This window comes from Panicum virgatum, chromosome 1K (genome assembly GCF_016808335.1).
Source record: "Panicum virgatum strain AP13 chromosome 1K, P.virgatum_v5, whole genome shotgun sequence".
Taxonomy (NCBI): Eukaryota; Viridiplantae; Streptophyta; class Magnoliopsida; order Poales; family Poaceae; genus Panicum; species Panicum virgatum.
In genome coordinates, this window is record NC_053136.1 from 7,725,562 (window position 1) to 7,797,075 (window position 71,514).

A 71,514-nucleotide genomic window follows, 5' to 3' on the forward strand; every position below is an offset into this window, starting at 1 on the left:
GAGATTTTTTTGTGGATATTTATTTGAAGAAGTTCTCCAAAAAAAATAAAGTAGAATTTTCATTTCTAATGAAAAATCTCCCTAGAAAAGTTCCTTTGCAAAATTCTCATAAAAAGGTATAAAAAAGTTTTTTGAAAATTGTACTGACAAGTTCTTGGATTTTTTTTTGGGAAAAGATGGCAAAAGTTTTGCTGCTAGTATTATAAAAACAAAAAAACAAAAACAAGTGGCGACCCATTCTTTTAGCAAAACTAGACCCAAATACCACTGGGGGTGTACCACACTTTCCCAAACAACTTCGGTACGATGACTGAACCAACTAGCTAATCTATGAATCTGCTTGCTTGGGCAATAATAAACTTTGAGACAACTTAGTCGAAGCATTACCGAACTAACAACTCACCAATTCACTCTAAATTGCATCACATATTGCCACTAATTAACCATCTAAGAACTTGCACTTCCACTCACTCCGGAAAACACAAACACATACAAAGCACAACTAACCACTAATTAAGAAGACACCTTCAAAATTAATGAAAAAGGGGACTAAATCAGTCAGAGTTGCCGAGCTTGTTGGACAATGCACTCAAATAGCTTCAACTTCCAACAGAGGCCATCAGCTTGCTCCAGGTCGGTGCTTAGGATGCTATCGCCGGACGAAGACCTCAAGATGACACCACATGCACCACAAGGGTGCTTCTCCCAATAAGATGCCTCCAAGGAGAACATTGACATCCAATCATATCAACCTTGTGTGACCGCAGCCCTGCTGTGTTATGAAGAAATCCGCCATGGCATGAGCCATGGTGAGGTGGGGATCGGAGGATACTGTGACAATGCCTCCAGAAAGCTAGGAAGTGGTGCCCATAGGTGCCATTGTTGTCGGAAGAGCACTTTGCCTCCACTGCCCACCCCAATCAAAACTAGAAGTACGTAGTCACTACCATCTTTGTTGATTGTGCCCCATATCCGAGATATCACCAAGCGACCGAATTCCCCCTATTGAATCTATGGGAGTAGCAAGAGAGATCCATTAAAGGGAGGAGCGAGGACCATATCGGAGGCCAGAAGGTGAGTTCTTGTGATAGTGGACCAACAGCAGGTATCTGTTCCAGGACCAGTGTTGCCGCCAACCTACTACCACCACCAAAATAACAGTCGTGGGCTCCACACACACTTTGGCAGCCGGAAGGATCAAGCTTGTGCATCTTTGTCCACTGTGGGAACTAGAGATGAGGCCAACGCTGCCTGCTCCTAGCCACTTTGAGATAGCCAAGTGAGCCCAACCTGCTCGTGCATGAACCAAGATAGTGAAACTAGGGGAGGTGGTGGGCCCATGTGAATGGCGCATGCTCATCTATGCGCACAATAGTAATAGTTGATGCCTACTATTGCAATGCTGCGCCGGTAGATGATGTGTTCTCCACCGGAAGATCTGGGGGAAACCATAACCAAAAAGCAGATCCAACCATCCACAACGACGATCTATCGTCCAAGCCATTGGGAAGGAGGGAGGGGAAAGGGGGGCCATGGAGGAGAGATAGGGGAAGACAAAAGAGGAAAAAGGGGTTGGAAGATGCAACGGCCGTTGTTTGAGCATTCACTAGTGGTCGTCATTATCCATGACCTATTGGAAGTGGCGGCGGTGGCCGCATGTGTGGTCGGGTGGGGTGGCCTAGGAAATAGCGGCTGTGTCATCCTATGTTATCGCGTGGAGATGATGCACTGGAAGAGGCTAGCTCAATATGGTTGTCGGGCTTGATCGGGAAAGTTGTGCGAAAAATGATATCTAGATAACCTTCTAAAAGTAGAAAGTCACGGAAAGAAACAACAACAAAAGCAAAAAATAATGATTTGTCGTCGAAGATCGTGCTCGCCACCGTGGCATGTGTGGGGAATGCCTTGGAGAGTGTGTTCTGCAGTAGCTGGACTTTGCAATAATTTTGAACTCCCAATCATGGACTATAAGCAAGAGACATTGATTGATGCTAATAACCATGGCTGGTTAATTACCCTATAATAATGTCCCCATATAGCTATAGCTACTGTAGAACCGCCATTTCATAGTAAAATATAGCACGGTAGTTTTTCAGAAACATGTAACATGTAGATATCGCACTAGCTCACCGCGATACATGCATATTTGGCACTATTACGCGTTTACGTTCCAATCCCCAACCAGGCCCGCGTAACAATTAACAACCTGCTCATCAGCTATACATAAAATCTGATCGGACCACAGAGGAAGCGGGCGAGATTTGATCACCTTGCATCCAAGCGAACAGAAGAGGCAGTCTGCGTCGTTGAGCCCCCGATTGCATTCCATACACTTGTTTGCGGCAGGCTTCTTCGCCTTCCCTGAGAGAGCCCGCTTATCAAGGAAAACTCCCGGCTCCCCGTTTATCATGTACGTCTGCACGTAGGATACGTTGAGCAGGCGTCGCAGGTCGGCCACCTTCACAAGGCAGTGCGACGAAGACCTCCGGATCTGCAGCGCCCCGCCCACAGAGCACACGTCAGACATAGGTCACCTCGAAATGAAACTAACAAGAGCTTTGCCATGGAGACAGTACTGCGCGTACCTGGATGATTTCGTGGCCTGCGTGGTCGGCGAGGCACCCGGAGCAGAGGGCGCCGCCGTCGTCGCAGCTGGTGCAGAAGTAATTGCAGGAGCCGGCGCTCCTGGTCGAGCGGCCTAAGGCGCCCGCGTGCAGCGAGCACGGCTCGAAGAATTTTTTTGTCTCCCGAAGCCGACGCAGCCACGCCGGCGGGCGGCGCTGCGCGTCCAGAAGCGCCATCTTCTTCAGGCCGCCCATGCCCATGCCTTTCTCTGGATCGGAAACCACAGGCAGTAACCAACGGCGAACAACTGGAGAAGAAGAACAATATGCTGCTGTGGTACCGAAACAACTACAGGCTATACGTACGAATACGATCGAGAAGCTAGCAAAGAAAAACAAAGGATCGATCGAAGCTTCACAAACCTGCTCAGGAGATCTCTAGGGATTGAGGCAGATGGGGATCTCGATCCCCTTCGTTCCCCTTTCAATTCTGAGTTCAAATGAAATACCGCCGGGGCTGATTTTTGGTGAGATCTGCTTATATTTGGGATAGATACAACTAAAGTTGCCAGATAGAGATAGAGCCAGCAGACTAGTAACGTAAACCTGTGTATTTTTAAGCAACACATTATTTAGCATTTATCTTTCTGTGAAAAGGCACACGGCACCCAAATTGTGAAATAGTTGGTGGCCGGGGGGAATTTTGAATTTCGCTTCAAACTGAAGCGGGAGGAAAGGAAGGAAACAATTAAATTGGGAACAGCTGTGCAAGGCCGCCTGACGTCTGTAGCTGGCCGGGTTCACACTTCACACACTGTGGTTCCATTATTTCATCGATGTGATCACGTTTCGCATGCATGAGTCTCTAGATGGTCCAAAATACCATCTTGTTTCTTTACGAAAAGAAAACAATTTTTTTTACGAAAAGAAAACAAGGTTCTGAAACCCCATGTATATCTTCACCTGCCCAATCAAGGAGACAACAACAATAGCGGCACCATAACCCAATGAATTAATGGTGAGTCCGCAGGAGCAAAAATACGCGAACACACAGATAAAATCTCATTTTCCGCGTGCATACAAATATAAGGTTGATAGAAATAAGAAAAAAACATTTTTAAGGAATCAAGAAAGACACCCTGATTCATTTAGAATCGCTCGCAACCCTTCGCTCTAGCTAGCCCATTGTTTTTGCAACAGGAGATCGAGGTCACTCCAATATATGCTTAATGCCAAAAGACCATGTCATGTCCAACCTGTAATTTAAGTTTTGAAGTAAAACAAGGGTGAGGAAACCCACTTCAATCATCCCCACCCGGCGAGCCCAAAAATCATCAGCATAAAAAAAATTGTATCCTCACACCACATCGGAAAAGTATTGTCATTTCACAATGAATGTAAAATTAGGAAACAGCAAACATTGCCACCAATAACCTGTCATAATATATATAGAGAGAGATTAGTGATGATTAATGTCTACTAGATATATCCCAAGATGTCACACAGGTGCCTATTCTCTTAAAATGCATTTTTAGATTCATAAATTTATCCTACGGCGTCATGCAGTTCCCTAATAAATTGCTTTTTTCCAAATTTAAGTAAATGGAAAATTCTTTTGCTACCACTACTACAAAAATGATTTGTAGGAACGTCTCGATTTTTCTTCAGGAGCAGACCAAAATTTTACCCGTTGCTAGAAAAGCATTTTTAAGGGCGTGTCACCCCCTTACCCGTCCCTAAAAATGAGCCCCAATTTTAGGGACGGTTTATGGCATCATCCATTCCTACAAATGCATTTTTAGGACAACTGAAAATGTTCATACACATCTATAGAACAACTGAAGCAGGCGGTGGAGCCACGGCGGATGACCTACTAGAGGGGGTCTAAATAGTTAAAACTAATTTTTGTTGGCTCTAAGCCATTGTTGTTTTCCGTAAATAAAATCATAGCCAATATGTTGGACCTAATTAAATATATAATAATAGGCCATGTTAGATTTCCTGTCAACAACAAAATAATATAAACCGATAGTGGCTCTAAGCCTTTGTTGTTTTCTGTAACAAAAAGTAACATAAAATTAATAGATGTTCATAGGATCCACCCGTCGGTGACTCCAGTACCACGGCCACCTATCAATGGGCCCTGTGCATACTTGAGAGGACCCATGAAGAGTACCCGGGTCCTAGGATTGATCCAAATTAAACTTGGAGACAGAGTTTTGGCCTACCTTCGCCCTACTAAACAGAATTTCCTTGTTCAAATTTGGCAGACCTTGATCCGGTCGGTTGAGATGGGGGTGATCATCATCTGATATGACATAAGACTGAATCGGTGCCTCCTAATTCGCTATCGCTTTTTGCTGGAACAGCGAATGTGAAATGGTGAAATCAAAATCCTCAAGCAACGCGTCAGGCTAATACTAGCAAGGAAATGGAGACATGTGTCAAAAAGTGCACAAGGCAAAGTAGACAAGTAGCAAACACATGTAATCAGAAGTCTAACAATATTCTATATGAAAAGTTTGGCGTTGCTAATTCATCTGGTCCCAGAATAAATCATGCCGTCTATATGTGTCAACATAATCTTTGTTTTATATTTTCAAAACTTTGATTATCATCGGGGTTTTAAATTTTTATATTGATATGGAAACATGAAAAACACTTGTAAATTTATCTTAAAACTATTTTGTAATTATATACTGTAATTGAACTCTGTCTCCTTGACCATATGTGTCATTGATGCCAATATAATACCATATGTTCAATTATCATCTGCTCACTACGGGATGTAGGGTATTTGCCGAATGCTAGAGGCACTCGGCTAAGACCTTAATACACTCGGTAAAGTCTCTGCTGTGTGTAACTCTTGACAAATCTGACACTAAGGGCACGTGCCATGCTTTGCCGAGTGTTTTGTGGTTGGCACTCGGCAAATATAGGGTTTGTCAAGTGCCTATGTTCCAGAACTCGGCAAAGCGATTGTTTGCTGAGTGCCCAAGGAATTGCACTCAGCAAAACCCTAAGCACTCGGCAAACAGCCGGTTTCTGGTAGTGTCTATTCTGAGGCTAAATAGAAATTGCGGCAATGAGAGCTTTCTTTCTTTCTTCCACACTCATCTGCTACATATCCCAATACTAACAGAAGAGGCCCAATACAATGGGAAAAAGGGAGCACTTTTTAATAATTGTAGTTGTAAGCTGATTCAAATTCAAATATTCAATTACGCCCTCATCGAGAATCGATCATACATGCAAATTTCAACTGTGCGTGATCACTCTTTAATTTTGTGTGAGAAAAATTAAAGGCGATTACTATTTTTTTTACATATCCCGTGAGATTATTTCTTAACATTCAAAGACTGATCCTGAGGCAGAGGGGAGGTGGGTTCATGGCCTGACTAGCTATAGTAAGGCAGTAGCCACTCCCTAGCTCGCACGGTGACTGGCCAGACGAAGCCTTTCTCCCATCAGTTACTACACTAGCGAGTCGTCCATGGAAGTTGTTAAGTGAAAGTGATCGGGTGCTCTAGCCTAAGAGGGGGAGGGGGTGAATTAGGCACTAATAAAAACTTAGACCTATGGCTCCAACTAGTTTGCACAAAGCTTAAACTAAAACAAGTTATCTAGATGTGCAACTAGGTTGTTCTAGTGTAAAACCCCTATCCCAAAAGAGTTTAGCAACCTATAGCCTTTCCTATCAAGAAACTATTCTATGAAAGTAAAGGCATACAAATTACTAGAATGAAATGCGGAAGCTTAAAGAGCGGGATAGGAGATAGCAAACTCTTGACGCGGGTGTTTATCCCGTGGTTCGGTTAGCCACAAAGGCACACCTACATCCACGTTGTTGTAGCACTCACTAAGAGTATTGCTACTCGGCCACCAAGTCTCTTCCGTGAACACAATCACGGTCACCTTGGCCCCGGGTTCCACTAAGGAGCTTCTCCACAAAGGATGGGGGTCTCCACGTCCCCCGCACAAAGGTGTCGTCGCCGCTCCACACCAAGTCGGAGGGTCGATGACGTTGCCGGCGAGCTCCACGCTCCAAGGTGCCGGCGCACCAAGCTCTTGTTTTGGTTCACTAATGAACCACAGCACAAAGGCTCTAAGCCTTGCAAACTCACTCACTAAGAGCTAATCCTTTACACAACACTCTCAAAGTGTGCTAAGGGCTAAGGATATGATCTTGATGCTTTTGTATGGCTTGGAGATGTTCTTGGGTGTGTGTGGGATGTCCAGCAACTCCAGCAATCTTCAAATGGCCGGGGTGAGGCGTATATATAGGCCACCAAGTCTTGTAGCCGTTGCTCCAACGGTTAGCTGAAAATCTGCGTACCACCGGAAGAACCGATGCCTCTTGGCAGGGTAGCGTCGGTTCATCCGGTCACTCATAACACGAAGTAGCCGTTGGACTCCTGATGGCTGACGCAGAGACCACCGGTTGAACCGATGCAATGCACCGATGCCTCATCGGTTCAACCGGTGCTGAAAGAATCTTCTCCTGGACGCTGACGTCATTACACCGGTGGTATGCACCGATGCCCCATCGGTTGAACCGGTGCTGAAGACACTTCTACTGGGCACTTGACATCGTCTCTGGTACAAAGGACGCCCAATGCACCGATGCCCTATTTTGGACCGTCGGTTCAACCGGTGCCTATAGGCTGACTTGGCTTCGATTCCCTTCTGCACCAAGGTATTATGGCGTCGGTTCTTCCGACTACCACCGGATGCTCCGATGCCCTGGCGTCGGTTCTTCCGGTGCTCCTGAATCGAAGAGCTTTCAGGGCGCTGCCCTGAGACCCGCGAGGGGCGGCTCCCCCTCGACCCCCGTCCGATAACCGGGTAGCGGAACCCCCGTAGGGGCTGCCCTTCGGGCCTTGCTACGCCTATTTTCTCTTTCTCTTTGTCATCACTTGAACCTAAAAGTCTGAGAATGATCATCTTAACAATCATATTAGTCCAAGTGTTGTGTTGTCATTCGATCACCAAAATCACTCGAAATGGCATAAATGGTGCCATGCTTCGTTACAATCTCCCCCTTTTTGGTGATTGATGACAACACAATCAAAGCAAGCATAGATTTGCAAAAATTGACAAATTTAACCACTAGATACCAATTGAAATCAATTGAGAACCGCTTACGCTTGCTTGGATGTTTACCATCATCCAATAATGACTTGGCCTCCCCCTAAAACCATGATTCCCCCTTTGAACCTCCCCTTATGTTGATACTTCTCCCTCATGACTTGATTCACTTAGGTATTTCTCCCCCTTTGGGATATACTTCTTTTCCTTGAGAAAAATACCTTGCTTTGATCCACATTTCTCCCCCTTTGGAATCAAATCACCTAAAAGGTCTTGTTCCTAAAAACAAGGTCTTGCAAAACAATATAGCTCAAGAGAAGATTAGTAGCCTAGGGAGTTAGTTTATGATTCATGATCCAATTGTATGATATCAATGAAGATACCAATTGAAAACTATACTATGGTGGATCACAAAATCACGAAACTAGCATGACATGAGCTAAGCTTTCCATAAGTATGTGCACAAAATGATAATGTGAAAATCAAGTGCACAACTAGAAGTAATAATTAGAAAGCTTAGATCATATCATGCACGGAGGTAGCTCTAAAGTAAATAGGATATGACAAAGATACCAATTTAATTAGTTTAGAACCTTACATACCTCCGGGGGTTCCTTTGTTTACCTTGCATGTACTAAAAGAAAGTGACTTGCAATCAATTGAAAGTCTTTAAAGAAGAAGCACTTGGTACACCAAGGTTAAGCAAATGTATGAGTACATAGCCTATGAACTTAGATATGAGCATTTAAGTTCAATAGAGTATGACTCAATATGCATGAAACACAATTTATCTAATCACTCTTGTAGAGTTGTTTATTCACATTGATCGTGAGAAACATTCTCTTAGAGTGTTAACTCCACGTGAGACTACAAAAGATAAGCTAGAAAACATGTTAGTCTCAAAAATCACAACCTATAGGATGAACTCCCCCTAAAAGTGTGCATTTAGTGTTTGAATCACCAAGCAAATGTATGCACATTAAATTTGACACAATTAGGAAGTTTACCCTATAGCTTGTGTTCATGGTACACATATGAAATACATACCTTATGAGATGCATGTACCATGAAGGGTAACCTTGTGTAGCTTTCTACACACTTATCAAACCATGTAGGTTGCTCATGGGTTAGAGTCATGACACAAGCAACCCACCATATATAACACTAGGTGATGCAATGCAAACAACCTAGCAAGAGCAATGGAGCTACATGATGCTTGAATTGAAACTTTTAGCTACCATTACCTTATGGGGGACTTGGGCAATCAAATGTCCAAGTTGTGAGCTTAGCTTCTTTGGTTTGAACCTTCACTTCAACTTGTGAGCTAAGCCTCCAAATCCCCCGAAGCTATTCCATGGGCTTCAAATCTCCTTTGGAACCCACACCATTTGAGGCCCCTTCATATTGATGATGACATCCTTGGGCACCCAAATGGGGCGGTTCCAACTCCTTTCTTGCTTCCCAACCTTGTGGGCAACCACCTTGCCATTTGTTTTCTTCTTGATCACATAGGAGGTGCTATTGCTTTTGTTCCTCCGGTTGGGCTTGGTGTAGATGAGAGAACTCTTGATTGTTAGCTTCTTCTTGTTCTTCTCATCCGAAAGCTTCTTTCTTGGTTGAGGACACTTGTTGGACTTGTGGCCTTCTTTGTGGCACTTAGAGCAAGTCACGGTGGACCCCTTCTCAAGCTTCTTCACCATGTTCTCACGGTTATCTTGAGAAGGTTGGACATTGCTCTTCATGCTTTTGCCCTTCAATCTATACAAGTCCTTCATGAGCCTTTCCACTTCTTGCTTGAGCTCATCATTCTCCTTGGCAATGAGATCATCACATGATTCTACAACAACATTCTCATTGCATTTCTCATTGCAAGGGTTAGAGCAAGAATTATCAATTAAATCAATGCAAGAAGTTGAAGCATCTACCCTAGAGATAGGAATTGCACAAGGGATAGTTTGCTTCATTTCCAAAGAGTCATTAGTATCATTAATGCTCTCAAATTTTAGTTTGAGCTCTTCATGCTCCTTGCTAAGCAAATTGAATTTGCACCTCAAATTTTCAAAGTTTGTAGCAAGAGAAGCATTTAGATCTTTGAGAGCACTAAGGTTTTTAATTTCTTTTGATTGTTTCTTAATGACTTTTTGATGCTCATGAACAAGGTCAAGAAGTTCATCAATTGAAGGAGAATCGGAGTCATCATCACTTACATCGCTATCCATACCTTTGGCCATAAGGCAAGTGTTTGATGATGATCCGAAGTTGGTGCGGGTGGTGAATCTCTTGCTTGATTCATCGCTTGAGCTAGCACTTGATTCTTCACCACCACTAACCCATTCACCAAATATGGCAAATGATTCATGCTTGAGCTTCTTCTCCTTCATTTGCTTGTTCTTCTTGAACTTCTTCTCAACCTTCATAAGTTGATGGTGAGGCCCATCTTTGAGGAAGACCAAATACCCCATTGAGTTGATTTCCTTTAAGCATTTGTTCATCTTCTTTACATGCTCGTAGAGGTTGGGGTGCATTGGCTCTTGATAATCACTTGAGGAGCTTTTTGCTTCCTCTTCTTCCTCATCACTTGAGCTATCTTTGATGGCCATCTTCTTTAACTTTTGGACTTGCTTGCATGCAAGTGCACTTTGTGTTGGTGAATAAGGTGGCGCTCTTGGCTTGATATCATGACGTAGCTCATGGGCTATCACCTTGTTTAGGACTTTATTTGGTGTCATTGTGGTGAGATTTTTCTCATAAAGAATTGTTGTCACCAAATCATAGTCCGGCCTTCTAAGTGAGTGAAGGATCTTGCGAATGAGTTCCAAATCTTCAATTTTCTTCACATCTAAAGAATTAATCTCATTCACAAGAATATTCAACCGTGAGTACATAGTTTCGGCATTTTCATGATCAAGTTGCTTGAAACTATTAAGTTTATCAATGAGAACATGATATTTTTCATTTGCAACATCTTTTGTGCCTTCATGGTTCTCACTAATAGTTTTCCATAAATCATTTGCATTTTCACAAGCAAATACACGATTGAACACATTTTCACCAAGAGAGGTTAAAATAGCACACTTGGCTATAGCATCGTATTGCCTCTCTTGTTGATTAGTGCTTTTAGTTCCTTCACTCGTAACTCTCCAAACATTTAGGCCCTTTGCTTGGAGGTGTGATTGCATTAGAATCTTCCATCGTTGGAAGCCCGTGTCATCGAAACGTGGAGGAGGTCCTAGAGAATCCATCCCTTCCCTTAAAAGAGCTAACTCACTAGGCGGTGAAGCCTACCGATCTAATGAGCCGGTAAACACAAATTTGCCAATAGAATTGGCTTTGTTTGTGAGACAAGTGAGTCCCGGCTCTGATACCAATTGAAAGTGATCGGGTGCTCTAGCCTAAGAGGGGGAGGGGGTGAATTAGGCACTAATAAAAACTTAGACCTATGGCTCCAACTAGTTTGCACAAAGCTTAAACTAAAACAAGCTATCTAGATGTGCAACTAGGTTGTTCTAGTGTAAAACCCCTATCCCAAAAGAGTTTAGCAACCTATAGCCTTTCCTATCAAGAAACTATTCTATGAAAGTAAAGGCATACAAATTACTAGAATGAAATGCGGAAGCTTAAAGAGCGGGATAGGAGATAGCAAACTCTTGACGCGGGTGTTTATCCCGTGGTTCGGTTAGCCACAAAGGCACACCTACATCCACGTTGTTGTAGCACTCACTAAGAGTATTGCTACTCGGCCACCAAGTCTCTTCCGTGAACACAATCACGGTCACCTTGGCCCCGGGTTCCACTAAGGAGCTTCTCCACAAAGGATGGGGGTCTCCACGTCCCCCGCACAAAGGTGTCGTCGCCGCTCCACACCAAGTCGGAGGGTCGATGACGTTGCCGGCGAGCTCCACGCTCCAAGGTGCCGGCGCACCAAGCTCTTGTTTTGGTTCACTAATGAACCACAGCACAAAGGCTCTAAGCCTTGCAAACTCACTCACTAAGAGCTAATCCTTTACACAACACTCTCAAAGTGTGCTAAGGGCTAAGGATATGATCTTGATGCTTTTGTATGGCTTGGAGATGTTCTTGGGTGTGTGTGGGATGTCCAGCAACTCCAGCAATCTTCAAATGGCCGGGGTGAGGCGTATATATAGGCCACCAAGTCTTGTAGCCGTTGCTCCAACGGTTAGCTGAAAATCTGCGTACCACCGGAAGAACCGATGCCTCTTGGCAGGGTAGCGTCGGTTCATCCGGTCACTCATAACACGAAGTAGCCGTTGGACTCCTGATGGCTGACGCAGAGACCACCGGTTGAACCGATGCAATGCACCGATGCCTCATCGGTTCAACCGGTGCTGAAAGAATCTTCTCCTGGACGCTGACGTCATTACACCGGTGGTATGCACCGATGCCCCATCGGTTGAACCGGTGCTGAAGACACTTCTACTGGGCACTTGACATCGTCTCTGGTACAAAGGACGCCCAATGCACCGATGCCCTATTTTGGACCGTCGGTTCAACCGGTGCCTATAGGCTGACTTGGCTTCGATTCCCTTCTGCACCAAGGTATTATGGCGTCGGTTCTTCCGACTACCACCGGATGCTCCGATGCCCTGGCGTCGGTTCTTCCGGTGCTCCTGAATCGAAGAGCTTTCAGGGCGCTGCCCTGAGACCCGCGAGGGGCGGCTCCCCCTCGACCCCCGTCCGATAACCGGGTAGCGGAACCCCCGTAGGGGCTGCCCTTCGGGCCTTGCTACGCCTATTTTCTCTTTCTCTTTGTCATCACTTGAACCTAAAAGTCTGAGAATGATCATCTTAACAATCATATTAGTCCAAGTGTTGTGTTGTCATTCGATCACCAAAATCACTCGAAATGGCATAAATGGTGCCATGTTCGTTACAATCTCCCCCTTTTTGGTGATTGATGACAACACAATCAAAGCAAGCATAGATTTGCAAAAATTGACAAATTTAACCACTAGATACCAATTGAAATCAATTGAGAACCGCTTACGCTTGCTTGGATGTTTACCATCATCCAATAATGACTTGGCCTCCCCCTAAAACCATGATTCCCCCTTTGAACCTCCCCTTATGTTGATACTTCTCCCTCATGACTTGATTCACTTAGGTATTTCTCCCCCTTTGGGATATACTTCTTTTCCTTGAGAAAAATACCTTGCTTTGATCCACATTTCTCCCCCTTTGGAATCAAATCACCTAAAAGGTCTTGTTCCTAAAAACAAGGTCTTGCAAAACAATATAGCTCAAGAGAAGATTAGTAGCCTAGGGAGTTAGTTTATGATTCATGATCCAATTGTATGATATCAATGAAGATACCAATTGAAAACTATACTATGGTGGATCACAAAATCACGAAACTAGCATGACATGAGCTAAGCTTTCCATAAGTATGTGCACAAAATGATAATGTGAAAATCAAGTGCACAACTAGAAGTAATAATTAGAAAGCTTAGATCATATCATGCACGGAGGTAGCTCTAAAGTAAATAGGATATGACAAAGATACCAATTTAATTAGTTTAGAACCTTACATACCTCCGGGGGTTCCTTTGTTTACCTTGCATGTACTAAAAGAAAGTGACTTGCAATCAATTGAAAGTCTTTAAAGAAGAAGCACTTGGTACACCAAGGTTAAGCAAATGTATGAGTACATAGCCTATGAACTTAGATATGAGCATTTAAGTTCAATAGAGTATGACTCAATATGCATGAAACACAATTTATCTAATCACTCTTGTAGAGTTGTTTATTCACATTGATCGTGAGAAACATTCTCTTAGAGTGTTAACTCCACGTGAGACTACAAAAGATAAGCTAGAAAACATGTTAGTCTCAAAAATCACAACCTATAGGATGAACTCCCCCTAAAAGTGTGCATTTAGTGTTTGAATCACCAAGCAAATGTATGCACATTAAATTTGACACAATTAGGAAGTTTACCCTATAGCTTGTGTTCATGGTACACATATGAAATACATACCTTATGAGATGCATGTACCATGAAGGGTAACCTTGTGTAGCTTTCTACACACTTATCAAACCATGTAGGTTGCTCATGGGTTAGAGTCATGACACAAGCAACCCACCATATATAACACTAGGTGATGCAATGCAAACAACCTAGCAAGAGCAATGGAGCTACATGATGCTTGAATTGAAACTTTTAGCTACCATTACCTTATGGGGGACTTGGGCAATCAAATGTCCAAGTTGTGAGCTTAGCTTCTTTGGTTTGAACCTTCACTTCAACTTGTGAGCTAAGCCTCCAAATCCCCCGAAGCTATTCCATGGGCTTCAAATCTCCTTTGGAACCCACACCATTTGAGGCCCCTTCATATTGATGATGACATCCTTGGGCACCCAAATGGGGCGGTTCCAACTCCTTTCTTGCTTCCCAACCTTGTGGGCAACCACCTTGCCATTTGTTTTCTTCTTGATCACATAGGAGGTGCTATTGCTTTTGTTCCTCCGGTTGGGCTTGGTGTAGATGAGAGAACTCTTGATTGTTAGCTTCTTCTTGTTCTTCTCATCCGAAAGCTTCTTTCTTGGTTGAGGACACTTGTTGGACTTGTGGCCTTCTTTGTGGCACTTAGAGCAAGTCACGGTGGACCCCTTCTCAAGCTTCTTCACCATGTTCTCACGGTTATCTTGAGAAGGTTGGACATTGCTCTTCATGCTTTTGCCCTTCAATCTATACAAGTCCTTCATGAGCCTTTCCACTTCTTGCTTGAGCTCATCATTCTCCTTGGCAATGAGATCATCACATGATTCTACAACAACATTCTCATTGCATTTCTCATTGCAAGGGTTAGAGCAAGAATTATCAATTAAATCAATGCAAGAAGTTGAAGCATCTACCCTAGAGATAGGAATTGCACAAGGGATAGTTTGCTTCATTTCCAAAGAGTCATTAGTATCATTAATGCTCTCAAATTTTAGTTTGAGCTCTTCATGCTCCTTGCTAAGCAAATTGAATTTGCACCTCAAATTTTCAAAGTTTGTAGCAAGAGAAGCATTTAGATCTTTGAGAGCACTAAGGTTTTTAATTTCTTTTGATTGTTTCTTAATGACTTTTTGATGCTCATGAACAAGGTCAAGAAGTTCATCAATTGAAGGAGAATCGGAGTCATCATCACTTACATCGCTATCCATACCTTTGGCCATAAGGCAAGTGTTTGATGATGATCCGAAGTTGGTGCGGGTGGTGAATCTCTTGCTTGATTCATCGCTTGAGCTAGCACTTGATTCTTCACCACCACTAACCCATTCACCAAATATGGCAAATGATTCATGCTTGAGCTTCTTCTCCTTCATTTGCTTGTTCTTCTTGAACTTCTTCTCAACCTTCATAAGTTGATGGTGAGGCCCATCTTTGAGGAAGACCAAATACCCCATTGAGTTGATTTCCTTTAAGCATTTGTTCATCTTCTTTACATGCTCGTAGAGGTTGGGGTGCATTGGCTCTTGATAATCACTTGAGGAGCTTTTTGCTTCCTCTTCTTCCTCATCACTTGAGCTATCTTTGATGGCCATCTTCTTTAACTTTTGGACTTGCTTGCATGCAAGTGCACTTTGTGTTGGTGAATAAGGTGGCGCTCTTGGCTTGATATCATGACGTAGCTCATGGGCTATCACCTTGTTTAGGACTTTATTTGGTGTCATTGTGGTGAGATTTTTCTCATAAAGAATTGTTGTCACCAAATCATAGTCCGGCCTTCTAAGTGAGTGAAGGATCTTGCGAATGAGTTCCAAATCTTCAATTTTCTTCACATCTAAAGAATTAATCTCATTCACAAGAATATTCAACCGTGAGTACATAGTTTCGGCATTTTCATGATCAAGTTGCTTGAAACTATTAAGTTTATCAATGAGAACATGATATTTTTCATTTGCAACATCTTTTGTGCCTTCATGGTTCTCACTAATAGTTTTCCATAAATCATTTGCATTTTCACAAGCAAATACACGATTGAACACATTTTCACCAAGAGAGGTTAAAATAGCACACTTGGCTATAGCATCGTATTGCCTCTCTTGTTGATTAGTGCTTTTAGTTCCTTCACTCGTAACTCTCCAAACATTTAGGCCCTTTGCTTGGAGGTGTGATTGCATTAGAATCTTCCATCGTTGGAAGCCCGTGTCATCGAAACGTGGAGGAGGTCCTAGAGAATCCATCCCTTCCCTTAAAAGAGCTAACTCACTAGGCGGTGAAGCCTACCGATCTAATGAGCCGGTAAACACAAATTTGCCAATAGAATTGGCTTTGTTTGTGAGACAAGTGAGTCCCGGCTCTGATACCAATTGAAAGTGATCGGGTGCTCTAGCCTAAGAGGGGGAGGGGGTGAATTAGGCACTAATAAAAACTTAGACCTATGGCTCCAACTAGTTTGCACAAAGCTTAAACTAAAACAAGCTATCTAGATGTGCAACTAGGTTGTTCTAGTGTAAAACCCCTATCCCAAAAGAGTTTAGCAACCTATAGCCTTTCCTATCAAGAAACTATTCTATGAAAGTAAAGGCATACAAATTACTAGAATGAAATGCGGAAGCTTAAAGAGCGGGATAGGAGATAGCAAACTCTTGACGCGGGTGTTTATCCCGTGGTTCGGTTAGCCACAAAGGCACACCTACATCCACGTTGTTGTAGCACTCACTAAGAGTATTGCTACTCGGCCACCAAGTCTCTTCCGTGAACACAATCACGGTCACCTTGGCCCCGGGTTCCACTAAGGAGCTTCTCCACAAAGGATGGGGGTCTCCACGTCCCCCGCACAAAGGTGTCGTCGCCGCTCCACACCAAGTCGGAGGGTCGATGACGTTGCCGGCGAGCTCCACGCTCCAAGGTGCCGGCGCACCAAGCTCTTGTTTTGGTTCACTAATGAACCACAGCACAAAGGCTCTAAGCCTTGCAAACTCACTCACTAAGAGCTAATCCTTTACACAACACTCTCAAAGTGTGCTAAGGGCTAAGGATATGATCTTGATGCTTTTGTATGGCTTGGAGATGTTCTTGGGTGTGTGTGGGATGTCCAGCAACTCCAGCAATCTTCAAATGGCCGGGGTGAGGCGTATATATAGGCCACCAAGTCTTGTAGCCGTTGCTCCAACGGTTAGCTGAAAATCTACGTACCACCGGAAGAACCGATGCCTCTTGGCAGGGTAGCGTCGGTTCATCCGGTCACTCATAACACGAAGTAGCCGTTGGACTCCTGATGGCTGACGCAGAGACCACCGGTTGAACCGATGCAATGCACCGATGCCTCATCGGTTCAACCGGTGCTGAAAGAATCTTCTCCTGGACGCTGACGTCATTGCACCGGTGGTATGCACCGATGCCCCATCGGTTGAACCGGTGCTGAAGACACTTCTACTGGGCACTTGACATCGTCTCTGGTACAAAGGACGCCCAATGCACCGATGCCCTATTTTGGACCGTCGGTTCAACCGGTGCCTATAGGCTGACTTGGCTTCGATTCCCTTCTGCACCAAGGTATTATGGCGTCGGTTCTTCCGACTACCACCGGATGCTCCGATGCCCTGGCGTCGGTTCTTCCGGTGCTCCTGAATCGAAGAGCTTTCAGGGCGCTGCCCTGAGACCCGCGAGGGGCGGCTCCCCCTCGACCCCCGTCCGATAACCGGGTAGCGGAACCCCCGTAGGGGCTGCCCTTCGGGCCTTGCTACGCCTATTTTCTCTTTCTCTTTGTCATCACTTGAACCTAAAAGTCTGAGAATGATCATCTTAACAATCATATTAGTCCAAGTGTTGTGTTGTCATTCGATCACCAAAATCACTCGAAATGGCATAAATGGTGCCATGTTCGTTACATTAAGATACGCTCACGGCGACAGTGTTGAGCCTCTCTAGTTCAACAATCGATCCGTGCACACGCAGCGTCAAACAAAGATTCATCTGAGTGCCAGTTTGGGGACAAAGTTTACTGCCGATGAATTACTATTGAATATAAGTGGACGACTTCCATCCTTGACCGTGGCAGCTTCATCTCTGCTTCTCATGTTGACGTTTCTGCACTCATTTCTTGCAGCATGCGAGATATATACCACACGCATGACAGTGACTTTTTACTGATCGATCCATGTGTGCGTATACGTACTTGTCTTCCTTGAGATCCGGCATAGCTGATTATATTGGTGGAACTGGAACTTATGAAACTGTAATTTTTGTTGATGAGCTTGCTCGATCTGTCCATTGAATTTTCTTGCTCTGTTTCACAACTTACAAAGACGTGAGCATGATGTTTGTTGGATTGGACGAGAGTGCTTATATACCAGTGATTGGGGGAACTGTAAAAGTATCTTCCCCGATAACTCATGAAAGTGGTATTCGGATATCCCAATAATACGTTATTGGGGGATGTTTATTAGGAGACTGTTCGAGATGCTCGGCATGTGGTATTGGCTTACCTTCTTCTGTTCTCTTTATTCCGGCTCAACATCTAGTATGTACAGTGCCTCGATGCAGCCTTCTTTTCTATCTGATATATATAATCATCCAAATGGTTTTCTGACGCAAACGATACTCACGAAGAAACGAAACAGCATAATACTAGTAGAACAATAAATTAAAGATACCAAACTTAACAAAGCTAAACATATTCCAGCAAACAATTTAAACATGTCTGTATGTCCCCAATTTCATCATCATTTATTTCATGCATGTCTGGTCCACGGCTCCAGTATATGCAGAGCTACTTTCTATGCAAACCCGCCCTTGCCCGCCCTTGCTCGACGACGAGTGACTCGCTTCTTCCAAGTTCCTGGGTAGCTTGCAGCTTATTAGTGCTAGTCTTGGCCGGCCCCTTCTACCTAATAGATACCAGTGTCCTCTGGCATGCAGCAACATGCCTAGACCCTGGTAAGGTTCAAATCTTCTGAATCTTCATCGTCTGATGCTGATTCTGACTCTTCTCCAGAGCTGTCTCTTCTTGGATCGACAGCGAACGATACATTGAAATCAAGACGGTCCTCTATTCCTTTAGCCTAGCAACAAACAAAAATTTCAAATTAATCAAAGGAGTCAGCATTTCAGCAAGCACATTTATGTCATTAGTAGGAGCATAACAAACAGATATAGTACTTAGGAGTTTCAAGAAAAAATTATAGTATTATACCCAAATAATTAATTGTGCCAAAAATTAACTTATAATGTTCCACAAGCAGCAGTCAGCTATGTTTACTAGTAGAATTAATTGGGTGGTAAATTTTTCTAGAGAGAGGGTTCAAGTTGTCACCAAATGTTGCTTCTCTCTGAAATATGTTACAAATTAAGAAATGTGCTTGCTATGTGAAGGGGCTCACGGCACAGTGGTAAAGGCCACTGGTCGGAGTGCTCCCTCCCAGGGTTCAACCCTGTACCTTTATGCTTCAGGGGTTTCCCTTGGAGTTTTCCAATAAAAAAAGAAATGTGACTGCTGACTTGCGTCAGTTCTGCCCTTCCGTGTGGTGAAATGTAGGGTTAACATCTGAGACGTGAGGTCCTAGAATCCCATGCTTTGCTCATCGATCTATTTTCTTTGAGTGCCGATAAGATGAACCCATCTGTCGGTGTTCCGTATCACCGGCTAGTAAATTTATATGCACGTCACAGGATCGGATGGTAATACAAGCGAAGACACGAGTTTTTATACTGGTTCGGGCCAAATGTCCATACGTCCAGTTCGAGCTCTCGTACTCTTGTATTCAAGTTTGAAGTAGGGGTTACAAACTGGCGAGAGAGGGAGAGAGGGTCCCAAGTCTCTGGTTGAATGGATGCGTGTGTGTGTGTGTGTGTGTGTGTGTTCGAGTGCGGGTGCAAGTGAGCCTATGCGGATGCCCCTGCATGGAGCGCGCCTCCCCCTTTTATAGCCCAAGGTCGGGTTTACAGAGAGAGAGAGATGGGGTCGGGCGCCTCCCGATACCTGTTGGCTAACTGATCGGTGGGTCCCTTCGACCTATTTTGACCCATGGCATGGGGGACATCCCATCCGTATACTTCTAACACAATATTCCCCGTATCGTCGTGAAAGACGGGATATCCGCCTGCCAACTGGATTTCCGCCTGGACTCCGCATCCTCCGTATCTGGGGCATGGCGCTGTGTCCTGTTTGACGTGGCACTTATCCCTTGGCCGGCTCTGACAAGTTCTGACAGAGTATCCAGGCCATGTCTTAGCCTGAATCCGCGCGGGCCAAATCTACTTCTCACTCTGCGTCCGTACCGGAGTGGAGGGTGGTCACGTCCCTGACTTCCCGGGACCACCCTGGCAGTCAGCCTTCACCCGAGGTGCCTCCCGATTTTCGGGAGACCCATATCCACGGGTTGCGTGGGCCATCCTGCAAGGATCGGGCGAGGCGGATGTCTTTCCCTGAGGGTCGGCTGCACCAGGCCCTCCTCTTCGGGGGTCGGCGTCAAGTAAGGCTCCACCCTCTCATGGGGAGCGTGCCGTCTCCTTCTTTGCTGTCCCCCTGGGCCATCGGTTGTTTTGTTGGGCCTTAATCGCTTCGTGTCACTTATTTATTAGCCTGATTGATCTTAATGGACCATGTTGGGATATCCATAAACCTTATCCCCAACACCATCAGCGGGTGGAGATGTGGGGGCCAATGCCCCCCCCCCCACACACACAGAGAGAGAGAGAGAGTGAGAGAAGTTGAATTTCTGCTCAAAATAAATATCCAAATTAAAAATTACTGTTGGCCCTCACAACAAACAAAAATTTGAATTTTTAGCTCTCACGTAAAACCCTCATCTTGCTCACTTGTCATTGTTTGTGAATTGAACTACAGAAATATTCTAATTGAGTACAAAAAAGGTAGAGCATGATCTAGTAATTACAGTTCCGAAATGAGATTTGAAGCAAGTACAAAAAAGATACCACCTAGTGAAAAGAAGAATAACCTAAGAGCGCAATCAAATGTCTAACTAAATAGCACTTATGCCAGGAGATATAGCTTGCACGCAATAGATGGTAAAATTTGTGAATGTTCTTTTTTACTCAAGTGCTCTAACTAAAGGGAATGTTCTAGTTAAGTGTTCCACATAAGCTATGACGATGTGTGAATCTACCCAGCTGTTCGCAAAAAAATTGCTCATTGTAGTATTTGGAATGTACATAGATAAGCAAACATTTTAAAAGGAAAAGCACTCAGAGACATAAACAAAAACCTGTAAAACATGTAATAAAATTGAAGATGCAAAATTTTATATTTAAGCCCCAAATAACTATTGGAACAAGAACTATATGGCAGTAGGCTGCGCAGAAGTCCTTTTGCTCTGATCCTTTTTTGCTTACTCCCCTTTTCTTGCTACCAATTAGGTCTGCTCAAAATTAATTGGCATCCATTTTTCTTTATTTTCTGAAAATGTGTTATCTGGAGATGTTTTCTGAAACAAATTTAAAAGAAGTTTGCCAGAAACTTATCCATAGAAGTTTTTCAGAGTTTTTCCTAGAGAAGTTATATGAAGAAGTTTTCCAAAAAAAGAAGTTATTTGGAAAACATTTCAAGTGAAAAGTCACCCTAGACAAAGTTCTCACAAAAAGGTATCAAAAAAGCTTTCTGAAAATTGTGCTGATAAGTTCTGAAAAACCTAGTTGTATAATTAGCAGAATTTTCTAAAGGAACGGATGTGGTGACCCATTTTTCTAGAAAAATCGGATCCAAAAAACATACAGCTACGAGAGGGCCTCCTAAAGGAACATACAGCTTAACTCTACACAACTCCTCACTTTGGTCGAAGCATTGCCCAACTATTAGCTCACCACAATTTTAATTTGCTCTAGATTGCACCATAAAGCACCATACTAAGCCTGCATTCCCATTCACCCCGGAAGACAAACAAGGGCACAACTGACCACATAGAGAAGAGATCATGCACAACTAACTAAAAAGGGGCCTACTACTAAATTAATAATCGTTTCTGAACTTGTTGCAATGCACCTAAGCAGTCCCACCTTTACAATGCCTCTTGGAAGGGGAGGGGCGACCATATATAGGTGTCATAGTCGCTGTAAGAACACCCCTACTCCCTACCTTAACTGAAACGAGAAGTCATCGCCACTATCTCTGATGACACCACATCTGACCCACCTCAAAGTCCCCCTTGCTAAATTTACAATAATAGTAGAGAGATCCAATGAAGGGGAGGAGAGAGAGAAGGATCACCTAGGAGTCCAGGAAGTGGAGCTCCTATGGGAGAGGGCTAGCTGCAGCCACAAGGCTCATACCTAGGCATCCATGTCCATGCGGAGCACCAGATATTGGCCAAGGTGGCGCCTGCTCCATGCCGTGACAGCCAAGCGAGCCCAACCTGTGCCCCGTGTGTGAGAGCAATGCAGTGAGCCCATGGAGGAGGAGATGGGGAAGGTGAGGGAGGGGGGAGGCGGTCGCCGCTTGGGCCTTCGCCGGGAACCGTTGCCGTCATTGGTAGGAAGTGGCAGTGGTGGCCGCCCATGGGCTCAGTGTGGGGAGGTCTGAGCGGTGGATGTTGTGTCGCCTCATGGATGACGATGCACGGGGAAAGGGGCACAATGGTTGTCAAGCTTTAATTTGATCGGGAAAGTCATTGTGTGAAAAAAAGAATCTTGATGGCTTTCCAAAAAATAGAAAGTTGTGGAAAGGGGTTTGTCTAAGATCGTGATCGCCAACATGTCGTGCCCGGGAGGTGCCTAGGAGGTTGTGCTGCAGTAGCTGATAAAACTGTATGCGAAAACTTTGATTGACCTGGAATTCCCAATCAGCAACTCTGTTTACGTCTCTATCCGAGAGACGCAGATTGATGTTGCTAAGAATCAGTCATTTGCCCCACTATAATCCACCCTCCATATACAGGTACATACTACTCGACAACCATTTCATAGTTGTAATATAAGTGGAGTCTGAAAAATTGCAACATGGAGATGCATATATATCTCCACGTTTCAATTGCAGCCAGGTTTTAAATCTTCGGCTATAGCTTCCGCTATCTCCCGCTATAGCTGGTTTAGAGATATTTAGCTAAAATTTTTCATGTACAACTTAGCTCTTAGCTGCCGCTATATCCCGTTATAGCCGGCTATAGCCTGTTTTTAGACATAGATCGCTAAATGACTTAGCCGGCTATTTAAAACATTAATTGCAGGTCCTATTGCATCCAATCAGTCGACGAGTCGACGAGAAGTTAATTAATAACCTGCACGGCTACACATAAAATCGGACCACAGAGCATGGAGCCGGGCGAGATTTTATCGAGCGCACCTTGCATCCGAGCGAGCAGAAGAGAGAGCCCGCGTCCTGGAGACCCCGACCGCATTCCTCGCACTCGGTTTCTGCTCCAGGCTTCTTCCCCTTCCCCGACATGCTCCGCTCGTCGAGGAAAACAGCCGGCGCGCCGTTGATGATGTACGTCTGCACCAATGACACGTTCAGCAGGTGGTGCAGGTCTTCCACCTTCACAAGGCAGTGCGACGAAGACTTCCGGATCTGCACAGCCCCGCCCACAGGTCAGCACGCGTCAGAACGCGTAGGTCACCTCGAAATGAAACTAACCTTTGCCACCGGCCACGGCTGCTGCCTGCGCATACCTGGATAATTTCGTGGCCTGCGTGGTCGCCGAGGCATCTTGAGCAAAGGGCGCGGCCGGCGCAGGTTGTGCAGAAGAAATTGCAGCAGCCGGCGCTCCTCGTCGAGCGCCACGCCTCCGGGTGGTCCGAGCACTTCTCGAAGAAGTTCGTCTCCAGAAGCCGACGCAGCCACGCCGGCGGGGAGCGCTGCGCGTCCAGAAGTGCCATCTGCTTCAGGCCGGTCATGGTGCGATGCCGTTCTCTGGATCGAATTGAAAACAAAAGGCAGTAACCAACGCCGAACAGCTGAAGAATTATGTGTACAAACTGCAGACAACGTACGATTGAGAAGGCGAGAAGCAAAGAAGAACGAAGGATTGAAGCTTCACAAACCTGCTCAGGAGATCTCTACAGAGATGGAGGAGGCAGATCTTGGAGACGATGGGTTTGTTGCTAGATCTTGGAGATATAAAGCTAGTAGCCAACAAGTAACGTAAATTTGAATATATTTTAAAATGGCACATTGGGGTTTTGTGGGAAAAGGCACACGACATCCAGTTTTGCGGGGAATTTGAATTTCGCTTCAAATTGAAGCGGGAGGAAGGGGAAAAATTGGGAACAACTGTGCAAGCGGGTTAAGTTCACACTTCGCACACTCGGTTCCATTATTTCATCTGATCACATTTCCCATGCATGAATCTCTAGATGGTCGTCCAAATAAAATCCCTCCTTGATGATCACATTTCACATGCATGAACAATTGGGTTTTTTACAAGCCTCCCCCTAGTTGAGCTCTCCTCCTCATTCATACCCTTACTTCCTGAGACTCCTCGGTCCTGCCCTCCCACGCGTTGTGCTCATCAGTTTTGCCCTCCCGCGCTGCTTGAGCCGCTTCCGTTAGCACAGCCGTGAGCTCCGTCCTGACATGCGGGTCCCGCGCCACGCGCTGACATGTGGGGCCCACACACCCACTTTCCCCATCCATCCCATTCGAATCGGCCAGACGCCCCCGTGGGTGGCCGCCGCCAACTCGTGTGCCTACCCGCCGCCCATCACCTCCTTCCCCGCTGCGGCCGCTTGGCCCTTCCGTGCTGCACCCCCTCCGCGACGCCGTTCCCCCATCCACGTCGGAGGCTCCGGTCCGCTTGCATTCGTGGCATCCGGGACGCGGTGCTCCCCATCTGCACCGCACCCCCTCCGCGACGTTGTTCCGCCATCCGCGGCCGGAGGCTCCGGACCACATCCATTCGTGGCGGCCGCGACACATTGCTCCCCATCCGCGGCGGGCGGATCCGCTCCGCTTCCATCCGTGCCGACCCCGACGCCGTTCCTTCGCGCTCCGCGACACGCTGCTCCCCCTCCGCGGCCGTTGGACTTGGTCTGCTTCCATCCATGCCGGCCACGATGCCGTTCCACGCTGCTGTGGGACTCCTGCCAGCGCCCTGCTCTCTGCGCCCTCCGGCCAGCGAGGCCCTGCTCCCTGCTTCCTCCGGCCAGCAATGCCCTGCTCTCTGCGCCCTGCGGCCAGCGCCGGGTGGTCGCCCTGTCCTGCTCTTTGCGCCCTCCGGCCAGCACCGGGTGGTCGCCCTGTCCTGCTCTCTGCGCCCTGCTTTTGGCCAGCGCTGAGTGGTCGCCCTGCCCTGATCTCTGCGCCCTCCGACTAGTTCTGTGTGGTTGCCCTAGCCGCGACGCCCTGGCCAGCGGCATTGCGGCCAGTGCAGCAATTGTGCTAAGGTGAAGGCCTCCCTAAGGTAAATTATAACGGCATTGTTGCAACTTTTCTTTGCGGCATTCAGCGGCATTGTGCTCAGTTATATGATTGTCCTTAGTAGCATTCCAGTGGCATGTTAGTGGCATTGTTCCCAGTGGCATTCAGCGGCATGTTAGCATTTAGATTAGAATTGGGCAGCTATCTAGCATGTTAAATTAGAATTGTTATCATGGTATCCCTCTTCTTGCATCCCTATTAATCAAAACAATTTATAATATTTGCAGCTGCTATTACGAGGGATGCAAATATCCCTGATGATTTGCCAAACCTTGGTGATCAAATAGAGGTTGTTGCACCAGTTGATGAGGATGAGAGGGAGTACCCTGAATTATGGGGACATGTTGATAATGTGGAATCTGAGAGAGATGTTGTATCAGCACAATTTGAACCCATTGGTGAAGAAGAGAATCAGGAGAATAATGAGATGGGGGTGGATGAGAATGAAGAGGTTCCGGATAGATTGAGAATTGAGTATGACAGAGATAATCCTTCTCTCACAGAAGGTGTCACATTCGAATCAATGATGGATTGCAGGAATGCACTTGCCACTTATTGCATAGTAAATGAATGTGATTTTGTGATTGATAAGAGTGAGCCCACTATGACTGTTCACTGTCCAGACAGGAGGTGCCAGTGGCGGATGCATGCTTCCTGTATGCGGAATAGAACAATTGTTTAAGTCAAAGTGAACCCATTTCCTCATACGTGTGTAAGATCAGGAGATGCACAAAAGGCAGCTAAAAGTAGATGGTGTGCCGATGCAATGTTGGAATGGGTGAGACAGAACCCAAGCATTGGTCCATCTGAACTGATAAACAGGCTCCATGAGAAGTATAATGTGAGGGTGCCTTATATGAGAGTGTTTTATGGCAAGGAAATGGCCCTCGACAAGATTTATGGTCCGTGGAAGGATAGTTTCAACCTATTGTACACATACAAAGCTGAAGTGGAGAAGGCATCTCCAGGAAGTGTTGTAGAGATTGACCACCAAACAGTGTCATATAGAGTGAAAGGCAAGACAATGAAAAAGGAATGTTTCAGGAGGTTTTTTGTTTCTTTTGAGGCTTGTTGGAGAGGGTTTAGGGCTGGATGCAGGCCTTATCTAGCAGTGGACGCAACTGCTCTAAATGGAAGGTTTAGAGGGCAGCTAGTTGTAGCTTCTGCAATTGATGCACATAACTGGCTTTTTTCCAGTTGCTTATGGTGTGCTAGAGACTGAATCAACCGAGAGCTGGACATGGTGGCTTCAGAATTTGAAACAGGCTGTGGGCTTTCCGGAAGGATTGGTTATCCATACAGATGCTTGCAAGGGATTAGAAATTGCAGTAGACTTGGTGTTCCCTGGAGTGGAACATAGGGAGTGCATGCGCCATCTTGCTGCAAACTTTGGCAAAAGATTCGAGGGAAAGTTGTTTGACGATAATTTATGGCCGGCATCATTGACATATAGTCTCAAGAAACATAACTACCATGTGAGCCAAATGTACAGGAAGCCAAAAGTGAAGCCCTACATGGATGAGAAACACACAAAGATATGGATGAGAAGCAAGTTCAATGAATTATGTAAGGTAGATTATGTGAACAACAACTTGGCGGAGTCTTTTAATGCATGGGTTAGGAAAATCAAGGACCTTCATGTGGTGGATTTGTTGGATAGAATTAGAGTGATGATTATGGCCAAGTTTGAGTTGCGCCAAAGAATTGCAAAGGAAAGATTTGCAGGTCACAAGATAATTCCAGTGGTGTTGACAAGGTTGCATGATAAAACAAGAGGTTTGAAAATGTCACTCGTTCGGCGCAACCCCTATGAGGCTGAAGTGACTGCATTGGACAGGGAGAAGAGGGAATGGAAATACGTGGTTCACTTGGAGAGGATGACGTGCTCTTGTAGACAGTGGCAGATTACTGGAGTGCCGTGTGTCCATGCCCTCTTTTTCATTACATCCCTTAGTGGTCGGGCTAGAGAAATTGATCAATATGTACATGATTACTACTCAATTACCCGGTTTAATACTACATATGTGGACAATGTGCCTGCTATAGAGTCCAAACATCAATGGGACTTTGTCGATCCTGGATTCGTGCTCCAGCCTCCAGTTCAGGGAAGGGCACCAGGAAAGCCTAGGAAAGTTAGAATAAGATCAAGTTCTGAGGGCAGTGGACTTGGACCAAGGAAGCGAAAATGCAGAAGATGTGGAGGATTAGGAGATATAGCAAGAAATTGTAAAAATGCAGTAGATCCAGCTTTCGGAGAGGATGAGCATTGGGGTGCAGAAAATGCAGATGGGCCACTAGATCCCTCCACTACGGTGCCCTCCACTGCTACCTCTGTTATGCCTTCCTCCTCTACGGTGCCGTCCTCTGTTGCCTCTACGGTGCCCTCCACTGCTGCCTCTGTTATGAAGAAAATGAAGAAAGTAAAAGAGGTGGCGGGTACAAGTGAGGACAAGGTTGTGGCAAAAGAGAAGAAAATAAAGAAAGGAAAAGAGGTGGCAGCTACAAGTGAGGACCAGGATGTGGCAAAAGAGAAGAAGAGAAAGAAAGAAAAAGAGGTGGTGGCAAGGAGGACCAAGCGAGTGATCAAGAAGAAACTTGTTCTGGACTTGTAGGACTTTGATGTTGTAGTTTCATAATGTGAACTTTGGACTTCAATAATTTATGTTATTTGAAGTTGTGTAGTGGATTATTGTGATATTGAAATTGCTAAAATTCCAAAAAAATTGGTACATGCTGCCGAAATTCCTAAAAAATGGGTACATGCTGCCGAAATTCCAAAAAAATGGGCACATCAACAATGATGAAATCATTTCATTTTTTTTCATAAACTCTTCTGATGGATGATTCCATGGTGGATGATTATGACTCCATGCAAAATTTCATAATAAAATTCGTGGTGGATGATTCCATTTGTTAACTTCATTGTGGATGAGTAGGTACCAGCATGGTGGATGATTATATTTGTTAACAAAGTGCACATCAATAATCGTGAAATAATTTCAAATTTTTTTCATAAACTCTTCTGATGGTAATATGACTCCATGCAAAATTTCATAATAAAATTAGTGGTGGATGATTCCATTTGTTAACTTCATTGTAGATGAGTAGGTACCTTCATGGTGGATGATTATATTTGTTAACAAAGTGCACATCAACAATCGTGAAATAATTTTAATTTTTTTTTTCATAAACTCTTCTGATGGTAATATGACTCCATGCAAAATTTCATAATAAAACCCGTTTATGTATGAGAGTATCCAATCTAGATAAAGTTTATCAACTAGTCTATATCTCTTCACTCACCGCCTTCCCTGCGGAAATATAAATAACACCCCGGTATACTCCCGGGTAAAATGCTATAGCGGTATTCCGTGAGCTTGCGGATTTATTCGTGGTTCATGAAATATGCTACCCCAAAATTGGCGTATGCGGGCGTCATCACTGCTTTCCCGGTGGTGACGTTGGTAGGCGCCAACAGTGTGTGTACGCATGCGCGTGCGCTAATACCATATACTACCTACATCTATATAATCATCAGTGTTATTCATCTTCTCACCATGCATCTGAGCGAGTAGAAGAGGCAACCTGCGTCCCGAAAACCCTAGCCGCATTCCTCGCACCTAGTAGCTCTAGGCTTCCCCTTACCTGAAATGGCCTGCTTGTCCAGGAAAACTGCCAGCTCGCCATTAATGACGTACATTTGCACCTACAACCCACTCAAGATCGAAGTGCTCCATCCTTCTAGTAAGCATAGATAATTCTGTTTGAAACACTACAAATTACCTTGCACTTTTTTGTACAAAACTTTCGATACTCCTATGTGCGTGTGAACACGCATGTACGTGCAGGCACATGTGTGTGTGTCACCCCACACTCCCATCCGTCACCTGCCCACCCCCCTGGCCAGAGCCCCAGACCGCTCGGCGCTATAGATGGCCATTCGGGCTGCCCGGCACGGCCCGGCCCAAGCCCGGGCTGGACCGAGCACGAATGGATTGGGCTAGGCCCGGCACGAATAGGCTAACGGGCCGGGCCGTGCTGCCTGCCGTGCCACGCTCTCGGCCCAAGCACGAGCCCACGGGCCTGTTTCGGGCCGTGCCGGCCCAAAAAGCACGGTGCCTTCACCGTGCTCGGGCCGTCCACCACCCGCACTCCCGAATTGAGCTTGCCGACGCCGTCGCGCCGCCGGCCACGCCCGCTGGCCAACGCCGCCGCCGCCCATCCATGCCCGCCGAGGTGCCGAGCCACGTCGAGCTTGGTGGCCACAGGAGGGGGGCGCTGTGCCGCTGTCGACCCCTCCCCCCCCCGCCGAGCCTGGCAGTCACGCCCGCAGGCCCCGCCGGCCGACGCCACCACGCCGGTGCTCGCCACGAATGGATCTGTAGAGGAGCTCGCCAGCTCAGTCGAGTGGAGTGGGAGCGGAGCGGGCGAGCGGCGTGGAGAAGAGGAGGGGGAGCGGCACGCCGGCACAGAGAGGAGGGGAGTCCGGAGCATCGCGGCGGTGCAGGAGTCAGGAGAGAAAGGATCAGCCGCCAGCCGGTCACCGCCGCAGAAGGATGGGGGTGGCGCGGGGAGGGTGAGAGGGAGGCGGGCGTTGGGGAGGGCGAGGGACTGGCAGGCGGTGGCGCCCGGGGGAGGTGGCGTGTGGCCGGGTAGGGATGAAACGGTGAGGAGTGACTAGGGTTAGTAGTTTGCTTTCTCACTTTATATGGGGCTGGAAAATAACGGGCCCTTATCGGGCCGGCCTGTATCAGGCGTGCCGGGCTGTGCCGCCCGCCGTGCTGAGGGAGCGGCCCAAGCACGGCCCCTGCTTGCGGGCCGGGCTAGCCCGGGCACGGTACAGGTCAGGTCTGGCCGGGCTTGGGCCGGGCCAAAAAACCGGACTCATGGGCGGGCTGTTGGGCTCCGGGCTGCATGGACATCTATACTCGGCGCTTGCCGGACGGCCGGAACCACGCCCCCAAACCCGCCGCAGCCAGTGCTAGCCTGCTAGGCCAGTGCTGCCGCGCCACCCGCCGCTAACGCCTAGTGCCGCTCCGCTCAGCTCGACGACGCCAAGTTGCCATCTGCGCCCCCGGTGGCCCAGGCCCCCGCCCCTAGCCATGGATCAACGGCAGCAGCCACAGATCGACGCGTTAGGTCACGATGGCGCGTGGCCATGCAACCGAACCATCCCTCCATCAACGCAGGCCATTATTGCGGACATGAGTGCAGGATAGGCGAGGGAGCTCACGAGTCAAGCTATTAGGCAGCACTAGATGCACATGGACCAAGGGAGAGTAGGCGCAGCTTGAAGCCATTTCGAGAACGGGCCATAGCTCGGTTGGCAAGCTCGCTAGGTGTGCGTGCGAGCCCACACGCGTTTGAGTGCCGCTCGAGCGTGTGGTGCTCACCCGGGAACTGTGGCTCCCTAATTAAAGTCTGCAGCCTCTTATGTGTAGAGCCACAAAGGGACTGGCGATGCACGTGGCCTCCGGAGCCATCTGGTGATTTCAAGATGGACGTGATTTAGGTTTGTGTGCAGTTCTAGGTTTGTTTGTAGATGTACGGTGTGAGTGAGGTGTGCGTGTGTAGGGTGGGTGCGCTTGCATGTTTGAACAGATGCTACAACTGTATCCAGACGAGAGGCTCCAAAAAAAAGTGCAGCTATTTCGGTTTGCTATTTAATTTTGTTTTGCAGTTTATTTTCTACACATTTCATTTATGTTGCGCTCATGGTTGAGTTAGTACTTGATCTTGCTAGTTGCTAATGCGGGACATCAAGCCAGCTCAGCTCAGCTCGATATCAAAGCAAGTTACAAGTCAAGCTCGGATCGGCTCGTTTACCAACTCGAAGTGGCTTGTTTGTTTAGACTATTCGCACTGGAATCCTGTAAAGAATCCTATAGGACCCATATACCAGAAAATGGTATGCAGCGATGTCCTATAGGACCCAAGCGGCCGAGCTCGCATGCGCTAGGAACAGTGGGCTTCTAGGACGTCCGAAATCGGGCCTCGTGTGCCTGCTCTAGCGGCCTCGCCTTCGCACCTAAAGAGGGGGAAAGGGAAAGAGAAGAGGAGGGGCGGCGGGAGAGCACGGGTGGCTGCCGGGAGGCAAGCCGGTGGCCGGGGCGCGCGGTGTGGCTGGATCTGCCATGGCCATGCGCGGCCCCGGCCGCCGCCGCCGCCATGGCCGCCTCGATCCGGTCGTTGCTGGGGAATGACGCGGGGAGAGGAAGTGGCCGGGAGCTCCTTCAGCGAGCCGTCGGCGGCGATGACCCTGGCCGGCGCCGGCGAGGCCGGCTGGTGCACCTGCGGCGAGAGGCTGCCTCGGTGGATGCAAGAAAGATTCAATCCCATGGAATCTTGAAGGCTGCCTTGTTTGTTGCTTTAGAATTTGGGTGAGGTGGTTAAAGGATGGGTTGGGTGTATATAAAGGCACAAGACGGAGATGAGGGGAGGAAAAATCCGACGGTAGTCAAGTTTTTTCCATTTCAACAATATTATTTTCATTCAATTCGACAGAGCCACCTGTTGACAACCAAAATTGACATTCGACAATACCGACCGGTCTGACCGGTACGCCCTAGCGGTCTGACCGGTCAGACGCTGTAGTCCGTCCGGCAGCAGCCGACCGGTCTGACCGGTAGGGTCGACCGGTCTGACCGGTCCAAGTGGAATCCGAGTACAACTAGGGATTTTAATAGATTTAGATCTTGTAATAGGATTTCTTGCGGGATAAGTCCACCCCACCCTATAAATATAAAGGGTCATGGCCGATTAGGTATCCAATCGATCAAATCAATACAACTTTTATCTTTTTACTTTTCTCTTGCCCTAGCATTTCCAATCTACTATTTGCTGTTCCTCCGTCGTCTCTACGTCGATTGAGGGCGTTCTAGGTGGCCTGCCGATCCTAGAACAACCCTACGTGCGCCTGCCCCGACGGGTCCTTCCCGGGCGACGTTCGTTGGTCTCACCGCCGGCCTGCGCGGCGACAACCGGTCTGACCGGTATACCCGACCAGTCTGACCGGTCTGAGCATCGGCGCTGCATTGTGCCGTCGCTCGCGGCGCGTTCAAGCATTTTCGTGTGTTGGCCCTAGTTCTGCGCCAACATATTTTTGGCGACTCCGCTGGGGAAAAGAATCAATCGGCTGCCATGGCCGGTAAAATTCCTAAACCTAGTGATGTTGATGCCGCGAACATCCAAAGGCCGACTGTTCAGCAACTTTCGGCCGAACAACAGAAGGCTCTTGATGACATCCAGAAGAAGATCAGAGAGGAGAAGGAGAAGGAGATCCAGAAGTTGGAGGAAGAAGCCATGAAGCAGTACATCTCACACTTCTCCATTGACCGACAAGGGAAGGTCACGATGGATGCCGGCTTCGATGCTTCACAGTTTGAGGTAAAATTCGATGAGAGCGAACAGCCCGTTCTTAATTCTGAAATAGCTAATGCTATAGATGATGCTGTTTCTTCTCATGTGAATAATAAGTTGGAATTTATTGGTCAAAATATGCATGATATGTTTGATGATCGCTTTAGCCGAATTGAAATACATCTTGGTATGAAGTCTGTCGGTAATAATACTCCGCCCCGGTGCGACCGTTCCCGCCCCCGGTGCCGTCCGTGACGTGTTCGGCGAGAAGCCGGAACCGCGAGTCCACTCCACGCCGGCCACGACTACACCGCCGACCCTCGGTAAGTAATGCAACCTCCCCCGTTATTGATAATGTTCGTAGATTATGGAACCGCAACCTAGTTAGGTGTCTTCCGTTCGGAAGAAATACAATTGAGATATGCAGATCTTTGCATATCTATAATTGTATCTATTTCGAATTGTCCACGTTATTTGGACAGCCCGAGGATGCGTAAATACGGTTAGTTTTCATGGTCCACTCCTATCTGAGACAGAGTCTCGGCATCACCTCCTCGTTGTTCTCCGGATACACAATCTCCCTTTTGGGACGTGTATCTGGAGAACAGCGGGGAGGTGCTGCCGAAATTTTGTCTCGGATGGTAGTGGACCATGAAAACTGACCGTATGTACGCATCCTCGGGTGGGATTAGGACCTACCTTCACCTATTAGAATGTAGGGACAACACGTAGTTGCATTTGATTTTTATTCTCACTCCGGTCTAGAGGATGGATGCCCGTCATTGGATGTACACGGGCCGTCCAAGTCAGGCTACCATGACCGATGAATGGATTCGAAAGACCAATGATTTTTTGGAAGCCGCGTGGAGTCAGGCTGAAGGATCGAGTTTCTTGTGGTGTCCGTGCAACAGATGTGGAAATAAGAAACGGAAAACGAAGAAGGTTATGGGCCAACATCTTTGCAAGTATGGATTTACGCCGGACTATACCCGGTGGATCTTTCATGGTGAAGGCCACCGTATGAGGGACGAGGTCGTGAGGCAACGCATCGATGATTGTGATGCTGATGGTGGGGTTGGAGACATGTTACATGACTATCATGAAGCACATTTCGGTGAAGGACCGCAGGAGGAGGAGCCAGAGGCATCCGCAAAGGTGTATTTCGAGATGTTGGAGGCTGCACAGAAACCACTTCACGGTCATACAAAGGTTTCTCAGCTGGACGGCATCGGACGGCTAGTGGCCTTGAAGTCTCAGTTTAGCCTGAGCCAAGACGCCTTCGACAGTCTGTTGACCATGTTTGGAAGCATGCTTCCAGAAAATCACATTCTGCCAAAGTCAATGTATCAGGCACAGAAAAAATCACATTCTGCCAAAGTCAATGTATCAGGCACAGAAAATTCTCGGTGCACTTAAGATGCCATATGAGCAGATACATTCTTGTCCAAATGGGTGTATCTTATTTAGGAAGGAGCATGAGAAAGATGCTTACTGTCCAAAATGTAAAGCCTCTAGGTTCCTCGAAGTGGACTTTGGTGATGGTCAGCCTAAGAAGCAGCTCACGATTCCCGTGAAATTCCTACGCTACCATCCTTTCATTCCGAGGATCCAACGACTATTCATGACCGAGGAATCCGCGCAACAGATGACCTGGCACAAGAAAGGTGTTCGGTACAACCCTGACAAGATGGTGCCAAGGTTTACAAAACCGGTGGGAACCGGTCCAGTTTGACCGGTCAAACCGGTCCGGTCCGGTTCCGATTTGGGCCGGTACCAAACCGGCCCAAATTCAAAATTCAAATTTGAATTCAAAAAAATGAAAAATTCCCAAAAAATACTTCAAGGTGCGACGAATCTAATGGTGTCAAATTTTCTCAAAAATTCGTTCGTTTAATATACTTTTCGGGCATTTAAAGTTAAACCAAAAAAGAAAAGGAAAAAAATGAGACGGCCCATTAAGGCCCACTTGGTAAATCGGTCAAACCGGCCGGTAAACCAGTCAAACCGGCCGGTATACCGTTCCAAACCGGTTACACATGCGATTTTAAATTTGGATTTGAATTCAAACCGGTCAAACCGCCCGATAAACCGGTCAAACCGGCCGGTATACCGGTACGAACCGGTTGAACTGACTTTTTTGAATTCAAATTTGAATTCGACCGGTACCGACCGGTTTCTGGCCAAACCGGACCGGTATACCGGTAGCGGACCCCGGCGGTTTGGCCGGTCCGGTCGGTAAATGAAACCCTGGATGGTGCATCCATCCGATGGTTAGTCATGGAAGAATTTTGATAGGATTCACTGTGACAAAGCTAATGAAGCTCGTAATGTACGTATTGCGCTTGCAACAGATGGGTTCAATCCTTATGGGATGGTGGCCGCCTCGTACTCATGCTGGCCTGTGTTTGTTATCCCTCTGAATCTCCCTCCAGGGGTCCTATTTCAACGACAGTCCATACTCGTGTCATTGATTATTCCAGAGCACCCGGGGAATAAAATGAGTGTTTACATGGAGCCTCTGATTGATGATTTGGTCAAGGCATGGGACGAAGGGGTGTGGACCTATGTCCGAGCAACAAAGACAAATTTTAGAATGTATGTTTGGTACCAATTCTCCCTGCATGACTTACCCGCGTATGGCATATTCTGCGGCTGATGTACTCACGGGAAGTTCCCATGTCCAACATGCAAGGCAGCTTTGCAGTTCATCTGGTTGAGGAAGGGGGGTAAGTATTCGTCATTTGACAAACATCGACAATTCCTCCCCGCTGACCATCCTTTTAGACAAGACGTTAAGAGCTTCACGAAAGGTGTAAAAGTTACAGAAATTGCACCGCCGATCATGACGGGTGTTGCGATTCATGCTCAGATAGACGCTCTCCGACTCAACGATGGCGGTGGTTTTGTTGGGTACGGTGAGGAACATGCTTGGACTTAGAAGTCTGGGCTATGGAGGCTCCCTTATATTGATGATATTCTGCTTCCACACAACATTGATGTGATGCATAATGAAAAGAATTGGGGGGAGGCACTTTTTGGAACAGTCATGGACATTTCTGATAAGACGAAGGACAACGTAAAGGCAAGAGTGGATCTGGCAATGTTGTGCGATAGACCAAGATACGAAATGAGGACTCCTGGACCCGGGAGGAAATGGAAGAAGACACAGGCCGACTTCGTCCTCACGAGGGCCCAGAAGAAAGAAGCACTAGAGTGGATCCAAAAGTTACAATTTTCCGATGGATATGCAGCGTATCTTAGGAGGGGTGTGAACTTGACTACTATGCGAATCAACGGGCTAAAGAGTCATGACTACCATATATGGATTGAGCGGCTTCTTCCGGTGATGGTTCGAGGCTACTTACCTAATAATGTATGGCTCGTGCTAGCAGAGTTGAGCAATTTTTTCCGTCAGCTTTGTGCTAAGGAGTTATCTTGGGCTGTTATTGCGGACATGGAAAAAGTGGCTCCCGTGTTGCTCTGTAAGTTGGAGAAAATCTTTCCACCAGCCTTCTTCAATCCAATGTAGCATTTGCTTCTGCATCTGCCTTATGAGGCAAGAATGAGAGGGCCTGTGCAGTTCCGGTGGTGCTATCCAGTTGAAAGATGCCAGAAGGTTCTTCGAACGAAATTTAAGAATAAATGAAAAATTGAGGCTTCGATTGCTGAGGCATATATTTTGGAGGAGGTGTCAAACTTCACGACTAAATACTATGGTGAGAAGCTTCCCAGCGTGCATAATCCACCTCCTCGTTACAATGCTGGCGATAATGAATCGAGTCTCAGCATTTTCCGAGGGCAACTTGGAAGTGCAAGTGATGCGAGGTACAAGACCCTGAACCATGAAGAGTGGCGCCGTATCATGCTTTATTTGTTGACCAACCTTTCTGAGGTGGAGCCATACATAGGGTAAGTTCTCATTTAACGTGTTCACGATGTTCCACGATTCAGCATGTCATTTAACATCTTCTTGCGTTTGCACTAAGCAGCATCCAACCCTTTGATCATATTTCACACAGGCAATTTCTTCGTCAATTCTGGCGTCGCTCAAGGTCTCCGACCCAGAACGAATCGGAGTCTCTTCTTAAAAATGGCGCCGGAAATTCTCAGCCCGATTTCATTTATTGGTTGCAACAAAAGGTAAACTCCGATTCACAGGATCTTTGCTGTAGCTAAAGGTTCAAGTCATTTAACATTTCGAACAATATGACGAACTTTGTCCCTTTCGCTTTCAGGGGCAAACCGATTCGTCCATGAGTGCCGAGTTGAGCAAGTGGCTGATGGATTTAGCTATAGGGTTAAGTCATTTAACGTTTATGACGTGAATGGATATCGCTTTCACACAACAGGATACGAGCAAAGTCGGCCCAATCGAAAAACCACTAATACTGGAGTCTTTACGCCAGGCCAAGATGGGGTCGAGTATTATGGAAGACTTGAAGAAATATACGAACTCAAGTTTCAAGGTTCCGTACCACAGACTCCCGTTATTTTCAAATGCCATTGGTTTGATCCTACATTAATCAGGCGGACCCCAAATGTTGGCCTAGTCAAAATTCGTCAGGATTCAAAGTTACCAGGCGACGATGTCTACATTGTGGCTCAACAGGCCACACAAGTTTATTATCTCTCATATCCGTGCCAAACCGACAAACATCTTCAGGGTTGGGATGTTGTGTGTAAGGTATCGCCACACGGCAAACTTCCTGTCCCAAACAATGAAGACTACAACAATGGCAGGGAGTTCTTTCAAGAAGGACTAGAAGGGAGTTTCGAGATAGACTTAAGTGACGTGATGGGAATGGAAGTGGACAATGAAAGGATTGCTGACGAGGAAGCTGGAGACGAGGTTGAAAATGCTCATGACTTAGAATTACTCGAGCGGCTGCATTTGGGCAGAGACAGTGAAGATGACATTCCTCCTTCGAATAATGCTGATTATGTCGAGGAGCCTAATAGTGATGATGAGGATTATGATCCAGCTAATCCCGATCATGATGACTATTTCTAGTACATGTATGAACTGAATTATTTAATTCTATGTATATATATTATTTTATTTTGCATAATTTGCTATGAACCAAAATGTTTAATTCTATGAACTGATTTTGCATATTTGTAGATATATTTATTGTTTATTTTGCATAATTTGTTAAGTACATATTGTTCATTTTTGCTGATTCGTTTACAATTATTCATTGCAGGTTATTGATTCGAAATGCCAGGCGGGGGCAAGATTGGTTTCCTGAGCGCCTTGTACAGGAGTAGTAGTGGAGAGCAAGAGGCTCCTGAGGGGTCCAGTGGAGCAGGGGGGGTCCAATGCCTCAGAAGGGTCCAGGAGGCGTTGGGGACGAGGGCCAGGGTGAACGAGAGGAGGTAAGATAGGTGGTGGAGGCCAGGGGAGGACGAGGAGGAGGAGCGGGAGCAGGAGGAGCAGGAGCGGGAGCAGGAGGAGCAGGAGGAGCCGAGACAGGAGGAGGAGGACCAGGGGGAGGAGGAGGAGGAGGCAGCAGGAGATACGAGGGCGGTGTGGTTGCGAGGACCGTCGCAACTGCCGCAGCGGCCAATACCTCTTGCGAGATGCCCGATGATTCGACCGGTACCGGACAGGTAATACTTTATGTTATGCACAATGACATTTATTTTTCAATTCATATGTTCAAAATGATAAGACACTAATACTTTATGTTATACACTTTTACAGGTATTGGATGCGCGTGCAGGCGGGTGCCCACAAAAGGAAGCCCAACGGCATCCTGGGAACCCTATGCAGGGAGCTCTTCCCTGGGATGGTGATGCATGCCGGGATCCTAGAGCCGGCATACATCGCCATCCCAAATGCAGAAGATCGGGAAGGGAGGTCCTTCGGCAACAAGGCGAGACGGGTGGTGGGAGAATTCTGGGTAAGTCGTCGCACTATATTGGTGAATAGTTACCATATATTTGAAACTCTTTGAATATTGACTGCAATTATCGAGTCTATATGCAGGATTTCTACAGGTGCGAGCCAGGATATGAGGCCATAGCGGCTCAGGTGGCTGACACAGCATGTCGCAAACTAGTGAAGGACATGCACTACGAGGCGCGTGTTCAGGCCGTAATTACCTACTGCGCCGATGTGGAAAAAAGGAAGGTCGGCAAGGACGTAGCAAGAAATATGTTCCTCACGCGGGAACAATACTTGAGGGTAAATGACGGAATCACTACTCATTTGTTTTGAATTTCATTTTCGGAAATGTCATCCACTTTGCTTCCATTATGTGTAGGTGCCTCAGAACTGGTGCGCCGGCAAGGGCGCGTGCTGGGAAATGATGGTGGACATGTGGCTTAGCGAGGAGTGGATTCAGCGGCACAACTTATGCCGGGACGCCGCTTGTTGATGCAAGGTGCGCCACACCATCATGGCAACCGAGGCCTTCCCGAGTACAGGGATGTTTGGGTAAGTCATTACACTTTTTGGTACTTTCAAACTCTAAATTTTGCATTCTCACTAATCATTGTATTCTTTCGCTTTGCTTGCAGTCGGAGTCACATGAAGACCAGGAATGCAACGACTTCCAGGCATACTGTATGGCACATAAGGGCAGGGCGACGTCCGACGTCTCCTACAACCCGGCGGATCCACCCGAGGCGTACAACAACCCGAGCGTCCACACGCGCATCACTGAGTACACGGAGATGGAAAAGGCGCTCCATGGGGACACATGGGATCCGGCCACCCAGCCCCTTTCTGGAGAAGCCATCATGAAGGCAGGAGGAGGGAAGAAGCACGGCAGTTACTGGATCGCCAACAGCCTTGTCGACACAGCCCGGATGGACGAAGAGACGAAGAGGCGGGAGGAGATCGAGGCGAGGCTGGAGGAGGAGCGGATGCTAAGGCAGGAGCAAGGGCGCAGGTGGCAGGAAGAGTAGATGCAGGAGCGGCAGAGGATGGAGCAGGCGCTTCTTGCTGAGCGACAGGCCGCGCAACAACAAATGCAGACCATGTTCTCATACCTCCAAGGCCTTGGCGCGATAATCAACTATCAACCGCCGCCAACGATGCCCTAGCCTCCACCACCGCTGCCACCGCTAGGCCTTCCTTCTATCTTTCCTCCATCTGGCGCTACAGGCACTCCTGTGAGTATGATATATAGATTTACTTTGCTTGCACATACATATTCAAATTTTGAGATACTTTATGTCAATATATCATGTGCTATATCTGAAAGAACATCTAGACTCACTTAGTGGTTGGTTGATTAATGACATATGCTTTAATAAGAATGATTAGAAGGTATCACAGCTGATATATACATGAGCTAAGTCAATGATATGAAAGTTGAAAAGCGGCTATTCATTTAATATTTTATCTTTTCAAATTGAGTTTAGAAATGTCATGCTATCAAGAGGGACATGAACTCTTACAATTTTCTCAAGATGTAATCCTATGTCAATTTTTTTTTGCAGAATCAATCGATTGGGGGTCAAATGAGCCTCCGGATGAGCATTCACCGGCACCGGCAGCGTCGCAGTGGCCACCTAGCTGATTTAGAGTTGTTTATGATATTTGTTCTACAGACTTGTTGTTGTTGGACTAGACTTGTTTAATTAGTTGGACTTGTGCTTGTTAAACGTTACACTTATGGCATCGATGTTGGACTTATGCTATTTGTGATATTCGTGCGACGTAGCGTGAGATATTTGTGTTATTATGTGATATTTGTGATGGATGTGCCTTATATATACTATATTGCTTGTCTGGAATGTATATATATGCTTTCTTTGTGATGATGAATGTGGTTATTACATAAAAAACAGAAAAAATACAAAAAAAACAGCAAGCTTTGCCGAGTGTTTTTAGCCTGACACTCGGCAAAGCAACCATTTTTCTATTTACTGGAAAACAGATTTGCCGAGTGTAATTACCTAGGCACTCGGCGAAGTTTGAAACTTCGCCGAGTGCCAGACGTGTGGCACTCGGCAAAGATCCAAACTTCGCCGAGTACCACGCGTCTGGCACTCGGCAAAGTTTCAAAGTTCGCCGAGTGCTGCAGATCTGGCACTCGGCGAACTTTGGATCTTTGCCGAGTGCCACGAGTCCGGCACTCGGCAAAGTTCCCCTCCCCGTCCTGTCCCGTTCGTCCCGTTCGGCCGTCCCGTTTCATTGTTTTTTGCCGAGTGCGGCGTGGCACACGGCAAACGTTTGCCGAGTGCCCGAGAAAAAGCACTCAGCATAGTCGGCTTCGCCGGTAGAAGAAAGGCCGTGTGCACTTCGCCGAGTGCTACACTCGGCGACTTCTTTACCGAGTGTTTTCTTGCCTTTGCCGAGTGTCTCTGGCACTCGGCAAAGTAGGCGAGTCCGGTAGTGTAAGGTACGGTACTAGTACTTGATGTAACTTGTAAAAGGCATGCGTTTTGACGCAACGGATTGGACATGGCTCGATCGTGTGAAACCAGCAGCTGTAATCTTTTACCTCTTCTGAAACATTATGATAGGAGTGAGGCTAATAATATATAACTACATGTACTTATCTCATTAACCTTAGCAAATCCATGGGTCAAATTAAAGCATCACGCACGTGCAAGCATGATCCATCAAGTTACAAGCAAGTACATCAAGGACGCCGACACAATGCAAGGTCGTCACACTGATCAGAAACATGTACAACTTCCAAAACAAACCTGAGGCGGCGGCGCTCCATGCCGAGCTAGAGAGGGATTGCAATTCATGCCTTAATTACCTTCTTTTCTCTTCATTTCAGGCTCAACATCTAATCTGCGCTGTGCCTCAGTGCAGCCTTCTTTTCTATCTAATATTAATCATCCACATAGGGTTGTTGTCGATCTGATGCAGCAAACAATACTCGCACCAAAATTATTAAATATCAAGAAACAAAACAACGACACATATATAATACTAGAAAAATCAAGATGTCAAACTTAACAAAACCAAACAGATATTCAAGCAAACAATTTAAACAGGTCTACATGTTCGATTCCCAGTTTCATCATCATTTTATTTCATGCAGGTTTTTGGTCCATGGCCCCAGTGTGCAGGGCCTTTCTATCGAGAACTCCCCCCTTGCTGGACGACAAGCGACCTGCTTATTAATTCTTCCGGAGTAGCTTACAGTTTGGTCCTGGTCTTGCCCTTCTACCCAGACCGGCGTCCTCTAGCAGTAACCTGCCTAGGCGACCCTGGTGAAGTTCCGAGCTTCCGAGACTTGGTTGGAAGCAGGAATGTGTCGTCATCGTCTGATGATTCTGTTTCTGTTTCTGTTTCTGATTCTGACTCTGACTCTTCTCCGGAGCTGTCGCCTCTTGGATCGACATCAAATGTTATGTTGAAATCAAGCAGGTCCTCTATTCCATTAGCCTAGCAAAAAAAAAAGAAAAAAAGAAAAATTAAAACCAAAGGCAGCAGCAACAGCAAGCATATGTATGTCATGTGTAGCATCATATATATATATATATATATAGATAAAACACAAGTACTCAGAAGATTGAAAAGAAGTATACAGTATACAAAGAAAAGGTGCCAAGTTATAACTTGTAATGATTCACATGCAGTCAGCTATGTTAACTAGTAGAATTCAGTGGAGTGCGGTAAAATATGCTTAGAGAAGGATACAGTCATTATTATCAAATGTTGTGGGTTCACTAAAATGTTACGCACTAAGAAATGTATCAGGTGGCCTGCTGGGTAATTTACTTGCGGTGAAATTTAAGGATTAACAGACATGCCCATTCTTGCTCACCTATTTTTCTTTCGGTATATATGGGGGCAGGGAGGGAGCAGGGGCTAAGTCCCCCTCATTCCCACCTTCGAGGCACTTGAATTTCTACCAAAAAGTTCAAATTCAAGCAAAATAAAAAAAAACTTACTACTGTTGCCCCCCTGAACAAAGGAAAAAAATAATAATTCCCAGCCCTGCTGCCCCTATATGAACCCTATCTAACTTGTCCTTGTTGTATAATTGTACTAGAACCCTATCTATCCTTGTTCTTATAATTGAACTATAGTTCCTACTACTCAAGAAATATGCTCATTGAGGGAAAATGGATTGATCTTGATCTAATAACAGCTTCGAAATGACATAGGAATAACATAAGTACACACTCAAATATCTAATAAAAAAGTACTTCTATTTTAAAATATGCTGGATCTCCGTCCAGCTTGTATGTAACAGCTGGTCACAGATATCCATCAGTAATAAATTTTGTGAATTTCCAACTTAAGGAAAGTGTTCTGCATAAGTTATGATGTGAATTTACCCAACAGTTCACAAAAAGAACCTTTGTAGCATTTTGAATGTACGTATAGCCAAGCAACAATTTTAAAAGAAAAACACCCAGAGACATTAAAGATGCAAAAGTTATATTTAAGCCCCAATTAACTATTGGACCCAGAACTATGATAGGAGGGTGTGCAGAAGTCCTTTTGCTCTGGTCCTTTTTTACTTACTTCCATTTTCTTATTGCTACAACTGGATCTACTCATATTCATCAACGTCCATTTTTCTTCTCTTCTCAAAAAGAGTTCTGGAGTGTTTCTAGAAAAAAACTTGTTTAGAAGGAGTTTGCCAAAAACATGTTTGCATAAGTGTTATAGAGATTTTTTTGTGGATATTTATTTGAAGAAGTTCTCCAAAAAAAATAAAGTAGAATTTTCATTTCTAATGAAAAATCTCCCTAGAAAAGTTCCTTTGCAAAATTCTCATAAAAAGGTATAAAAAAGTTTTTTGAAAATTGTACTGACAAGTTCTTGGATTTTTTTTTTGGGAAAAGATGGCAAAAGTTTTGCTGCTAGTATTATAAAAACAAAAAAACAAAAACAAGTGGCGACCCATTCTTTTAGCAAAACTAGACCCAAATACCACTGGGGGTGTACCACACTTTCCCAAACAACTTCGGTACGATGACTGAACCAACTAGCTAATCTATGAATCTGCTTGCTTGGGCAATAATAAACTTTGAGACAACTTAGTCGAAGCATTACCGAACTAACAACTCACCAATTCACTCTAAATTGCATCACATATTGCCACTAATTAACCATCTAAGAACTTGCACTTCCACTCACTCCGGAAAACACAAACACATACAAAGCACAACTAACCACTAATTAAGAAGACACCTTCAAAATTAATGAAAAAGGGGACTAAATCAGTCAGAGTTGCCGAGCTTGTTGGACAATGCACTCAAATAGCTTCAACTTCCAACAGAGGCCATCAGCTTGCTCCAGGTCGGTGCTTAGGATGCTATCGCCGGACGAAGACCTCAAGATGACACCACATGCACCACAAGGGTGCTTCTCCCAATAAGATGCCTCCAAGGAGAACATTGACATCCAATCATATCAACCTTGTGTGACAGCAGCCCTGCTGTGTTATGAAGAAATCCGCCATGGCATGAGCCATGGTGAGGTGGGGATCGGAGGATACTGTGACAATGCCTCCAGAAAGCTAGGAAGTGGTGCCCATAGGTGCCATTGTTGTCGGAAGAGCACTTTGCCTCCACTGCCCACCCCAATCAAAACTAGAAGTAGTCACTACCATCTTTGTTGATTGTGCCCCATATCCGAGATATCACCAAGCGACCGAATTCCCCCTATTGAATCTATGGGAGTAGCAAGAGAGATCCATTAAAGGGAGGAGCGAGGACCATATCGGAGGTGAGTTCTTGTGATAGTGGACCAACAGCAGGTATCTGTTCCAGGACCAGTGTTGCCGCCAACCTACTACCACCACCAAAATAACAGTCGTGGGCTCCACACACACTTTGGCAGCCGGAAGGATCAAGCTTGTGCATCTTTGTCCACTGTGGGAACTAGAGATGAGGCCAACGCTGCCTGCTCCTAGCCACTTTGAGATAGCCAAGTGAGCCCAACCTGCTCGTGCATGAACCAAGATAGTGAAACTAGGGGAGGTGGTGGGCCCATGTGAATGGCGCATGCTCATCTATGCGCACAATAGTAATAGTTGATGCCTACTATTGCAATGCTGCGCCGGTAGATGATGTGTTCTCCACCGGAAGATCTGGGGGAAACCATAACCAAAAAGCAGATCCAACCATCCACAACGACGATCTATCGTCCAAGCCATTGGGAAGGAGGGAGGGGAAAGGGGGGCCATTGAGGAGAGATAGGGGAAGACAAAAGAGGAAAAAGGGGTTGGAAGATGCAACGGCCGTTGTTTGAGCATTCACTAGTGGTCGTCATTATCCATGACCTATTGGAAGTGGCGGCGGTGGCCGCATGTGTGGTCGGGTGGGGTGGCCTAGGAAATAGCGGCTGTGTCATCCTATGTTATTGCGTGGAGATGATGCACTGGAAGAGGCTAGCTCAATATGGTTGTCGGGCTTGATCGGGAAAGTTGTGCGAAAAATGATATCTAGATAACCTTCTAAAAGTAGAAAGTCACGGAAAGAAACAACAACAAAAGCAAAAAATAATGATTTGTCGTCGAAGATCGTGCTCGCCACCGTGGCATGTGTGGGGAATGCCTTGGAGAGTGTGTTCTGCAGTAGCTGGACTTTGCAATAATTTTGAACTCCCAATCATGGACTATAAGCAAGAGACATTGATTGATGCTAATAACCATGGCTGGTTAATTACCCTATAATAATGTCCCCATATAGCTATAGCTACTGTAGAACCGCCATTTCATAGTAAAATATAGCACGGTAGTTTTTCAGAAACATGTAACATGTAGATATCGCACTAGCTCACCGCGATACATGCATATTTGGCACTATTACGCGTTTACGTTCCAATCCCCAACCAGGCCCGCGTAACAATTAACAACCTGCTCATCAGCTATACATAAAATCTGATCGGACCACAGAGGAAGCGGGCGAGATTTGATCACCTTGCATCCAAGCGAACAGAAGAGGCAGTCTGCGTCGTTGAGCCCCCGATTGCATTCCGTACACTTGTTTGCGGCAGGCTTCTTCGCCTTCCCTGAGAGAGCCCGCTTATCAAGGAAAACTCCCGGCTCCCCGTTTATCATGTACGTCTGCACGTAGGATACGTTGAGCAGGCGTCGCAGGTCGGCCACCTTCACAAGGCAGTGCGACGAAGACCTCCGGATCTGCAGCGCCCCGCCCACAGAGCACACGTCAGACATAGGTCACCTCGAAATGAAACTAACAAGAGCTTTGCCATGGAGACAGTACTGCGCGTACCTGGATGATTTCGTGGCCTGCGTGGTCGGCGAGGCACCCGGAGCAGAGGGCGCCGCCGTCGTCGCAGCTGGTGCAGAAGTAATTGCAGGAGCCGGCGCTCCTGGTCGAGCGGCCTAAGGCGCCCGCGTGCAGCGAGCACGGCTCGAAGAATTTTTTTGTCTCCCGAAGCCGACGCAGCCACGCCGGCGGGCGGCGCTGCGCGTCCAGAAGCGCCATCTTCTTCAGGCCGCCCATGCCCATGCCTTTCTCTGGATCGGAAACCACAGGCAGTAACCAACGGCGAACAACTGGAGAAGAAGAACAATATGCTGCTGTGGTACCGAAACAACTACAGGCTATACGTACGAATACGATCGAGAAGCTAGCAAAGAAAAACAAAGGATCGATCGAAGCTTCACAAACCTGCTCAGGAGATCTCTAGGGATTGAGGCAGATGGGGATCTCGATCCCCTTTCAATTCTGAGTTGAAATGAAATACGGCCGGGGCTGATTTTTGGTGAGATCTGCTTATATTTGGGATAGATACAACTAAAGTTGCCAGATAGAGCCAGCAGACTAGTAACGTAAACCTGTGTATTTTTAAGCAACACATTATTTAGCATTTATCTTTCTGTGAAAAGGCACACGGCACCCAAATTGTGAAATAGTTGGTGGCCGGGGGGGATTTTGAATTTCGCTTCAAACTGAAGCGGGAGGAAAGGGAGGAAACAATTAAATTGGGAACAGCTGTGCAAGGCCGCCTGACGTCTGTAGCTGGCCGGGTTCACACTTCACACACTGTGGTTCCATTATTTCATCGATGTGATCACGTTTCACATGCATGAGTCTCTAGATGGTCCAAAATCCCATCTTGTTTCTTTACGAAAAGAAATTTTTTTTACGAAAAGAAAACAAGGTTCTGAAACCCCATGTATATCTTCACCTGCCCAATCAAGGAGACAACAACAATAGCCGCACCATAACCCAATGAATTAATGGTGAGTCCGCAGGAGCAAAAATGCGCGAACACACAGATAAAATCTCATTTTCCGCGCGCATACAAATATAAGGTTGATAGAAATAAGAAAAAAAACGTTTTTAAGGAATCAAGAAAGACACCCTGATTTATTTAGAATCGCTCGCAACCCTTCGCTCTAGCTAGCCCATTGTTTTTGCAACAGGAGATCGAGGTCACTCCAATATATGCTTAATGCCAAAAGACCTTGTCATGTCCAACCTGTAATTTAAGTTTTGAAGTAAAACAACGGTGAGGAAACCCACCTCAATCATCCCCACCCGGCGAGCCCAAAAATTATCAGCATAAAAAAATTGTATCCGCACACCACATCGGAAAAGTATTGTCATTTCACAATGAATGTAAAATTAGGAAACAGCAAACATTGCCACCAATAACCTGTCATAATATATATAGAGAGAGATTAGTGATGATTAATGTCTACTAGATATATCCCAAGATGTCACACAGGTGCCTATTCTCTTAAAATGCATTTTTAGATTCATAAATTTATCCTACGGCGTCATGCAGTTCCCTAAACTCTTAAGATAATATTTTTAATTTAATAAATTGCTTTTTTCCAAATTTAAGTAAATGGAAAATTCTTTTGCTACCACTACTACAAAAATGATTTGTAGGAACGTCTCGATTTTTCTTCAGGAGCGGACCAAAATTTTACCCGTTGCTAGAAAAGCATTTTAAGGGCGTGTCACCCCCTTACCCGTCCCTAAAAATGAGCGCCAATTTTAGGGACAGTTTATGGCATCATCCATTCCTACAAATGCATTTTTAGGATAACTGAAAATGTTCATACACATCTATAGAACAACTGAAGCAGGCGGTGGAGCCACGGCGGAAGACCTACTAAAGGGGGTCTAAATAGTTAAACTAATTTTTGTTGGCTGTAAGCCATTGTTGTTTTCCGTAAATAAAATCATAGCCAATATGTTGGACCTAATTAAATATATAATAATAGGCCAGGTTAGATTTCCTGTCAACAACAAAATAATATAAACCGATAGTGGCTCTAAGCCTTTGTTATTTTCTGTAACAAAAAGTAACATAAAATTTATAGATATTCATAGGATCCACCCGTCGGTGACTCCAGTACCACGGCCACCTATCAATGGGCCCTGTGCATACTTGAGAGGACCCATGAAGAGTACCCGGGTCCTAGGATTGATCCAAATTAAACTTGGAGGCAGAGTTTTAGGCCTACCTTCGCCCTACTAAACAGAATTTCCTTGTTCAAATTTGGCAGACCTTGATCCGGTCAGTTGAGATGGGGGTGATCATCATCCGATATGACATAAGACTGAATCGGTGCCTCCTAATTCGCTATCGCTTTTTGCTGGAACAGCGAATGTGAAATGGTGAAATCAAAATCCTCAAGCAACGCGTCTGGCTAATACTAGCAAGGAAATGGAGACATGTGTCAAAAAGTGCACAAGGCAAAGTAGACAAGTAGCAAACACATGTAATCAGAAGTCTAACAATATTCTATATGAAAAGTTTGGCGTTGCTAATTCATCTGGTCACAGAATAAATCATGCCGTCTATATGTGTCAACATAATCTTTGTTTTATATTTTCAAAACTTTGATTATCATCGGGGTTTTAAATTTTTATATTGATATGGAAACATGAAAAACACTTGTAAATTTATCTTAAAACTATTTTGTAATTATATACTGTAATTGAACTCTGTCTCCTTGACCATATGTGTCATTGATGCCAATATAATACCATATGTTCAATTATCATCTGTTCACTACGGGATGCAGGGTATTTGCCGAATGCTAGAGGCACTCAGCTAAGACCTTAATACACTCGGTAAAGTCTCTGCTGTGTCTAACCCTCGACAAATCTGACACTAAGGGCACGTGCCATGCTTTGCCGAGTGTTTTGTGGTTGGCACTCGGCAAATATAGGGTTTGTCAAGTGCCTATGTTCTAGAACTCGGCAAAGCGATTGTCAAGTGCAAATTTCAACTGTGCGTGATCACTCTTTAATTTTGTGTGAGAAAAATTAAAGGTGATTACTATTTTTTATACATATCCCGTGAGATTATTTCTTAACGTTCAAAGACAGATCCTGAGGCAGAGGGGAGGAGGGTTCATGGCCTGACAAGCTATAGTAAGGCAGTAGCCACGCCCTCGCACGGTGACTGGCCAGACGAAGCCTTTCTCCCATCAGTTACTACACTAGCGAGTCGTCCATGGAAGTTGTTAAGATACGCGCACGGCGACAGTGTTGAGCCTCTCTAGTTCAACAATCGATCTGTGAACACGCAGCGTCAAACAAGGATTCATCTAAGTGCCAGTTTGGGGACAAAGTTTACTGCCGATGAATTACTATTGAATATAAGTGGACGACTTCCATCCTTGACCGTGGCAGCTTCATCTCTGCTTCTCATGTTGACGTTTCTGCACTCATTTCTTGCAGCATGCGAGATATATACCACACGCATGACATTGACTTTTTACTGATCGATCCATGTGTGCGTATACGTACTTGTCTTCCTTGAGATCCGGCATAGCTGATTATATTGGTGGAACTGGAACTTATGAAACTGTAATTTTTGTTGATGAGCTTGCTCGATCTGTCCATTGAATTATCTTGCTCTGTTTCACAAATTACAAAGACGTGAGCATGATGTTTGTTGGATTGGACGAGAGTGCTTATATACCAGTGATTGGGGGAACTGTAAAAGTATCTTCCCCGATAACTCATGAAAGTGGTATTGGGATATCCCAATAATACGTTATTGGGGGATGTTTATTAGGAGACTGCTGGAGATGCTCTGCATGTGGTATTGGCTTACCTTCTTCTGTTCTCTTTATTCCGGCTCAACGTCTAGTATGTGCAGTGCCTCGATGCAACCTTCTTTTCTATCTGATATATATAATCATCCAAATGGTTTTCTGACGCAAACGATACTCACGAAGAAACAAAACAGCATAATACTAGTAGAACAATAAATTAAAGATACCAAACTTAACAAAGCTAAACATATTCCAGCAAACAATTTAAACATGTCTGTATGTCCCCAATTTCATCATCATTTATTTCATGCATGTCTGGTCCACGACTCCAGTATATGCAGAGCTACTTTCTATGCAAACCCACCCTTGCTCGACGACGAGTGACTCGCTTCTTCCAAGTTCCAGGGTAGCTTGCAGCTTATTAGTGATAGTCTCGGCCGGTCCCTTCTACCTAATAGATACCGGTGTCCTCTGGCATGCAGCAACATGCCTAGACCCTGGTAAGGTTCAAATCTTCTGAATCTTCATCGTCTAATGCTGATTCTGACTCTTCTCCAGAGCTGTCTCTTCTTGGATCGACAGCGAACGATACATTGAAATCAAGACGGTCCTCTATTCCTTTAGCCTAGCAACAAACAAAAATTTCAAATTAATCAAAGGAGTCAGCATTTCAGCAAGCACATTTATGTCATTAGTAGGAGCATAACAAACAGATATAGTACTCAGGAGTTTCAAGAAAAATTATAGTATTATACCCAAATAATTAATTGTGCCAAAAATTAACTTATAATGTTCCACAAGCAGCAGTCAGCTATGTTTACTAGTAGAATTAATTGGGTGGTAAATTTTTCTAGAGAGAGGGTTCAAGTTGTCACCAAATGTTGCTTCTCTCTGAAATATGTTACAAATTAAGAAATGTGCTTGCTATGCGAAGGGGCTCACGGCGCAGTGGTAAAGGCCACTGGTCGGAGTGCTCCCTCCCAAGGTTCAACCCTGCACCTTTATGCTTCAGGGGTTTCCCTTGGAGTTTTCCAATAAAAAAAGAAATGTGACTGCTGCCTTGGGTCAGTTCTGCCCTTCCGTGTGGTGAAATGTAGGGTTAACATCTGAGACGTGAGGTCCTAGAATCCCATGCTTTGCTCATCGATCTATTTTCTTTGAGTGCCGATAAGATGAACCCATCTGTCGGTGTTCCGTATCACCGGCTAGTAAATTTATATGCACGTCACAGGATCGGATGGTAATACAAGCGAAGACACGAGTTTTTATACTGGTTCGGGCCAAATGTCCATACGTCCAGTTCGAGCTCTCGTACTCTTGTATTCAAGTTTGAAGTAGGGGTTACAAACTGGCGACAGAGGGAGAGAGGGTCCCAAGTCTCTGGTTGAATGGATGCGTGTGTGTGTGTGCGCGCGCGCGCGCGGGTGCAAGTGAGCCTGTGTGGATGCCCCTGCATGGAGCGCGCCTCCCCCTTTTATAGCCCAAGGGGTGAGGGTTTACAGAGAGAGAGAGATGGGGTCGGGCGCCTCCCGATACCTGTTGGCTAACTGATCGGTGGGTCCCTTCGACCTATTTTGACCCATGGCATGGGGGACATCCCATCCAAATACTTCTAACACAATATTCCCCGTATCGTCGTGAGAGACGGGATATCCGCCTGCCAACTGGATTTCCTCCTGGACTCCGCATCCTCCGTATCTGGGGCATGGCGCTGTGTCCTGTTTGATGTGGCACTTATCCCTTGGCCGGCTCTCACAAGTTCTGACAGAGTATCCAGGCCTTGTCTTCGCCTGAATCTGCGCGGGCCAAATCTACTTCTCACTCTGCGTCCGTACCGGAGTGGAGGGTGGTCACGTCCCTGACTTCCCGGAACCACCCTGGCGGTCAGCCTTCACCCGAGGTGCCTCCCGATTTTCGGGAGACCCATATCCACATGTTGCGTGGGCCATCCTGTGGGGGTTGGGCGAGGCGGATCCCCTCCTGCAAGGATCGGGCGAGGCGGATGTCTTTCCCTTAGGGTCGGCTGTTTTGCTGGGCCTTAATCGCTTCGTGTCACTTATTTATTAGCCTGATTGATCTTAATGGACCATGTTGGGATATCCATAAACCTTATCCCCAACACCATCAGCGGGTGGAGATGTGGGGGCCAATGCCCCCCCCCCACACAGAGAGAGAAGTTGAATTTCTGCTCAAAATAAATATCCAAATTAAAAATTACTGTTGGCCCTCACAATAAAGAAAAACTTGAATTTTTAGCTCTCACGTAAAACCCACATCTGGCTCACTTGTCATTGTTTGTGAATTGAACTACAGAAATATTCTAATTGAGTACAAAAAAGGTAGATCATGATCTAGTAATTACAGTTCCGAAATGAGATTTGAAGCAAGTACAAAAAAGATACCACCTAGTGAAAAGAGGAATAACCTAAGAGCGCAATCAAATGTCTAACTAAATAGCACTTATGCCAGGAGATATAGCTTGCACGCAATAGATGGTAAAATTTGTGAATGTTCTTTTTTACTCAAGTGCTCTAACTAAAGGGAATGTTCTAGTTAAGTGTTCCACATAAGCTATGACGATGTGTGAATCTACCCAGCTGTTCGCAAAAATATTGCTCATTGTAGTATTTGGAATGTACATAGATAAGCAAACATTTTAAAAGGAAAAGCACTCAGAGACATAAACAAAAACCTGTAAAACATGTAATAAAATTGAAAATGCAAAATTTTATATTTAAGCCCCAAATAACTATTGGAACAAGAACTATATGGCAGTAGGCTGCGCAGAAGTCCTTTTGCTCTGATCCTTTTTTGCTTACTCCCCTTTTCTTGCTACCAATTAGGTCTGCTCATATTAATTGGCATCCATTTTTCTTTATTTTCTGAAAATGTGTTATCTGGAGATGTTTTCTGAAACAAATTTAAAAGAAGTTTGCCAGAAACTTATCCATAGAAGTTTTTCAGAGTTTTTCCTAGAGAAGTTATATGAAGAAGTTTTCCAAAAAAAACAAGTTATTTGGAAAACATTTCTAGTGAAAAGTCACCCTAGACAAAGTTCTCACAAAAAGGTATCAAAAAAGCTTTCTGAAAATTGTGCTGATAAGTTCTGAAAAACCTAGTTGTATAATTAGCAGAATTTTCTAAAGGAACGGATGTGGTGACCCATTTTTCTAGAAAAATCGGATCCAAAAAACATACAGCTACGAGAGGGCCTCCTAAAGGAACATACAGCTTAACTCTACACAACTCCTCACTTTGGTCGAAGCATTGCCCAACTATTAGCTCACCACAATTTTAATTTGCTCTAGATTGCACCATAAAGCACCATACTAACCCTGCATTCCCATTCACCCCGGAAGACAAACAAGGGCACAACTGACCACATAGAGAAGAGATCATGCACAACTAACTAAAAAGAGGCCTACTACTAAATTAATAATCGTTTCTGAACTTGTTGCAATGCACCTAAGCAGTCCCACCTTTACAATGCCTCTTGGAAGGGGAGGGGCGACCATATATAGGTGTCATAGTCGCTGTAAGAACACCCCGACTCCCTACCTTAACTGAAACGAGAAGTCATCGCCACTATCTCTGATGACACCACATCTGACCCACCTCAAAGTCCCCCTTGCTAAATTTACAATAATAGTAGAGAGATCCAATGAAGGGGAGGAGAGAGAGAAGGATCACCTAGGGGTCCAGGAAGTGGAGCTCCTATGGGAGAGGGCTAGCTGCAGCCACAAGGCTCATGCCTAGGCATCCATGTCCATGCGGAGCACCAGATATTGGCCAAGGTGGCACCTGCTTCATGCCGTGATAGCCAAGCGAGCCCAACCTGCCCCGTGTGTGAGAGCAATGCAGTGAGCCCATGGAGGAGGAGATGGGGAAGGTGAGGGAGGGGGAAGGCGGTCGCCGGTTGGGCCTTTCGCCGGGAACCGTTGCCGTCATTGGTAGGAAGTGGCAGTGGTGGCCGCCCATGGGCTCAGTGTGGCACTACCGGAAACCATATATTGGCAAAAGAACCTTTTACTGAGTGTAAACAATTAAACACTCGGCAAAACAAAGACACTCGGCAAAATCTGCTTTTGCCGAGTGCCATAATATAGACACTCGGCAAATCCAGAGTATGCCGAGTGTCCAGAAAGTGACACTCGGCAAAAAAAACCGTAACAGCTACCAGCCGGCCGTTCCGTTTGGTTTTGCCGAGTGTCATTTGAGGCACTCGGCGAATATATGTCTTTGCCGAGTGCCAAAGGAGTAGCACTCGGCAAATTGTCAGATTGGCCGAGTGTCCTTTGAGGCACTCGGCGAAATTTTAAAAAAATTTCCACTCCCAATTCCCAATTTTTTTTCCCTGATCTCCTACGATATGAAGACTTACATATTAAAATTAAGTACATTTTTCCTTATATTCTCTATATTTAGTTAATTTCTTTTGGTAAAAATTATTTTTTTCAAAAATTCAAATTTGAACCGCTATTGTATGGAATAATGTACTATAATGACTGGAAAAGTTGATATTCATGTAATGGAGTCCAATTTGAGCCCATGTTGAAGATTTGAAAGGAAAATTCAAATATCTTGTCTGCAAAACATTTATAGGAACGTGTGACCGAATAGGTTTTAAATTCTATAAAATGCAAATAAACTCTGAAAATAATGTGATTTGTCATGATATCATGATATCATATGTGGATGCTGTGATAAAAAATTGATACGGTTTTGCAAAAGTTGTGACGTATGTTGGTTACGAAATAAAGAACCTCGAAGAAGTTTAAGAGAATTGTGCAGGATTCGTTAAGCTTTTGACTCAAAGTGACGATCGAATTGAGATTTGAGTTCAAAATTTTTTATATAGGCAACAGTCATGATGGGTTGCTTCATGTTAATTTTTCGTCATTTTTTGAGTCCATTTGATAATATATCTTTTTTTACTTCTATATTAATGAAATTGATGTAAATTGAATTTGAATGCATACTACATGAAATGATGAGATTTCTTTCGTTGACACGTCAAATATGAACCTTTTTAGTGAATTAGTAAAGTTACTTTTCAAAAAAAATTCAAACAAATTTACTTAAACCTTTGTAATGAATTAAAAGGCAGAAAACAAAAAAAAATTTGCCGAGTGCCATGGATCTGGGCACTCGGCAAACTCGTAAACTTTGCGGAGTGCCAGATCCACGGCACTCGGCAAAGTCCTGCACTTATACACTGACTCAGTGCTCACTCACGCAACACACACACACACGCAACACACACAGCAACTCCCCTCCGCGCGCTGCCTTGCGAAGCCAGAGGTCCCGGGCGCAGCCGCCGCCGCCGGCCACGCCAGATCTGCCGTGCGGGTGCCGCGCCGTTCGGGCCCCGCACAGCCGGCCACGCCGTCCTCCCTCCACGGCGCCCAGCCTCCCTCCACGCCCACGCCGAAGCTGCTGGGCGGGCCCCGCGCCCCTGGCCATGACGCCGCAGCTGCCGGGCGGGCTCCGCGCCGCCGGCCACGCCGGAGCTGCTGGCCGGGCCTCGCGCCGCCGGCCTCCCTCCACTGTGCCGCTGCAGCACCTCCTCGCCGGGGCGTCACAGGTTCGCACCAACCCCGCCACCCATCCATCTCAAATACAAGATCAAAGGCTCAAACGTGTAGGTCTGTAACTAAACATTGTATACTTCAATGTTTTGAAATTTCATTTTTATAGATTTTGATTCATGTTTCTGAGCTAAACATGATTGTCCATACTCCATACTGTTTCTTTGCTAGGATTAACTGCAAAGTTATTTAGCATACATGTTAACAAACGGCAGGAACAATAAGCGCTCAGCAATCAACCACAATGTTTTCCCCTTTATTTATCTGTCTTAAATGGTTTGGTTTCACCACCTAAACAAGCAGTGATACCTGCGATGTAACCTAGTGATCAACCAGACCATTTTTATCGATCCCAGACGATCAATCTTTTACATTCTCTAATTTCATTTTTTTTAAAACAAATACCTGGAACCAGCATCTGAACCTCCTCCATATCTTCCTTTATCAGAAGTCATTCAGTACCACCGGCTACTTCACTCGTAATTGACCAATGACCACCATAACCATAAGGTTCTTGAATCTAAGGCTATAACATATGAACATGTCATAAATGAAATGGCACCGTCCATGAGTCAAAGATCATTTCCAATCCTTTCAATTCTTTCTGCCAGTGCTTGATTTCTTTTGTTGACACTAATTTGACACCCTTTTTTCTTTTGTTGACAAGGGAGGTTGATTCACCGTCGTCGACTCGTTCACTTGGCCGCAAGCCGTCGTCGAGCAGCACTGACCGTCGAGCCCGTAGGTGAGCACGTGTACAAGACTTTGTTTTCGTATTCTATTCGTAGTTCTCGTAACCCGGTTAGGCGTCTCCCGTTCGAAACAGATACGGTTTGAAATATGCAGATTTTTACATATCTATGGCCGTATCTGTTTCGAATTGTCCACGTTATTTGGACAGCCCGATGATGCGTAGATGGGGTTAGTTTCCATGGTCTGCTCCCATCCGAGACAGAATCTTGGCAACATCTCTCCATTGTTCTCCGGATACACAATCTCCCTTCCGGGATGTGTATCTGGAGAACAGCGGGGAGGTGCTGTCGAAATTCTGTCTTGGATAGGAGTGGATCATATAAACTGACCTCATCTACGCATAGTCGGGTGGGATTAGGACCTATCTTTATCTACTAGAGTCTAAGCCAAACGTCTACATGCATTTAAATTTGATAGTAGTCGTTGATATCTTGGAAGATGGATAACCGTGAGTGGATGTACACCGGCCGGGTAACTCGAGCTAGCATGACCAATGAATGGATTGAGAAGACTAACGAGTTCTTGGAAGGGGCATGGGCGCAAGCTGAATGGTCGAGGTTCATGTGGTGTCCCTGCAAGAGTTGTGGAAACAAGAAATGAAAGAAAAAGAAGGTCATGGGCGAACATCTTGTCAATTATGGATTTACGCCAGACTATACCCGGTGGATCTTTCACGGTGAAGCCCATCGTATGAGGGACGAGGTCGTGAGGCAATGCATCGATGAATGTGATGCTGCTGGTGGGATTGGGGACATGTTACACGACTATGAGGAGGCACATTTCGGTGAAGGACCGCAGGAGGAGGAGCCAGAGGCAAGCACAAAGTCATTTTACAAGATGTTGGAGGTGGCACAGAAACCTCTTCACGGCCAAACAAAGGTTTCTCAGCTGGACGGCATTGGATGCCTTATGGCCTTAAAGTCCCAGTTTGGCCTGAGCCGAGACGCCTTTGATAGTATGTTGACCGTTTTTGGGAGCATTCTTCCGGAAGATCACATTCTGCCCAAGACAATGTATCAGGCGACGAAAATCCTTAGTGCACTGAAGATGCCATATGAGCAGATACATTCTTGTCCTAATGGGTGCATTTTATTTAGGAAAGAGCAGGAGGCTGAAACTTACTGTCCAAAATGCAAAGCCTCAAGAATCCTGGAGGTGGATGCAGGTGATGGTCAGCCTAAGAGGCAGCTCACGATTCCTGTGAAAATCGTACGTTACCTTCCGTTCATTCAAAGGATCCAAAGACTCTATATGATCGAGGAAACCGTGAAACAGATGACATGGCACAAAAGGGTGTTCGATACAACCCAGATAAGATGGTGCATCCCTCCGACGGTGAGTCATGAACTCATTTTGATGAGATTCATCATGAAAAAGCTAAAGAAGCTCGTAATGTACGTGTTGCGCTAGCAACCGATGGGTTCAATCCTTATGGTATGATGGCCGCATCGTACTCATGTTGGCTCGTGTTCGTTATTCACTTGAATCTCCCCCCTCCCCGGTGTTCTCTTTCAACTACAAACCATATTTGTGTTGTTGATTATTCCTGAGCACCCAGGGAATAAAATGAGTGTTTACATGGAGCCTCTAATCGATGAGTTGATCAAAGCATAGGAGGAGGGGGTGTGGACGTACGACCGAGCGACAAAGACAAACTTCAGAATGTATGTGTGGTACCACTACTCTCTGCATGACCTCCCAGCGTATGGCATTTTCTGCGGGTGGTGTACTCATGGAAAGTTCCCATGCCCAACATGCAAGGCAACTCTGCAGTTCATTTGGTTGAGAAAGGGGGGCAAGTATTCGTCGTTTGACAAACATCGACAATTCCTTCCTGCTGACCATCCATTTAGAAGAGACATTAAGAACTTCACGAAAGGTGTCGTAGTTACAGAATCTGCACCGCAGATGCTGACGGGTGCCGTGCTTCATGCTCAGATAGATGCTCTCCAGGTCAATGATGCAGGTGGTTTTGTGGGATATGGCGAAGAACATTCTTGGACTCAGGTCTCTGGCTTGTGGAGGCTTCCCTATATTAATGATCTCCTCCTTCCACACAATATTGATGCCATGCACACTGAAAAGAATTGGGGCGAGGCTCTTTTTGGAACTGTCATGGACATTCCTGATAAGACGAAGGACAACGTCAAGGCTCGAGTGGATCTGGCAACATTGTGCGATAGACCAAGATACGAAATGAAGACTCCGAGACCAGGGAGACAATGGAGGAAGACTCCGGCGGATTTCGTCCTAACGAGGCCCCAAAAAAAGGAAGCACTAGAGTGGATCCAAAAGTTACAATTTCCAGATGGGTATGCAGCGAATCTGAGGAGGGGAGTTAATTTGGCTACGATGCGAATCAACGGGCTGAAGAGTCATGACTACCACATATGGATTGAGCGGCTTCTTCCTGTGATGGTTCGAGGCTATCTCCCTGATAATATATGGCGAGTGTTGGCAGAGTTGAGCAATTTCTTCCGCCAGCTGTGTGCTAAGGAGTTATCTCGGGTCATTATTTCGGACATGGATGCAGCATTTGCTTCTACATCTTCCGTATGAGGCACGGATGGGGGGGGGCCTATGCAGTACCGTTGGTGCTATCCAATTGAGAGATGTCAGAAGGTCCTTCAAACGAAATGCAAAAATAAATGTAAAATTGAAGCTTCTATTGCCGAGTCATATATTTTGGAGGAGGTGTCAAACTTCACAACCAAATATTATGGTGACAATCTTCCCAGCGTGCATAATCCACCCCCTCGTTACAATGCTGGCGATAATGAATCGAGTCTCAGCATCTTCCGAGGACAACTTGGAAGTGCAAGTGATGCGAGGTACAAGACCTTGAACCATGAAGAGTGGCGTCGTATCATGCTATACGTGTTGACCAACCTTTCCGAGGTGGAGCCGTATATTGTGTAAGTACTCAACATTGTGCCCAATTCACGAGTTTCCGTTTCACACGTTTCCACTTCTTAGCATCCAACCCCCTTTGTCATTTTTGATATAGGGAATTTCAACGACTATTTTGGCGTCGCTCAAGGGCTCCAACCCCGATGGAAATGGAGAGTTTTCTTAAAAATGGCGCGGGAAATTCACAACCCGATTTCATTTATTGGTTTCAACGGAAGGTAGTCTTGAATTCATAGTTCTATTCCATTTCGTTGTCCTCGAACTATATGACAAACTATCCTGCATACGCTTGCAGGGCCAAACTGATTCGTCCATGAGTGCCGAGTTGAGACAGGTTGCCGATGGTTTTAGCTACAGGGTCAAGTCGTTTAACATTTATGACGTGAACGGATATCGCTTCCACACAATGACATACGAGCAGAGTCGACCCAATCGAAGAACCACTAATACCGGCGTTTTTACGCCAGGTCAAGATGGAGTAGAGTATTACGGAAGAGTTGAAAAAATATACGAACTCAAGTTTCATGGTTCTGTACCGCTCACTCCAGTCATTTTCAAATGCCATTGGTTTGATCCAACATTAACAAGACATACCCCTAGTGTTGGCCTAGTCGAAATTCGACAGGATTCAATGTTACAAGGCGAAGATGTGTACATTGTGGCTCATCAAGCCATACAAGTTTATTATCTCTCATACTCGTGCCAAACCGACCACCATCTTCGGGGTTGGGATGTTGTGTATTAAGTATCGCCACACGGCAAACTACCTCTCCCAAACAACGAAGATTACAACAATGATAGAGAGTTTTTTCAAGAAGAGGGGCTACAAGGGAGTTTCGAGATAGACTTATCCGACGAGATTGGAATGGAAGTCGACAATGAAAGGGAAGTTGACGAGGAAGGTGGAGATGAGGTTCAAAATATTCAGGACTTACAATTACTAGAGCGACTACGTTTAGGCAGAGACAGTGAAGACGACATTCCTCCTTCGGATTCTGCTGGTTATGTTGACATAGCTGATAGTGATGATGAGGATTAAGATCCAGCTAATCCCGATTATGATGACTACTTCTAAAACATGTAGGACTCGCAATATTTAATATATATTATGTTAATTTCTAGTTATATTTTCTTTATTTTCATTTATTTGCAAGTATTGTTTATCCTGACTAATTCGTTCACTTCTTTTGATTTCAGGTAACTAAACAAAGATGCCAGGCGGTCACAAGATGACTTGGCTGAGCTCCTTGTACAGAGGCAGTGGTGGAGGAGGCGGTAGTGGGTCCGACGCACCCGTGGGGTCCGGGAGCCGTAGTGTTCACAAAGGTGGTGGAGGAGGGGGAGCGAAAGGGAGACGGAGAGGGAGGGGTGGTGGAGGAGGTAAGGTGAGGAGGGGGAGGAGGGAGAGGACCCCTTCTCCTATAGAGGCCGAGGAGGAGGAGGAGGAGGAGGAGGAGGAGGAGGAGGAGGAGGAGGAGAGGGTGGAGGACCAGGGGAGCGAGGAGGAGGAGGACCACGTGGAGGGGGACGACGAGGAGGACGAGGAGGAGGGCGAGGAGGGGGCGGCAGGAGATGAGCGGGTGGTGTGGTTGCGTGGACCGTCACAACTCCCGCGACGTCCGATACCTCTAGCGAGACGCCCGATGATTCGGCCACTAGAGCCTAAGTAAGTATGTTAGTACTTATTTATTATGCATTACATATATTTAAAATTGCAATACTAACTAAAATTTTACCTTAAACACTCTTGCAGGGGGTGATTTGTTGTGCAGCCAGGTGAGCACAAACGGAAGCCCAATGGTATCTTGGGTCTTTTGTGCCGGCTGCACTTCCCCGGGCTCGTGATGCATGCCGGGGTGCTGGAGCCGGCATACACGTGGGACCACTACATGGCCTACCGACGCTACTGATCGCGAAGGAAGGAACTTCAACACCAAAGAGAGGCGGGTGGTCGGGGAGTTGTGGGTAAGTCATCCTCGCACTAAAATGGTTGAAATGTCGCATTCTGTTTCAATTTTTGGAATAATAATTGCAATTATCTTGTGGGTATATATGCAGGATTTCTATAGGTGCGAGGATGGCTATGAGGCCCGGGTGTAAGTGATCGGGTGCTCTAGCCTAAGAGGGGGAGGGGGTGAATTAGGCACTAATAAAAACTTAGACCTATGGCTCCAACTAGTTTGCACAAAGCTTAAACTAAAACAAGCTATCTAGATGTGCAACTAGGTTGTTCTAGTGTAAAACCCCTATCCCAAAAGAGTTTAGCAACCTATAGCCTTTCCTATCAAGAAACTATTCTATGAAAGTAAAGGCATACAAATTACTAGAATGAAATGCGGAAGCTTAAAGAGCGGGATAGGAGATAGCAAACTCTTGACGCGGGTGTTTATCCCGTGGTTCGGTTAGCCACAAAGGCACACCTACATCCACGTTGTTGTAGCACTCACTAAGAGTATTGCTACTCGGCCACCAAGTCTCTTCCGTGAACACAATCACGGTCACCTTGGCCCCGGGTTCCACTAAGGAGCTTCTCCACAAAGGATGGGGGTCTCCACGTCCCCCGCACAAAGGTGTCGTCGCCGCTCCACACCAAGTCGGAGGGTCGATGACGTTGCCGGCGAGCTTCACGCTCCAAGGTGCCGGCGCACCAAGCTCTTGTTTTGGTTCGCTAAAGAACCACAGCACAAAGGCTTAAGGCCTTGCAATCTCACTCACTAAGAGCTAATCCTTTACACAACACTCTCAAAGTGTGCTAAGGGCTAAGGATATGATCTTGATGCTTTTGTATGGCTTGGAGATGTTCTTGGGTGTGTGTGGGATGTCCAGCAACTCCAGCAATCTTCAAATGGCCGGGGTGAGGCGTATATATAGGCCACCAAGTCTTGTAGCCGTTGCTCCAACGGTTAGCTGAAAATCTGCGTACCACCGGAAGAACCGATGCCTCTTGGCAGGGTAGCGTCGGTTCATCCGGTCACTCATAACACGAAGTAGCCGTTGGACTCCTGATGGCTGACGCAGAGACCACCGGTTGAACCGATGCTTTGCACCGATGCCTCACCGGTTCAACCGGTGCTGAAGGAATCTTCTCCTGGACGCTGACGTCATTACACCGGTGGTATGCACCGATGCACCGTCGGTTGAACCGGTGCTGAAGACACTTCTACTGGGCACTTGACATCGTCTCTGGTACAAAGGACGCCCAATGCACCGATGCCCTATTTTGGACCGTCGGTTCAACCGGTGCCTATAGGCTGACTTGGCTTCGATTCCCTTCTGCACCAAGGTATTATGGCGTCGGTTCTTCCGACTACCACCGGATGCTCCGATGCCCTGGCGTCGGTTCTTCCGGTGCTCCTGAATCGAAGAGCTTTCAGGGCGCTGCCCTGAGACCCGCGAGGGGCGGCTCCCCCTCGACCCCCGTCCGATAACCGGGTAGCGGAACCCCCGTAGGGGCAGTCCATCGGGCCTTGCTACGCCTATCTTCTCTTTCTCTTTGTCATCACTTGAACCTAAAAGCCTGAGAATGATTATCTTAACAATCATATTAGTCCAAGTGTTGTGTTGTCATTCGATCACCAAAATCACTCGAAATGGCATCAATGGTGCCATGTTCGTTACACCGGGCAAACGAGCTGGCTCACCAGGCTTGATACAAGCTGGTGAAGGACATGCACTACGAGGCGCGTGTCCAGGCCATCGTTGTGTACTGCGCCGAGTTCGAGAAGAGGAGTGTCAAGAAACCAGCCGCAAGGGACATCTTTCTCACGCGAGACCAGTACTTAAGGGTAAATAAATGCCATCTCTATTCATTTATCTTGTATTTGATAATACAATATGTCATGCACTTCATTACGTTTAGGTGCCTCCGAACTGGTGTGCAAACAAGGCCGAGTGCTGGTCTATGATGGTGGACAAGTGGATCAGCGAGGATTGGGCCCGCCGCACGCCTTATGCCGGGAGCGCCGCTTGATGATGCCGGGTCCGGCACATCATCAAGGGAGCCTTAGCCTCGGCGAGTACAAGAATACTTGGGTAAGTTCACTATGATCTTCATTCTTTCTAAAGCTATATTTTTAATTCTTACTAATCATCTTGTTGACTTCTTGGCAGTCGGAGTCTCATCCAGGCCAGTCTTGCAACGACTTCACGGCGTACGCCATGTCTCACATGGGCAGGGCGACGTCGGACGTGGCCTACAAACCGGTGGCTCCACCAGAGGCCTACACAAACCCAAGCATCCACGCGCGCATCAATGCGTACACGGAGGTGGGAAGGGCGCTCCACGGGGAGACTTGGGATCTGACCACTGCGCCACTCTCCGGAGAAGCCATCATGAGGGCGGGACAAGGGAAGAAGCACGGGCGGTACTTGATCGCCAACAGCTTGGTCGACACAGCGAGTACGCCCAGTCTCTCGCAGCTTAGGGCAAGTACCACCGACTTGACCCCGCCCATTCGCCCACAGCCTGAGACTTCAGTGGCCAGCGTGCACTAGAGACAGGTTAGTTTAGATTTAGTTGCTGTTTTATGATTAAAATGAAACTTTGCTTCGTATTGTAACATGGAGGTTTAAATCTTGTAGGCCGAGATGGAGGCTAAGTTTGAGGAGGAGAGGAGGTGCCGAATGGAGATCGAGGCCAAGCAGGAGCAAGAGCGGAAGCTGAGGGAGGAGCAGTCGGTTATGTTGCAAAGCATGGTCACCTGGATGCAAGGACTTGGCGCGTCGATGAACTATGCGACGCCGCCTCCTCCCTTCGTCTTACCAGCTCAGCCTTACTTTCCTGCAGGACTTTCTGACACTCCTGTGAGTATGCTTTCTTTGTAGATATTATTATATTTTTGTTATGCTTCAATTTATATGTTCCTATTTGCAGAATCAGTCGTGGAACGCATCGAACGACCCTCCTCCGGACCAGAACTCGCCGGCGGCCCAGTGACCAACTTGGTCCCACAGACCTGAGCAGTGAGTGCCTTGTAGTACTAGTGTATTGGACTTATTATACGTATCGGACTATATTCTGTTTTATGGACTAGTGTTATGTATCGGACTTGTGACATATGTGGACTATATTCTATATGATGGACTTGTGTTATGTATCGGACTCGTGTTATGTATTGGACTTGTGATATATGTGATGGACTGTGTTATTTGTATCGATGCCATTCTCGTCATTGTCAATCATATGTGATGGACTATAACTGCCTGTAATGACCTCTGCAATCACATATATTTCTGTTGTATTTGTATGGGAAAACAGAGAAAAACGAAACAAAAAAAAGAAAATTTCACCACTTTGCCGAGTGTTTAAGCCAAACCACTCGGCAAAGGAGCCTGCACATGTCAGCAGCGTAGTCACTTTGCCGAGTGCTAAAGTACTGGCACTCGGCAAAGATTTGAACGTTTGCCGAGTGCCAGTGCCTTGACACTCGGCAAACCAGCCACATGGCGGTACCCTGGCGTGGGGACTTTGCCGAGTGTCTGCCGTTAGACACTCGGCAAACCGCGGGACCAGGGTGGCGCCACGTGGCTTCTTTGCCGAGTATCAGGGCACTCGGCAAAACCTTTGCCGAGTGCCCGTATTCCGACACTCGGCAAAGTCAACTTTGCCGTGGGAACCTTTGCCGAGTGTCGTTTGCCGAGTGTAATATGTCCTTTGCCGAGTGTATCTGACACTCGGCAAAGTTTGGAAGTCCGGTAGTGTGGGGAGGTCTGAGCGGTGGATGTTGTGTCGCCTCATGGATGACGATGCACGGGAAAAGGGGCACAATGGTTGTCAAGCTTTAATTTGATCGGGAAAGTCATTGTGTGAAAAAAAAATCTTGATGGCTTTCCAAAAAATAGAAAGTTGTGGAAAGGGGTTTGTCTAAGATCGTGATCGCCAACATGTCGTGCCCGGGAGATGCCTAGGAGGTTGTGCTGCAGTAGCTGATAAAACTGTACGCGAAAACTTTGATTGGCCTGGAATTCCCAATCAGCAACTCTGTTTACGTCTCTACCCGAGAGACGCAGATTGATGTTGCTAAGAATCAGTCATTTGCCCCACTATAATCCACCCTCCATATACAGGTACATACTACTCGACAACCATTTCATAGTTGTAATATAAATGGAGTCTGAAAAATTGCAACATGGAGATGCATATATATCTCCACGTTTCAATTGCAGCTAGGTTTTAAATCTTCGGCTATAGCTTCCGCTATCTCCCGCTATAGCTGTTTTAGAGATATTTAGCTAAAATTTTTCATGTACAACTTAGCTCTTAGCTGCCGCTATAGCCTGTTATAGCCGGCTATAGCCTCTGTTTTTAGACATAGATCGCTAAATGACTTAGCCGGCTATTTAAAACATTAATTGCAGGTCCTATTGCATCCAATCAGTCGACGAGTCGACGAGAAGTTAATTAATAACCTGCACGGCTACACATAAAATCGGACCACAGAGCATGGAGCCGGGCGAGATTTTATCGAGCGCACCTTGCATCCGAGCGAGCAGAAGAGAGAGCCCGCGTCCTGGAGACCCCGACCGCATTCCTCGCACTCGGTTTCTGCGCCAGGCTTCTTCCCCTTCCCCGACATGCTCCGCTCGTCGAGGAAAACAGCCGGCGCGCCGTTGATGATGTACGTCTGCACCAATGACACGTTCAGCAGGTGGCGCAGGTCTTCCACCTTCACAAGGCAGTGCGACGAAGACTTCCGGATCTGCACAGCCCCGCCCACAGGTCAGCACGCGTCAGAACGCGTAGGTCACCTCGAAATGAAACTAACCTTTGCCACCGGCCACGGCTGCTGCCTGCGCATACCTGGATAATTTCGTGGCCTGCGTGGTCGCCGAGGCATCTTGAGCAAAGGGCGCGGCTGGCGCAGGCTGTGCAGAAGAAATTGCAGCAGCCGGCGCTCCTCGTCGAGCGCCACGCCTCCGGGTGGTCCGAGCACTTCTCGAAGAAGTTCGTCTCCAGAAGCCGACGCAGCCACGCCGGCGGGGAGCGCTGCGCGTCCAGAAGTGCCATCTGCTTCAGGCCGGTCATGGTGCGATGCCGTTCTCTGGATCGAATTGAAAACAAAAGGCAGTAACCAACGCCGAACAGCTGAAGAATTATGTGTACAAAGTGCAGACAACGTACGATTGAGAAGGCGAGAAGCAAAGAAGAACGAAGGATTGAAGCTTCACAAACCTGCTCAGGAGATCTCTACAGAGATGGAGGAGGCAGATCTTGGAGACGATGGGTTTGTTGCTAGATCTTGGAGATATAAAGCTTGTAGCCAACAAGTAACGTAAATCTGAATATATTTTAAAATGGCACATTGGGGTTTTGTGGGAAAAGGCACACGACATCCAGTTTTGCGGGGAATTTGAATTTCGCTTCAAATTGAAGCGGGAGGAAGGGGAAAAATTGGGAACAACTGTGCAAGCGGGTTAAGTTCACACTTCGCACACTCGGTTCCATTATTTCATCTGATCACATTTCGCATGCATGAATCTCTAGATGGTCGTCCAAATAAAATCCCTCCTTGATGATCACATTTCACATGCATGAAAAATTACCCAATGAATTAATGGTGAGTCTGCAGGAGCAAAATTAAATACGCCAACACAGAGAAAAATTCTCATTTTTCACATAATATTAGGTTCACATACAAATCCTCTTCGGAGGGATTATTAGTAATTTTCGCTTTTCTAGATTCATAGGCTTTTCTATGCATCTAGATATAATATATATGTATATATGAATCTAGAAAAAACAAAACCACTAATCATATAGGACAAGGGATTAGCACCTACTCTCGGAGGATGTGGTGGGTTATGAGGTGCGCATGGGATTGCACCTAGCACAAAAAAAAGTTCATATACAAACAAGAAAACACGTTTTAATTTTAAGGCATCAAGACAACCTGCACCCAATCCTGCTCTTTAGCCCATCGCTTTTACAACAGAGTTACAGAGAGGTCTCCCTCCACTATACTTAATGCCAAAAAAAACATGTCAAGGCCAACCTGTAATTTAACTTTTAAAGTAAAAGTGAAACCACCCTCAATTCCCACCCGGCCACCTGAAATCATCGGCGTAAAAAAAATATTTATCCACAGATCACATCTCAAAAGTGTTGTCATTTCACACAGTGAATAATGTAAAAGTAGGAGGCGGCAAACATTGCCACCAATAACCTGTAGTATAGATAGATATGTGATGATATTCATGGCCACTATTTTTATTGTCTAATCAATAGATCACTATAATGTATGTACATAGAAATTAAGCATAATAAATATGTGCCACCATTTGGGTGCTGGAGGTATTAATTATGGTTGTATAAATCTCATTGTGATCATGTTGTGCCAGAACTAATTATGCACTTCTCACTATTAGTGGGATATGCCTTCTAGCTTGATAATTCCATTATAGTCCTCACATAGAGCACGATATCGTACCTATATTTTGAATGATAAACACAACATATCGAGTTCGCCTATGCCAAAATCTCCTAAAGATGGTTATGCCCTGACCTCAAGGTCACGTACTTAGATGGCCAGGGGCACACCTAGACTGACAAAAATCTGGCTGGCCACCAGGCCCCACCGGGAGAAGCCTCGTTACCTCTTTTAGCGAAATAGCACCCCGAGGGTTTTGATGACTAACTGGGGCCGCATCTCGGGGTCTTATACTGAACTCGAGTGTGCATGCGCCCTCTCTAGTCAACAATGCAATATTGATGAGACATCGATATAGTTGGAGCCATGCCGGCCTATCACACCCACTACAATGAGATAGTGTAGTCTCACCAAGAGCTATGTTGTCGAGAACAACGTGGGGATGTGAACAGGGCAGTGCCAACTTGACACGCAGTGTTCACACCCTGGTAGGACAGGAACAGGGATGACCAATTGAACAATTATGCGAGCCCCACCCTAACCACGGAGATCGCCGGAGGACATGAATGGATCGAATGTAGCCACGAAAAATATACATAAAATCATCATGAAATAATCTGGATTTTTCAAGTTTTTTGAAACTTGCTGGTATCGTTTGTAATAATTAAGAGAGTTCTGGCATTATTCATTTCTGTCACTTTATACAAATTTAAATTTGAAAGATAATTTGGAGAACATTGCACCAACAATGTGGTTCTGAAACTTGTACACCACATTATATGTCAAGAAATGTGTATTGGGTGCACAATAGAAGAGCTCGAACCAACTATATATAACCCATCGACTAATCCAAACGATATACAAAAATTAAAACTTGTTGAATCTCTGGTTCTATTTTTGTTATTTCACCGACTCGCACAGTCCAACATGAGGCGTCATGCATGGCACCCACACAGAGCATTAAAAATTCTTGGGATACCCTTGCACTCACTACAGGAAACGGCTAGCTTTGCCGTGTGCCTAAAATCGGGCACACAGCAAAGACCTTTTTTTTGCCTTGTGCCACCAATAAAGAACTGCACACAAAACTCAGGCACACAGCAAACACACACTTTGCCGTGTGCCCAAACAAGATACACACGGCAAAAAACTTGCACATGACAAAAGTCGATGTTTGCCATGTGCCCAAAAGAGAAGCACACAGCAAAAATTTAGGCACACGACAAACATTTGCGAGATAAGTTGTGGCAATGTGTTTTCAATGTTCATGTGATCAAATTTTGTAAAACAACTTTTGAAATCAAATTAGTTCATTCAAACTGAAATTTAGAAAAAAAAATATTTTGTCGTGTACCCTTCCTCTGGCACACGGCAAAGATGCTCTTGCCGGCAAAGATCAACACATCAAGTACCAACATCTATATAATTGCTAGTGCCGTTCATCTTCTCACCTTGCACCTGAGTGAGCAGAAGAGGCAGCCCGTGTCCTGGAGACCCCTTCCGCATTCCTTGCTAGTGTTATTCATCTTCACACCTTGCATCCGAGTGAGCAGAAGCGGCATCCCGCGCCCTGGAGACCCATTCCACATTCCTTGCACCTAATAGCTCTAGGCTTCCCCTTCCTTGAAATGGCCCGCTTGTCAAAGAAGGCTACCGGCTCGCCATTGATGACGTATGTTTGCACCTGCAACACACCCAACAAGTGCTCCATCTTTGTAGTAAACATAGATGATTGCAGTTGAAACAATACAAGTTAGCTTGACACATTTTCTGTACAAAAATTTCGATACTCCTGTGTGTGCGCGCGCGTGCAAGTGGGCGCGTGTGCACATGTGCACACACTGCTACTAATGCCATATATTACCTACATCTATAAAATTACCAGTGCCGTTCATCTTCTCACCTTGCATCCGAGTGAGCACAAGAGGCAGCCCGCGCTATGGAGATCCCGCCCGCATTCCTCACACCTGGTTGCTCCAGGCTTCCCCAAAATGGTCCTCTTGTCCAAGAAGACCTCCTGCTCGCCATTGATGTCGTAGGTTTTCACCTACGCCACGCACAACAAGTGCTCCAACTTTCTAGTAAATAAAGATGGTTGCATGTGAAACACTGCAAGTTACCTTGGCACATTTTCTGCATGAAACTTTCGATACTCCTATATGTGCGCGTGTGTGCATGTTGTGTTATGCACACACACTGCTACTAATATCATATATATACCACCAGCATATATATAATTTTTGGTGCCGTTCATTTTCTCACCTTGTATCTGAGTGAGCAGAAGAGGCAGCCAGCATTGTAGAAACCCCGGCAGCACTCCTCGCACCTAGTTGCTCCAGGCTTCTCCTTCCCAAAAATGGCCCTCTTCTCCAAGAAGACCGTTAGCTTGCCATTGATGGCGTACATCTGCACTTACAACACGCTCAACAAGTGCTCTATCTTTCTAGTAAACATAGATGATTGAATTAGAAATAGTCAAGTATGCTTTCACACATTTTCTGCACAAAACTTATGATACCCCTGTGTGTGCGCGCGTGTGTGCGTTTGCATATCCTGTTGTGTGCATACAGTGCTATTAATGTCAGATACTACCTACATCTATATAATTGCCGGTGTCATTCATCTTCTCACCTTGCATCTGAGCGAGAAGAAGAGGCAACCTGCGTCCTGGAAACCCTAGCCGCATTCCTCGCACCTAGTAGCTTTAGGCTCCCCCTTCCCTGAAATAGCCCGCTTATCGAGAAAAACTGCCGGCTCGCCATTGATGACGTACGTTTTCACCTACAACACGCTCAAGAAGTGCTCCATCCTTCTAGTAAGCATAGATAATTTCATTTGAAACACTACAAATTAGCATGCACTACCAACTGGGATGCAAGTGGGTACCCATTGGTGTTTTTGGGTTTGTCATTTTAGTCCATTCTCTCTCCCAAACTAATTACGTAGCATGCCATTCTAGTTCATCTTATCAAGTTTTGGGTCGACCCAATGATCCAAAAAAGGTGGAACTTGCATCCTTATACAGCAGTCAGCAGATTGGTGGAGACCATGCTTTTTATTTCTTTCATTCAGACAGCTGCTCATACGTTGTTACGAACTCGCTCATCAGTCAGCCGTGCAGCACCCGGTTCAGAACGGAGCTTACCTGGGCCTTATTTTGGGGTATTGTCACCTTTTTGACATGTTCATTGTCTTCAGATTGTGTCGCTAATTTTGAACGATGACAATTCATCTACAGACTACAACTAGGCTAAGGTATGGTACTAGTACTTGATGTAACTTGTAATAGGCATGCGTTTTGACGCAACGGATTGGACATGGCTCGATCGTGTGAAACCAGCAGCTGTAATCTTTTACCTCTTCTGAAACATTATGATAGGAGTGAGGCTAATAATAAATAACTACATGTACTTATCTCATTAACCTTAGCAAATCCATGGGTCAAATTAAAGCATCACGCACGTGCAAGCATGATCCATCAAGTTACAAGCAAGTACATCAAGGACGCCGACACAATGCAAGGTCGTCACACTGATCAGAAACATGTACAACTTCCAACACAAACCTGAGGCGGCGGCGCTCCATGCCGAGCTAGAGAGGGATTGCAATTCATGCCTTAATTACCTTCTTTTCTCTTCATTTCAGGCTCAACATCTAATCTGCGCTGTGCCTCAATGCAGCCTTCTTTTCTATCTAATATTAATCATCCACATATGGTTGTTGTCGATCTGACGTAGCAAACAATACTCGCACCAAAATTATTAAATATCAAGAAACAAAACAACGACACATATATAATACTAGAAAAATCAAGATGTCAAACTTAACAAAACCAAACAGATATTCAAGCAAACAATTTAAACAGGTCTACATGTTCGATTTCCAGTTTCATCATCATTTATTTCATGCAGGTTTTTGGTCCATGGCCCCAGTGTGCAGGGCCTTTCTATCGAGAACTCCCCCCTTGCTGGACGACAAACGACCTGCTTATTAATTCTTCCGGGGTAGCTTACAGTTTGGTCCTGGTCTTGCCCTTCTACCTAGACCGGCGTCCTCTAGCAGTAACCTGCCTTGGCGACCCTGGTGAAGTTCCGAGCTTCCGAGACTTGGTTGGAAGCAGGAATGTGTCGTCGTCGTCTGATGATTCTGTTTCTGTTTCTGATTCTGATTCTGACTCTGACTCTTCTCCGGAGCTGTTGCCTCTTGGATCGACAGCAAATGTTATGTTGAAATCAAGCAGGTCCTCTATTCCATTAGCCTAGCAAAAAAAAAAGAAAAAGAAAAATTAAAACCAAAGGCAGCAGCAACAGCAAGCATATGTATGTCATGTGTAGCATCATGTATATATAGATAAAACACAAGTACTCTGAAGATTGAAAAGAAGTATATAGTATACAAAGAAAAGGTGCCAAGTTATAACTTGTAATGATTCACATGCAGTCAGCTATGTTAACTAGTATAATTCAGTGGAGTGCGGTAAAATATGCTTAGAGAAGGATACAGTCATTATTATCAAATGTTGTGTGTTCACTAAAATGTTACGCACTAAGAAATGTATCAGGTGGCCTGCTGGGTAATTTACTTGCGGTGAAATTTAAGGATTAACAGACATGCCCATTCTTGCTCACCTATTTTTCTTTCGG

The 71,514-nt window shown here is 45.9% G+C and overlaps 4 protein-coding genes and 2 long non-coding RNA genes across 6 annotated transcripts in view; 2 read left to right on the forward strand and 4 right to left on the reverse strand.

Moving 5' to 3' along the window:
• LOC120652161 overlaps positions 1-2,825 on the reverse strand; it is a 4,319-nt gene extending 1,494 nt beyond the window's left edge. The window contains exons 1-2 of the mRNA XM_039929898.1: positions 2,586-2,825; positions 2,270-2,491 (exon numbers count right to left, since the gene is read on the reverse strand). Of these exons, the coding sequence (XP_039785832.1) occupies positions 2,270-2,491; positions 2,586-2,825 (462 nt within the window). The remainder of the gene's footprint in view (positions 1-2,269; positions 2,492-2,585) is intronic.
• A 15,705-nt stretch (positions 2,826-18,530) lies between these two features.
• LOC120652167 (protein RGF1 INDUCIBLE TRANSCRIPTION FACTOR 1-like) lies at positions 18,531-23,448 on the reverse strand. The gene is made up of 3 exons (XM_039929912.1): positions 23,224-23,448; positions 22,898-23,122; positions 18,531-18,665 (listed from the first exon to the last, which is right to left on the reverse strand). Exons 1-3 carry the CDS (start codon positions 23,446-23,448, stop codon positions 18,531-18,533), a joined length of 585 nt encoding a protein of 194 aa, XP_039785846.1.
• A 14,720-nt stretch (positions 23,449-38,168) lies between these two features.
• On the forward strand, positions 38,169-38,680 carry LOC120648610. The gene is made up of 3 exons (XR_005665015.1): positions 38,169-38,232; positions 38,319-38,516; positions 38,596-38,680. It is a non-coding gene; the product is annotated as an uncharacterized LOC120648610 (long non-coding RNA).
• Positions 38,681-41,465: 2,785 nt separating this feature from the next.
• Positions 41,466-45,736, reverse strand: LOC120652176. The gene is made up of 3 exons (XM_039929923.1): positions 45,497-45,736; positions 45,181-45,402; positions 41,466-41,687 (listed from the first exon to the last, which is right to left on the reverse strand). The coding sequence occupies exons 1-3, from the start codon at positions 45,734-45,736 to the stop codon at positions 41,466-41,468; spliced, it is 684 nt and encodes a 227-aa protein (XP_039785857.1).
• A 16,415-nt stretch (positions 45,737-62,151) lies between these two features.
• On the forward strand, positions 62,152-62,912 carry LOC120648629. The gene is made up of 3 exons (XR_005665018.1): positions 62,152-62,290; positions 62,365-62,537; positions 62,616-62,912. It is a non-coding gene; the product is annotated as an uncharacterized LOC120648629 (long non-coding RNA).
• A 2,009-nt stretch (positions 62,913-64,921) lies between these two features.
• LOC120652184 (protein RGF1 INDUCIBLE TRANSCRIPTION FACTOR 1-like) lies at positions 64,922-65,529 on the reverse strand. The gene is made up of 2 exons (XM_039929935.1): positions 65,305-65,529; positions 64,922-65,203 (listed from the first exon to the last, which is right to left on the reverse strand). Exons 1-2 carry the CDS (start codon positions 65,527-65,529, stop codon positions 64,922-64,924), a joined length of 507 nt encoding a protein of 168 aa, XP_039785869.1.
• Between the last annotated feature and the right edge of the window lie 5,985 nt (positions 65,530-71,514).

Excerpts from the sequence above, each read along its gene's own strand:
- LOC120652176 (XM_039929923.1), bottom strand. The coding sequence starts at position 45,736 with ATGGGCATGGGCGGCCTGAAGAAGATGGCGCTTCTGGACGCGCAGCGC. Across the intron at positions 45,403-45,496 it reads CAGGCCACGAAATCATCCAG|ATCCGGAGGTCTTCGTCGCA; the intron begins GTACGCGCAGTA and ends GGGGCGCTGCAG. Across the intron at positions 41,688-45,180 it reads TCTGTTCGCTTGGATGCAAG|GCTAATGGAATAGAGGACCT; the intron begins GTGATCAAATCT and ends TTTTTTTGCTAG.
- LOC120652184 (XM_039929935.1), bottom strand. The coding sequence starts at position 65,529 with ATGACCGGCCTGAAGCAGATGGCACTTCTGGACGCGCAGCGCTCCCCG. Across the intron at positions 65,204-65,304 it reads CAGGCCACGAAATTATCCAG|ATCCGGAAGTCTTCGTCGCA; the intron begins GTATGCGCAGGC and ends GGGGCTGTGCAG.
- LOC120652167 (XM_039929912.1), bottom strand. The coding sequence starts at position 23,448 with ATGACCGGCCTGAAGCAGATGGCACTTCTGGACGCGCAGCGCTCCCCG. Across the intron at positions 23,123-23,223 it reads CAGGCCACGAAATTATCCAG|ATCCGGAAGTCTTCGTCGCA; the intron begins GTATGCGCAGGC and ends GGGGCTGTGCAG. Across the intron at positions 18,666-22,897 it reads TCTGCTCGCTCGGATGCAAG|GCTAAAGGAATAGAGGACCG; the intron begins GTGCGCTCGATA and ends GTTTGTTGCTAG.